Genomic DNA, 60,537 nt, shown 5'->3' with positions numbered 1-60,537 from the left:
GGACATAATATGGACGAAGCTGAGTCGGCTGAAGCGGACTTCTCGCTTTAGCTCGCTCAGCGGTGCCTCTCGTGGCTCATGTACGCTTCAGAGTCAGACGGCTCCTCCCGCTCATCCTAACGGTGCGTTTTAACAGCGGGCAACTCTGGGCGATGCCGGGCGACATCGCCCAAAAAGATAAAGAAAATCCATCTTTCATCGCCCCCCCCGCCCACTTCGCCCGATCGCCGGCTCTCATAGACTTTCATTATATTTTTGGACGATGTCGCCCAGTATTGCCCGCTGTTAAAACGCAGGGTTAGAATACAAATCTAGCACCCGCACTTGTGTTCTTAAAACGTTTATAAAAATATTCCACATTTGTCACTTTTTTTCAAGATTTTTTGAAAATATCAGATCTACAAGATCACAACGTGTCGCAATATTTTCATATAGCCAATGTATATTAGGTGTAAAGTGCTCATATCATGATGTGGCCTCCCCAGTTACTTCTTTTGGGCTTGTTTTCATAGACCTGGTTGCTTATTTCTCTCGCAAAATCTGGCAACACTGGCAGTAAATGAGGAAGTGCGATTAGCTTCGCGGTTGGCATATCCGGGTGTAGAGCGGATACGGAAACGGCCTCTGTGCTTGCGTATGTGTGTGCGTGGAAATGGCGGGGATACAGTAGGCGGGCTCTAGGCCGGATATTAGCACGGGAACAGTAAATAGAAACCTTTATCCTCAGCGGAAAGCGTGATGACGCTAGCGAGGTTAGTGGCGCTAGAAGACTTCGATAGCTAAAACGTTCTCATTCTTTTTTCCCCGTTAGATCTTCGAAGATGTGAGGAATTATTTTTATTATTTTTTCACACCACCAACTATAACTATAGTTTAATATAAACTATTCTTTTGTGAATAATAGTGAATAAAAGCAGGGGTTTCCTGACAATCAACTAGCCAATCAAAGCGCGACTGTCCCTCCGGGCAATGGGAAACAGCGTGTGGCGACGGTGAAGCAGCTCGAGGCCTTTAGTATGTAAATCATTGTGATGCAGCTATGACGTCACGATGTCGAACATGTCTTGCAAATTAGCAGTGCCAGTGAACATTGACGTGTGTCACTGTCTGAGAGTGGTGGAAAAAGTACTCAAATGTGTTACTTATAAGTAAAAGTATTAATACTGCAATGGAGAAATACTTACAAGTAAAAGTCCTGTATTCAAAATTGACTTGAGTAAAAGTACAAAAGAAGTGGCATCAAAATATACTTAAAGTACTAAAGTCCCCAGTTCAAATGTGAATCTTTTGAGGGGTCCCCAGTTCAAATATTATTATTTTGGGGACCCCATTTCAAACATGATTCTTTTGGGGGTTCCCACAGTTCAAATATGATTATTTTGGGGGGTTCAAATATGATTCTTTTGGGGGGTCACGGGCCACGGCCTGAAAAGTTTGAAGTCTGCCCTAAGCCACTGGGTAACAATACATTTACAACATACATTAAAATAAATACCTCCTGAGCCTCTGCTGTCCCATTAAAGGAGAGTTGTAAAATCCAAATGTCTCAAAACAAAACTGCACTAATGGGAAATGTGTATGGGTAGGAGAGAGGGGGCTTTTTATATATTTTATATAGTTTTAGCAACAAAACAAAACAAAACTAGGAAACATATTTAGGGAGGACAGCCGACCATGTCTGAAACACAGATGTTATTAAGTTATCATATCTTTGGACATGCCAAAGTGATACAAACACAGTAGCCATAGAGCCATAGCGTTTCAGTGCTACCTCCTATGTGTTTTTCAGGGTTGTTGATGCATGGCGTAGGGCCTACTGCCTGAATCCATGTTATCTGTCCTGTTAGTGCCAGTAGTCAAGAATAACACTGGTAAGTTAACTAGCATAGACAATTATAGACCAATTGCACTGGCGAGGATATTGTCCAAGGTACTAGAAGGTATCCTCATGGAAAGGCTCAAAGAATACACAGCAACTACTGACAATCAATTTGGTTTTAAGAAAAAAAAAGGAACTGATTTCTGTATTTATGCATTTAGGAAATTGTCAGTCAGTACAGAAGATGTAATAGCACTGCACTATAGTTTCCTTGATGCATCACAGGCTTTTGATCGTATCAACCATAGTAAACAGTTTTTAAAGCTACAAGAGCGAGGTGTCCCCTTGGTATTTAATAAGGATCCTACAATATTTGCCTCTGAGATGTAGTGGAGTAGAAGTAAAAGTATTGACAATTGGAAATACTCAAGTAAAAAAGTACTTGAGTAAATGTGTTTAGTTACTTTCCACCTCTGTGCACATCTATGCATGTGTATGAATTTGAATGCTACACCAGTCTAAGTTGCGCTGCTGGCAAAACATTCACTCTACTCTAGACAAGAGGCAGAAGTATGAAAACCTCTCTCTAGTCTAGCCAGACTCCATCCCACACTCACCCTGCTGCCAGATGCCGAAGAACTTGTCCGCACCTTTGTCTCCTCAAGGCTTGAATTCTGCAACACACTTCTCATCTGGATTCCCTAGCAAGAGCATCCAGAAGCTCCAGACTCCAGTAGGACATTCAGAACAGTGCTGATAGGATCCTGATGAGAGTGCAGAAATATGAACATATCACACCCATAGGCTACTCCAATTCAATACACTGACTTCCCGTCTCCTTTAGGATAGAGTTGATTCAGTTGAGGGTCTCTTTCCTTACCCAACAGTGAGTTCATCCACAGCAATGCTCCCTCCTATCAGTGTCTAAAGGAACACCTCAAACCACCTCCACCCGCTCTGGACACCCTGAAACCCCCCATGAGAAGCTCCGCACCATGGGGGGGACCAGGCCTTCTGCTCAGCTGCTCCTCGGCTGTGAAATGCCCTCCCTGACCATCTGAGAGTGCCACAGTCCGTTGAAACCTTTAAAAAGGGGACTAAAAACCTCTCTTTTTAACAAGGCATTTTCCTAGATGGACTTAGTTTAAACTTTTTCTTAACTGTGTATAGTTGGGTAGGGGGTCAAATATGAAGTGCGTTACAAATTATTATTATCTGTCAAGTGTTTTCCTTAAGCTGCATGTGAATGTTCTAATTTTAAAATTCTTATTAGTAATTGTTTTCAGATTTTGCTCTGTTGTTTGTTGTTTTTAACTTGGCTCTGCATAGCCCATTGTAACTTTGTTTTGAAAAGTGCTATACAAATAAATTAATTATAATTATTATGTCGATGAATGTGTGGAATTATTTATTTAGTATAATTCAACCGTCCCCAAGTCATTAATATTACTATTTCCAGATAGCAATTGTTCCAAACCTTTTCAGGCCGCGACCCCCCAAAATAATCATACTGTATTTGAACTGGGACCCCCCAGCCTGACAAGCACTTGGAATTGCCTTACATTTTGTTCAATCTGGGAACCTTTCATGATTTATGACCTTCATCTGTTTGACCCAGAAATCACAATAGAACCCATCTGCAAAAAAAGATGTCCCTTTGAATTTACTGCGGAGCTCTGAATCTGTCTTGAGAGATTACATTTGGTTTGACACGGTTCCACAGATAAATAAACAAACAAATCAACTGCCTGAGAGCTGTTAAACTGGGAAATAAAATTGCAAAGTCTGTTATCTCTCCAATGTGCTGTTGTCGGTACAGAAATGGACAGCATGTTATTTTCTTTTGTCATCTTACAGGTAGAATTTATTTGGTACCTTTTGTACTGATATCAAATATAAACACTTGTAATGACGTGGGACCTTCAGAACACATTTGGAGGACAGCACAGCTCTGCAGGAGAGAGGAGAGAGAGACAGTCAGAGAGAGAGAGAGAGAGAGTGAGAGATAGAGAGAGATACGCAGTAGTGCAATCAGGCCAACCACAAACAATCAGTACATTATTATGATTGTTATTGTAATACAGTGCTGTATTCATATTCCTCTATACAGGTTCATTTTTTTACACACATTCTCAAAACCCTCCAAACAACACATTGGCAAAGATTCCTTTCATTTGTGTTTGCATGGGATTCTAAAAACAATGTGTAAAACATAAGAAGGGTTCTAGACATGATCAGTCTTTTTTTATGGCACCATCTTGTAGGATGCTGTGTGTGTGGTTCAGTCTGAGGAACATTGGCAACACACCTCAACGCCTAGCAACACCAATGCCTAGCAACGCCTAGCAACACCTCAACGCCTATAGCAACACTTGAACACCTAGCAACACCTCAATGCCCGGCTGGCAACACCTGAACACCTAGCAACACCTCAACGCCTAGCAACACCTCAATGTATAGCAATACCTCAACAACACGTAGCAACACCTCAAAACATTGTGTGTGTGTGTGTGTGTGTATAATCATGATGTAATGAGAGCTCTGAATTAGCAAACAGTGCAGTTTAGTGGCAAAAATACCCTCTTACAGCAGAGTACCATTTAATTATTATTTTTAACAAACACACCCAGTCAGCCCGATCCTACAGAGACAAACAGTGAAACTTTATCTCCTGCCAGAATTGAATGGAATATTGGATATCATTGCTGTCAAATCTTGCGTGTCCAAAACGGTTACTTTTCAGGAATTGGGGGGGGAGGGGGGGGGAGAACCTGTGTTCCAATAGTCACAAGCTTTTGTTAATACTTTTAATTGGCTAAATATTTTATTAAACCCCACAGACTTCCAACCTGGCATCCGTGTTTCGGGCATGTCATCAGAGACGAAAATCTTCAAAAAGCGTACATTTTTAAAATACCGAAAATAGCTGATCTACAAGCTTGTGAGTGTGTAGATTGGCTATTGTCGCCATTTCCAAAATTTCACAAATTTTGCTTGACTCTTTCTGAAGTATAAAATGGGCCATTCCTTTGCGAAAAAAAAACATTAAAATATGAAATATGGAGATACAAGGTTTCTGCCTGACAGCGACAACATACAAGCCACCATAAAGTACTGTACATACTAGTATAATAATTACACTCTGTATAGTCATGGCCAGTGAAGTAGTTTCTGCTGGTTGACTTTGTAGGACACACTGGTCATACTGGTCTGTGTATTGTATGTATGGGGTTGTAATGTGGGACAAACTGGTACTAGGATGTTCCTTCCTGATGTTGTGGCGTAGGACATTGGTTCTCAAAGTGGGGTCTCGGGACCCAAGGCATCCTTGGGGGGGGGGGGGTCCCCATGGGTGTCCCCATCAAAATGTGTTAATTTAGCATCACAATAATTTTAACCACTTTAACCTTTTACACTTTGGCTATTCAAAAATAGCAAATCTACAAGCTCATGAGCTTGCGCTATGAGCTTGTAGATCTGCTATTTTTGAAAAATCGTGAACATTTGTGCAAATCTTATTTTAAAGCGAACATTTGTAGCTCAAATCTTTGCTTCTGGGGGGTCTCTGGAACAACATATTTTGACATGGGGGTCCGTGGCCAAATACACATCATTTTGGGGGTGCTTGACCACTGGTGCAGGACAGTTACACTTTCATGTTGTAGCCCTTTTAGTTGGTGAAATACACTCAGGATTATTGCAGCAGGTGTACATTTAGATTTCAGATTATTATCATTATTACTTCTGATTATATTATACACACATCCGATTTTTAACATCATAATAGAGGCTATACATAAAGTTTGGCAACATCAGTTGCCACTGGCAGCCATGTTGGCTCCACAGTACTGAAAAACAGTCATTAACAGCTTAAAGGAATAATTTACCACGAAAAATTACTTATTTTCGATCAATTACACACCCTATGTAGCCTTGAAATCATGGAGTTTTTTGTCGCATTCCTAAGCTAATAATTTGATGACCGGGTCATCGGTCAATAGGAGACTCCTACTGTAGACTCCGCCGGTCGTCAAATTATTGGCTCAGGAATGTGACAAAAACAAAAACATCTCCATGAATTCAAGGCTTCGGGGGTGTGTTATTGATAGAAAATAAGTATTTTTTTGGGGTGAACTACTCCGTTAACTATGTCAGCTGGTCTCCAAAATGTTGTCCAGGTACTATGTAACCATGACCATAACCGTAACTCTCATCCTTTTATGAGGATGAGTCTCCTTTTATTTGACCATTCCTCCTTGACGACTCCTTGATGGAGACAGTATGGAGGGCATATCTTGTGTAATAACATTAGTGCAGCCAACACATTCTGTAGAGAGGAGGCAGCAACATGGCACACAAACTAAAGATCTCACAGGCTATGAGAGCAGACGTGTGAAATAAACCTTTTCAAATGGGTTGACCTTTTGTTTTTGTTTTTTTACCACAGGTGCCCAGCAGTACACTCACTGCCAAATAAAACATTAAAAACAAAACATAAAAACATTTTAAAAACAAACAAGACTCTGACAGTGCAACCAATCGGATTGTCTTCGTCTATCAGAGGGTGGGGCCTGTTTGAATTATCTCGGTCCGAGATAATAGAGTATATCAAAACACCCTTTTTGGGGCTAAAGCTGCAATCCATACGATTTATTTTATTTATTTGAACTCACGTGTGCCAAAATGTCTACTGCTGAGCGGAAACCCCCTCTGGACAGGGGAGCTATCACAAATCTAAATGTCTCATTAGAAGAGTAGGAAGCTCACCTTCACACAGCTGCATTTGTTATATTGCATTAACATATTCTAATCTGATCTACCATATAGGTTGTTGAAAATAACATTTTAGTTGTGGTTTGCAGCTTTAAATGAAGAGAAAAATGCAATTTTGACTTTATGGACTGAAGTGACTGTTAATTGAGACCTGTATACTGCATGTCCTGAGTCCGGCTAGCAGCTAGTAGCCAGGGTTGGGTCAGTTACTATTGCACAGCTCAACCACCACTGTCACATACTGCACTCATACCACAACTAGGCCTATAGTAATTACATATGCAAATATCTTTAATTATTTGTTTTATCCGTAGGTAGGTAGCAAGGTGGGTGGGGGTTTGGCACTATTTACAGTATCAAGATAGCAGAATAATGTTTAGACACTTGGCAAAGTATTCAAAAACTACTTTTACTGCTCTTTTCAGTGCGTTCATTTTAAATGTCAGTGACGATGGGATTAAGCTTAAGCCCCACCCACCAGACGCTCCCGGAAAATAAAACAAACACCAGAAATGATCTGGAACAACAATTTCAGCAAAACAAAAAATCTTGCACAGCATAATAAAAACAAACTAAACACTACACACATCCCCTCCACACACTCATTACAACACACACACACACACACATATACATATATGTGCGTGTGTATATATATATATATATACACACACACACACACACACTCACACACACACGAGAGACTATAAAATGTATGGTGCACTTGATTTAGATTGCATTGCATATTTTACGTTTTTTCCTTTTACACAATTGTGGAGAGTTATCACCAGAAAAGCTAGGCGGTAAAAATCAAGCGTACCCAAAGCTGTTAATTCCTATAGGACCCCATTCAGGCTGATCGATGTCAGGGGTCAGGGGTTACATTCCTATGACAGTGCTGAGCAGAAGGGAAGTGCAATCAATCTGTAACAGTGGTCCTAAAATACAAACAACATAATATCACAGGAGAGGAGGGGAAGAGAAGAGAAGAGAAGAGAAGAGAAGAGAAGAGAAGAGAAGAGAAGAGAAGAGAAGAGAAGAGAAGAGAAGAGAGGGGATGGGTTGTTAGTTCAGTAACACAGTTCAGGATTCCCAGAGATCCCAGTACTAAAACAGTACCAGTAAAAAATAAATGTTGCAGTCCTTTCCCAGTAGTTGCCTACAGGGTGCAGCGTTGAGCAGTCTGTCCTAAAGGACGACAGGACGCGGTACGTCCAACCGTGGTCCGTTAGTGTGGTGTCCACTGTCCAGTCATCACATCCCACACCAACTGATTTCAGTGCGTTGAAGCCACGATGGACAGCTCTTATTAAATCCACTTAATCGCCATTAAGAATCATGAGACGACATGTGATGTCATATACCATACACACAGAATGTGATGTCACCATACACACAGGATGTGATGTCACCATCGCTTGTGTGTTGTGTAGAATGTGTGTTAGCTAAGTGAAATCAGCTGGTGTAGCGTCGTTGGCAAAGCTATCTGGTCACAGCAGATGTTTACTCCACCATGTTGGTTGACGCCACTTTTCTTTTGCTCCGCGGCCCAATGCTAGGCCACGACGCCCTTGGTGGTGGTCAGATGGGAGAGGCGGGGTTTGGTGTGAGGTTAGGCTCGTGGGGAGGGGGGGGGGTGGGGGAGGGAGGTTTCGGGCGGGGACAGAATGACACACCCACCCGTGGGATCCTTAATCCTCCCATTGGCTAGACTGGTGGCGGAGGGGCGGGTCTTAGAGGCACTAGTGATGCAGGAGGCTGTTTACTGAGGAAGAGAAACACACAGAGTCAGAGAGAGAGAGAGACAGACAGACAGACAGACAGACAGACAGACAGACAGACAGACAGACAGACAGACAGACAGACAGACAGACAGACAGACAGAGAGGCAGAGAGAAAGACAGGGAGCAAGAACGGCAGGGAGACACAGGCAGAGAGAGAGAGAGAGAGAGAGAGGGAGAGAGACAGCGAGGCAAAAGTGTGTTTCCATAATACATCACAGTAGATGTTATCATTATAGTTTGCATGAACAATATTGCAGACAGACAGACAGACAGACAGACAGACAGACAGTCGTAGCCAGTGCCACACAGAATGTATATATTAGTGTTTGTTGCCTTACAGAGGTGGAGGTGGAGGTCTCATAGCGTGGGAGGGCCCTGTCCTGTTGGTCTGTACCTAATGCACGCACACACACACACACACACACACACACACACACACACACACACACCAATCAGCAACGTCTCAACAGAATGCAGGCTATGAGAGGTCAGCCTATACCAAATGTTACAAGTGACATGTGAATATGAACTTTAATCTGCTGCTGTTGTGGACAAAGCAACTGCAGATTGTGGCACACAGTAACACAGCTCTCTAGCACACAGTGCTATATCTGTAATACATGACAGGTTAATAAACTGCTCAAAAAAAGTTCGGAAACTTAACTTCGGTCAATTATACCTCCCCTTTAATAATACCAATTGGTATTGTGTTTTATATCATTTTTATTGTTGATTAGTCACCTTTACAACGAGGTACAGCTTGTAAGGATCGTGCATTCTTGGAATGAGCAACACAGCTAAACGTGTGGGTAGCGCCTCCAAAAAATTTGCCAAAATCACCCAATATGCTTCTGTTGGTAATCACTCTTGTTTTGAGCGACCTGCCAGCACACACCTGCTGAGAGGTGTGTGCCAGTAGTCACAGGTGTGTGACTGCCTCACAGGTGAGTGACTGGCACCTGAACATGGGTTCTGCAACTTTGTTGAGTTTATGTATGCTCCAAGCAGCAACATTGCCCCCATGGACTGCCACGTTTGTCCCTTCAGGATAAGGCCCGTGCAATAGGGCAAGTGAAGCTGGTGTTCCGTTACGCAGATTACGCATTATTTGATGTCAGCCCTGGTACCATTTGCAGGCAGGTGTGTGCCAGTCACAGGTGTGTGACTGGCACCTGAGCATGGACCCTGCAACTTTGACATCTGTCTTTGGTACCGTTGTGCAAATCTTGCCTGTAAATCTATGGTTCCTCAGTGAAGCAAGGGGTCTGGGTTGTTGTCTTCCTTGTTGACTTCACCTGTCTCGCAGAACTTGGTCCTAAGTTTGGAAATGGTACCAGGGCTAACACCAAATAATGCTGTCACTCTGCATAACGGAACACCAGCTTCACTTGCCCTATTGCACGGGCCTTATCCTGAAGGGACAAACGTGGCATCTTTCCATGGGGGCAGTGTTGCTGCTTGGAGTACAAACTCAACAAAGTTGCAGAACCCATGTTCAGGTGCCAGTCACTCACCTGTGAGGCAGTCACACAACTGTGACTACTGGCACACACCTCTCAGCAGGTGTGTGCTGACAGGTTGCTCAAAACAAGAGTGATTACCAACAGAAGCATATTGGGTGATTTTGGCACATTTTTTGGAGGCGCTACCCACACGTTTAGCTGTGTTGCTCATTCCACGAATGCACAATCCTTACAAGCTGTACCTCGTTGTAAAGGTGACTAATCAACGATGAAAATGATATAAAACACAATACCAATTGGTATTATTAAAGGGGAGATATAATTGACCGAAGTTAAGTTTCCGAACTTTTTTTGAGCAGTTTATTATAAACCCTAGACCAGGGGTCTTCATCGTTTTTCAGGCCCCCTTAGCTGAGAGGCAGATGAAGCAGGGATCAAATTATTGGCTTAGGAATGGGACAAAAAAAAAAAATGTTTTGGGGGTGAACTATCCCTTTAAGTGCTGTATACTTTACCTCCTCTGGTAGTAACTGAACACGTTGCTTCACATGGAAAAGAGAGAACATGAACAATGTCAGTAACAACAAGTCGTATTATTATTGTTATTATCCTCCCAAGTCGGCCCTACCACCACCCATTTTAAAACACGCCAGAGGATTCATTTCTATTGAACAGCAAGCTGTGGTGTGTGTGTGTGTGTGTGTGTGTGTGTGTGTGTGTGTGTGTGTGTGTGTGTGTGTGTGTGTGTGTGTGTGTGTGTGTGACGGATGGTTAAAGCTACAATCCGTAGGTTTTATGTCCGTTGTATTTGCCTCCCGATGGAGAGAGGTAATTGCAACGATGTCCCAACTATAGAATAAAGATGGCGGTACATCTAGTGTCCAAGCTGGTAGACCTTCTGATTCAAATAACTTTATTGACATTGTTAACCAACCAGTATAGGTGTCCTACCCCAGTGGTTCTCAACCTTTTCAGGTTGTGACCCCCTAAAATAATCATACTTGAACTGGGGACCCCCTCACCCTGATAAGCACTTGGAATTGTAGGAGTTGAGGTATTACATTTAGTTTGACTCGTTTCCACAGATGATGCGAAGCCTGCGTAGCTATTAATAATATGACGTAGTCATACTATTATATGACTACGTCATAGTCATATATGTAGACTATATACTATATAGTATATAGATGTACATATGGTACACATATGTACCATATATACATGTACATATGTATGGTACACATACATACACATATGTAGACTATATACTATATAGTAGTCAATATCAGTAGTGAGGTAGCATTCAAATAAGTCCTGGATTGTAGCTTTAAGCAACCATCAAACAGCAGTCAGTGAGTGACTGATGGTGCTACATCTTCATCATAATCTCAGTGTGGTGCATGTTGGTGTTCGTTCAAGGCTCACTCACCATGTTGCTGGCGTTGCCCCGGGCAACAGAGGGGGGCTGGGCTCTGGGCGGCGGCCCTCTGCTGGGATTGGCTGGAGCGCTGCTCTCAGCTCTGAAAACAGGAAGTAAAAAAATGTGGAGGAGAGGAATTGAAGTCAAAACAAGGGAGAGAACTGCTTTCATTGAGAGATTGACTGATTTAAAATGTATGTTTTATCACAGGGCAGGCCCTATCTATAGGCATCACAATTATTTTATCCCCCAAAATAAAAAAAATCCGATAACCCAAATAATGTTTATGATGTATCTATCTAACCCTATCTGAATAGGACCTGTGGTTATGTGAAGGGAATATTCAGAGTTACTTAAAGGCATTCGGAAAATGAGCGAGATACATCTCGATCAATAAAACCACCATTTAACTAAAACATGCGAGTACTTCTTCCATCACTGCGTGGGAGTGAACAGGGTCATTATATTACATTATATAAAGGTGTCTTTATGGTCACTTCCTGCTGTACTGTATTTCAGGATGACAGGTGACAGTTGAGCATAGGTGACGTGTGCTCAGCTGTTTACTGACTCCGCAGGGGGTTGTGACAGTACTGTGTGAACCAAAACAGTCTAAAATAAGACCGAAAGAACAGGTGACGAACTTCACAATATAGGGGAACAGATACGTGCGTGCATGCGTGAGTGAGTGAGTGAGAGAGAGAGACAGAGAGAAAGAGAGAGAAAGAGAGAGAGAAAAAGAGTATGTGTGTGATGTCTGACTCACTCGTATGCCTGTGAGCGTTTCCTGCGGCTCAGCCCCAGTCGCTTCAGCAGCTCGTTCCTGCGCAGGAAAACGAACGCACCCAAAGCCAGGAGAGGGAGGATGAGGAAGAAGAAGACCAACAGGAAGTCTCTTAAAGACGTGTCCTTATCTAGAGAGACAGAGAAAGGACAGAGAAAGACATGGTGATGGCATTGCATTTTTCTTGTCTTATGAACCACTCAAAGGGCTGTACAGTGTTTGCTTCACATGAACACACACACGCGCGCACACACGCACGTACCATTCCACGTGGGTCCACTGTCCACACTGCCTCCATATCCAGTGACTTCACAAAGGGGCGGAGCCCAGCCGTACTCGCAGTGACAGTTCTTATTGTTGTTACATATCTGAAAGACACAGGAAAAATATAATAACAAATAATAACAATAATAATAATAATGGCACTTTTATACATAGAATGCTTGATCAGAAAAGTAGAATTACATAAGGAAAGGTTGAGAAAGACAGACAGACAGACAGACAGACAGACAGACAGACAGACAGACAGACAGGTAGGTTACCCCGTGTCCGGTGCATTTGCTCTGCAGGTCACAGTCGTACTTGAGGACTTCCGCTTCACTTCGACACTCAAAGTTTATGCACACCTGAGGAAGAGAATGGTATTACTATGTTTGTGAGGACAAAATGTTAGGTTGTCATGTTGAAATGTTGAAAATTGCAGAAAAAACCCGAAAAATTGCAGATCTCTCTCTGTGACGCGTTATGAACTTGTAGAGTGGCTATTTTCAGTGCACGACACTGGCGTGCAACTAAATAAAAATCAGGTATAACTCTTAATTATCTAATTATCTACTAATTGTATGTCTTAACTCTACAAATCTTTTTTTTAACAATAAATCAGCCGTTTCTGCTATGAGGACCAGGAAAATGGTCCTCACAATGTCTATCCTACTATAATTCTAGTAACCTCTGTGCGTGCGTTTGTAGTGGTGGTGGTGGTGAAGCTACCCGGTTCTCCCCACTGGCTGGACCAATTGCTCTGATTTTGCACACAGCCATTGACCATTACCATCTGAACACAACTGTGAAGCCCGTTTTTCAATTTAATCAAATCCCAGCTTCTTATTAGCGTTTTTGTGTCAAAGAATGTCGTCCCATAGCTGCAGCTGCCCAGCTATGGGACAAACTGCCTCCCGGGTTGCCAGATCATGTGCGCATATCCCCCCACGGATGCGCTGCGCCGACCGGGTATGGTCTAGTTTATCAAATTCTACTATTGTGGGGACATTTGGCCCCACACACACACAGACACACACACACACACACACACACACACACACACACACACACACACACACACACACACACACACACACACACACACACACACACACACACACACACACACACACACACACACACACACACACACACACACACACACACACACACACACACACACACAGCGTACCTTTCCCTCTCCACACCTGGTGCCGTCGGCAACCATCCCGGGGTCTGGGACGTCTGTGCCCAGTTTGAAGTCCACTCCGTAACACTTGGTCCCTGAGATCGGTGTCGTTATGATCGACGGTTCGATTCCAAACACGTTGGGACCACTGTCTACGTTAGAACACTGCAGCTTACCACACAGAGCGTTTCTATGGAGACACAAACACACACACACAAAGTAACACACACGCACGTACGCACACACACTTTTTACTTCATGCTCAGTAAAAGGTACTCATTACAGAGTGTGTTTATATGTGATTTGTGTGTGTGTGTGTGTGTGTGTGTGTGTGTGTGTGTGTGTGTGTGTGTGTGTGTGTGTGTGTGTGTGTGTGTGTGTGTGTGTGTGTGTGTGTGTGTGTGTGTGTGTGTGTGTGTGTTGTACTTACTTGCTCTCACACTTCTTGTAACCATAGTTCTGATAACCGCAGTTTCCAAAACGATCTCCTTTACTGTTTACATCTTTAAAACAAACATCTGGAGCTGTTCTGGCCTCTGATTGGGGGAGGGGAGGGGAGGGGACGGGAGCATAAGAGAAGAGAAGAGAAGAGAAGAGAAGAGAAGAGAAGAGAAGAGAAGAGAAGAGAAGAGAAGAGAAGAGAAGAGAAGAGAAGAGAAGAGAAGAGAAGAGAAGACATGTTGTTAACAGATCTAACCACCAGAGGGGGCTGAGGGTCAATTAATTGAATGTCAAACAGTGGAAAAAAAAAAGATATTTACTCTGTCCAAATATGTCTTTGCACTGCTGCTCGTAGTTCTGACATCTTCCATTATAACAGACAGCCCGCTGGGTGTGACATGGATGACCGTTCTGCACCACAAAACAAAAAACACAACTTAATATGTTTGGTGTGTCTGTGTGTGTGAGCGTGTTCGTGCATGTGTACATGTGTGCGTCTGTAAGAGTGTGTATGTGTGTGTTTACCTGCACAAAAACGTCAGACTGACAGAGGGCTGAAGAACCATTACAATACTCTGGTAAATCACACTCTTTGTCTGTAGAGGACCTACAAACTGTACCTCCTGGTATGAACTAGATAGAGAGAGACATACAGAGAGACATACAGAGAGAGAGAGAGAGAGAGAGAGAGAGAGAGAGAGAGAGAGAGAGAGAGAATTAATGTCTTTATTGCAGACTCAAGGTCCATAGATACATACAAAATACAGACTCCAACAATAAACATGAATAGAGAGAGAGAATATCCTTCAATTACTTTCTCTACCTGACAATGAAGGCAGCATATGACATACTGTTTTATCTGAATATTAAATACACTATATTGTCTCTGTCGGGTGGAAACCTTGTCCAAAACTGTTACTTTTTTGCATTGTGAGCTTGTAGATCTGCTATTTTCTAAAGATTTTTTTATACATTTTATACTTGTGAAATCGGACATTCTGCATAATGATAGCTTTCTACTTTTGCTACTTCAAGTACATTTTAATACCAATACTTTTGAACTTTTACTCAAGTAAATGTTGAATTCTGGACATTTACTTATAACAGAGTATTTCTACATTGCAGTATTGATACGTTTAATTAAGTAAAACATTTTAGTACTTTTTCCACCACTATATATATATATATATATATATATATATATATATATATATAATATTAATAATAGTTGTCTACCTGACACTTGTGACAGCAGACTCCGTACGCACACTGAGCTCCTCTCTTCAGCTTACAAGTCTTATATTCACAGCAGGGGTCCTTCTCACACTCCTACACAAACGCACACGCACACACGCAACACACACACACACACACACACACACACACACACACACACACACACACACACACACACACACACACACACACACACACACACACACACACACACACACACACACACACACACACACACACACACACACACAGACAGTTGTTTTTGGCAATTTATTTGGCATCTATTGTTAGTTATGGCCATATTGTGACCACAGATATGCTCTAAAAGTTTGAAAAACATATTTTTATTTAATCTTTAATAATCCATCCATCCATCCTACCTTCTCTGAGCCGCAGTCACACTCCTCTCCCATGTCCACCAGTCTGTTTCCACAGAAGGGGGCGCTGTAGGCCTCGTCAGGCTGTGGAGCGTTGAGCAGACAGGAAGCTGCTCCCGACAGAGTCAACTTCTCAAAGTCATCTGCACTACAGCTACTGAAGTTTCTAGAACCACTGGAGAGGGAGAGAGAGGGAGAGGAGAGAGAGGGAGGGAGGGAGAAAGAGGGAGGGAGAAAGAGGGAGAGGAGAGGTTTAGTGTACAGGAGTGTTGGATTGGTGCTGAAACCATGTCCCACATCTTAACCCTTTAAGACCTGAGGCCGCGTCTAAAAAAAATCTAAATCCTAACAATTTTTTCGGGAAAAAATATGAAAAAAGAATTTTCACGATTTTTCAAAAATAGCAGATCTACAAGCTCATAGTGCCGCGCTATGAGCTTGTATATCTGCTATTTTTGAATAGCCAAAGAAATCTAAAGTGACACAGATGCGTTCCAGGTCTTAATGGGTTAAATGGGTGCCATGTGGGGACTCTACATAAGTAGGCATGACAGAATAGTGGATTTGATATCAAAAGACATCTCTTCTATTGTCATGCTGTATAAGCATTCTACTGTGAAGCCGAGCATGTTTAGCCTGTGTAATGATGATTCTGTGTTCTCTAACAATTCAGCTAACACCCCTGATGTCATTGTTGTTAATGAAAACCATAGGGAGGTGTTCATTCTCGAGGTCGGCTGTACTTTTGATAACAGCTTAGAGGAAGCCTTCCTAACCAAAGTGCTAAAATATCTTCAGCTAGAGCAGACCATCTCACAGCTAGGCTACAGATGTAAACTTTTGTTTTTTTATCTTTGGTAGCCTAGGGCACGTGCACAAGTTGGTTGTGGGGGCCTTCAAATGGCCGGCCTCTCCAAAAGGAGGGCTAAACAATTAGCAAGGTACTGCTCAATATCAGCTATTATAGGAAGCCGCTCAATTTGGAGGAGGCGTTGTTTCCTTTACCCATGATTGTTGTCTGCTATGTTTGACAAGTATGCCAACATTATTGTATGTAACAATGTTCTGCCTTATATGCACTTTGTAATTGGCTGTTTTCCCATTATCTGACTGCACTGGCAGTGTTTATGTCATTTGTACAAGGCATTCTTGTACTTCTGTTTATGTGGACATAAATACATATTTCAAATGTGTGTGTGTGTGTGTGTGTGTGTGTGTGTGTGTGTGTGTGTGTGTGTGTGTGTGTGTGTGTGTGTGTGTGTGTGTGTGTGTGTGTGTGTGTGTGTGTGTGTGTGTGTGTGTGTGTGTGTGGTGTACATACGTAGCTCCAGAGTTCATGATGCAGGCCTCCACAGCACAGGTGCAGTCTCTGCCGTCATCGTGATTCATCCCCAGGTTATGACCCAACTCATGAGACACGATGGACGCAAAGGAGGGCACGTTGTTATTAGTGAACTACAGGGGGAGAGAGAGAGAGAGAGAGAGAGTTACATACATAATAATAATAATAAACTTTATTTGTATAGCACCTTTCATGACATGAGATGCAGCTCAAAGTGCTTTACAGAGCAAGAATACATTTACAGAAAAAGTACAACTAATTTAACATTAAAGCAAAAAGAAAAGCAAAAGCATAAAACATTAAAATAAAAGCAAAAATGTCAGTGAATCACACAAAACTGTGAGGACATGAATAAAAATACAGATTTAAAATCAACTAAAAGCAAGAGTGAAGAAATAGGTAGGGGTGGTTTGGAACATATCTAGGCAGGCAAGCAGGGACGCGCTGGCCACTGCGAAATTCGGGAAAATTCCAGAACGGCCGCGCTGAAAATTGTTGAAAATAATAGATTTAATTGACCTACGAACATTATTAGTTGTGTACAGAGCGAAAAATAGAGGGTTGCCAAAACAGTTACAGAGGCTATTTGTGTTGAGTTCAGAGGAGGAGGATCACAGAAGAAGATATGATTTTAAACATCTGTTTGCTCGTACGACATTAAAACAAATGTGTATCTCTGTTACAGGCATAAAGTTATGGAATGCACAAAGTAAGGAGTTGAAGAGTTGTACAACAATGTTTCAGTTCAAGAAATGGTTCAAAAGGGGAAAAATTATAAAGTATGAATTGGAAGGTTAATTTTGATTTTCATTTTTTGTAGTTTCTGTTTTATTCATGGTTGTCTTAGTTTGGTTTTGCTTATTTCTGTTAAAATTTCAAGTACTTTCGTTATTTGTTCTCTTATTTTCGTTATTTCTGTTTAGTTTCTTCTTTTTTTTCTGATGATTCATTGTGATGTATTTGTTGGTAGGATATTATTTGATGATTTTAATGGTACAAAGGGGCAGGTATAAATAAGATTTATCTTCTTCCTGTTCCTTTTCAATTATGGAATATGTAAAAAAAGTTTAAAAAATGAATTAATGTGATCATGTAAAACATAATTGAAATAAATAAAATGAAATGAAATGAAATGAAATCTTAGTAACAGGAAGTGACATACGGCATTGATCCCGCCCCCATGGCTCCTGGAACACACGGTGGAGACGAAGGCCATGCCAGCTGTTCCTCCGAAGGCCTTCCTCCTGCAGCAACAACAACATCATCATCATCATCATTTTCATCTCCACACATCTACCATCTATACATGTGTGTGTGTGTGTGTGTGTGTGTGTGTGTGTGTGTGTGTGTGTGTGTGTGTGTGTGTGTGTGTGTGTGTGTGTGTGTGTGTGTGTGTGTGTGTGTGCTTTTGATAGATACTAGTTATACAACGCAGATACAGTATATCGTTGCTGTTGGGTAGAAACCTTGTATCTCCATATTTCAACATTTTTATGTTTTAAATGTTTAAAATTAATACCCTACTACTTCATTATACAAGAGTGTCGCACAAAAGTGAAAAAAGCTCACAAGGCATGATGCCTTGTGAGCTTGTAGATTGCACTATTTTCACTACTTTAAAATGTTTTTAAAACAATAATAAAAAATGAACGTTTTTTTGGACATACAAGGTTTTCACCCGACAGCAAAGATATGTTGGCTACTTGTTCACAAGCTATTGAGTTGCACAAGGATGCGTGCCTCATTGTGATAATAAAACCTGATAATATATGTGTGGCCTTGTGGTTTAAAGATACGAGTACCGCCAGCAGCACCGAGCAGACCTATTATGCTATCAAGTCCTGAGTGATATCTCTATTCCAACTCGGCCTCTGATTTAACCCATTAAGACCGTGAACGCATCTGTGTCATTTTTTAGATTTCTTTGGGCTATTCAAAAATAGCAGATCTACAAGCTCATAGCGCGGCACCGAGTGCCGCGCTATGAGCTTGCAGATCTGCTATTCTTGAAAAATTGTGAATATTTGTGCAAATCTTTGAAGATATATTTTTGAAAGCGAACATTTGTAACTCAAATCTTTGCTTGTCGGAATTCTACAAATGTCTTCTAAAATCCTAACAGTTAAAAAAAAAAAGTATGTTGCCATATATCAGTGGTGATATATGGCTCTGCTGATTCAAGCAAAGATTTGAGTTAAAGATGTTCGCTTGAAAAAATATATATATTCAAAGATTTGCACTAATTTTCACGAATTTTCAAAAGAATTGCAGTCAATCTTGTATATCTGCAATTCTTTAATAGCCCAAATAAATCTCGTTCCCGGTCTCAATGGGTTAATGATGCCATTTGTGCAACACATAAGACGAATGTACTCTAAACGCTGTGCTCTGTAAATTACACAGAAAATACAGCAGCCACTGCCAGCAGCTACAGTTTAATTAATGTTCTTCCCGTTTTTTGCAGAAGCGAGAAGGTTCTGGGAACTCAGATTACAGCTTAATGTGTTTATTTTCCTTTGTCTGTTTCTGTCTCCCGACCTGAACTTTCCCCATTAACTCATTCCTATCACACCGGTTGCGCGAGCGACCGGAAAATAGCCGATGTAAAAGCTGTGGTGCGTTGTGAGCTTTTAGATTAGGCCGTCACAATTATGACATAATCGCCTAATCGCAATTATTTGAGATAATCCCAATTATTTTTTGTATAATCATCATAATCATTACCACGTTGAAAGATCTTCATATATTTTCAAACATTTTCAAAAATAGTGGAAATAGCCGATCTACAGGCTCGTTTTGAGTTTGTAGATCGGCTATTTCCACTATTCATGTGTTTTTTTTTGTATACATTTATTAAATGATGTAAGTTATTTGTCATAATATTCCCTGTGCACCTTTTGTTTACAAAGCCCAAAAGCCAAACAGAAATGTTATTTGCATTCATAATGTTCCGATGTTCAACGAGAGAAACGCTACAAAAAAAATCGCTAATGGCAATTATTTGAGCGACAATTGATCGTCAAGTAAAATTTCATAATCGTGACAGCCCTATTTTAGATCTGCTATTTTCTGCAATTTTCAATGTTGTCCTCATAACTATAGTAATACAAATGTGTGTGTGTGTGTGTGTGTGTGTGTGTGTGTGTGTGTGTGTGTGTGTGTGTGTGTGTGTGTGTGTGTGTGTGTGTGTGTGTGTGTGTGTGTGTGTGTGTGTGTGTGTGTGTGTGTGTGTGCCTACAGTATGAGCTGTGCTGAGTCATGTCTGCGTCTCGGGACCAGATCTTTCTCTCTCCACTGGGTGAAGCGACTCAGAACTTCTCCTGCTGAGCCTTCGGTGCTGATGTGGTTCTGCTGAGACCAGATCTCCAAGCCCACCAGGACCACGCGCACATTCAACTGGATGTATATCTGATTGGCAGACAGAGAGAGAGAGAGAGAGAGAGAGAGAGAGAAATTTTTATTTATGTTACAAAAACACTTAAATGAATTGTGTTGCAGAGTTATAGTAGTATTGGCAGAAAAAGACTCGCTCGCTGCATAAAATAGTACGGAAAACTCCACAAAGAGAGGTTAAGAAAATAGTATTTATTTTATTTTGATATGCTCATAAAGTGCTCTGTGCTCATAGTGAGGGGTGCATAAAATTAGCAAACGTTTCCGTCCTGGGACCTTCCCAGAGCCAAAACGTTTGCTAATCTTATTTATTATAAATGTTATTTATTTTATGCAGCGAGCGAGTCTTTTTCTGCCAGTTCTCCTTTATGCTTTTCAGACCACCCTGAACAAAGGACAAAGAAGGGCACAACAGTTTACCCTGTTCTTTGGAGTTATAGTGCGTGTCAACGTGTCGTCACCACAGGGGGCGTGGCATAGTAGCTGCAGACATACTTGTGGGGGTCAATGTTAAGTCAACCTGTTTATACCCCACAAAGATGTCCGCGCTACCAAATAATAATAATAATAATAATACATTTTATTTGTAATGCGCTTTTCATTCACAAGGAATCTCAAAGTGCCACAAGGTAAAACATCATCAATCATATAAAGTTAAAAAGCACGGTTTAAAAACAGATATGACTAAACAACAATTCAACATGAAAATGCCCTCTGAAACAAAAACGTTTTCAGGCCTATTTTAAAAGAGTCCAGGGTCTGTGGTGCTCTCAGGTCAATAGGAAGGCTGTTCCATAGGCGCGGCGCTGCCGAGCAGAAGGCCCGGTCACCCATAGTACGTAGATTTGTACCAGGGACATCGAGGAGGAATCTGCTGGTAGATCTGAGGGTGCGGGTGGAATTTTGTGGGGGCCTAATTAATTTCTGTAGGTAGGGAGGGGCATGTCCATTTATGCAGTTGTGGGTGATCAGCAGGACCTTGTAGTCAATCCTAGCTGACACGGGGAGCCAGTGCAGTGAAAATAGGACCGGTGTTATGTGGTCATGCTTACGCACTCTCATTAGGACCCTGGCAGCGCTGTTTTGGATGTATTGCAGCTTTTGAATACTTTTGCCAGGAATCCCAATGAAGAGTGCGTTGCAGTAGTCCAGTCTAGAGGAGATAAAGGCATGGACAAGTTTCTCTGCATCTGACAGGGTTAGAAGGGGGCGGAGTTTGGAGATGTTTTTGAGATGATAGAATGCAGTTCTGCACAGATGTTTTATATGGTCATTGAAAGTCAGGTGAGGGTCGAATTTAACACCTAAATTTGTGACTGAGGAGGAGAGGGGGATGACCTGACTGTCGAAGGTGAGATGAGATATGGGGCATGACTGGACCTGGTGTGGTGTGCCAACAAGGAGAGCTTCAGTTTTGTTGCTGTTTAACTGAAGGAAATTGTTTCTTGTCCATGCCTTTATCTCCTCCAGACAGGTAGTGAGACATGACATAGCTGCAGAGGGGGTGGGGGCAGTTTTAATGTACAGCTGTGTGTCATCAGCATAACAATGGAAAGACATTCCATGTCTGCTGATGACACTACCGAGGGGTAACATGTAAATTATGAAAAGGAGGGGACCGAGAACTGACCCCTGCGGGACACCACAGGTGACGGGGAGCAGTTTGGACTTGCACCCTCCTAGTGAAACATATTCAGTCCTATCAGAAAGGTAGGACCGAAACCACTTGAGTGCTGAGTCTGACAGTCCAATGGTGGTATGTAGACGCTCCAGGAGGACAGAGTGATCCACCGTATCGAAGGCAGCGGTTAGGTCAAGGAGGATGAGGAGTGATGGTGATCCGTCATCGGCTGTCATCAGTAGGTCATTTGTCACCCTCAGCAGAGCCGTTTCAGTACTGTGGGCTGTACGAAAGCCTGACTGAAATGTCTCAAAAAGGTTGTTGTGGTTGAGATGGTCTTGGAGCTGAGAGGCAACCACCTTCTCTAACACCTTGGACAGGAAGGCGAGGTTGGAAATAGGCCTGTAGTTGGCTAGAACCTCCGGGTCCAGGGTGGGCTTCTTGAGAAGGGGACGGATGACAGCAACCTTGAGAGCAGTTGGGACATGACCTGTTTGAAGGGAGAGGTTGACAGCTTGTGTAATGAGAGGGCTGAGGGTGGGAATGTGTGATTTGAGCAGAGCAGTGGGAATGGGGTCCAGGGCACACGTGCAAGGTTTCATTTTGCTGAGGATTTTCTCCATGTGGCTCTGCTGAACCTCAGTGAAATATGAGAGGGATGGCACACTCCCAGGCAGGGGGTTGGTGACAGGAGGAGACAGAGGGGAAGAGCTGGGCATCTGAGAGCGAATGCTGTTGACCTTAGATCTAAAAAAGTCAATAAAATGATTACATTGCTCCTCAGTTGCCTCAGTTGAGGAGGATGATTGTGGCTTCAGAAGATGGTCTATGGTAGAGAAAAACTGCTTAGAGTTGCCAGGACTTTTATTTATTAGGTTGGAGTAGAACTGAGACTGAGCATCTTTAAGGGACTTGGAATAGGCCTTTTGGTGTTCACGGAAGACCTGTTCATGCACAGTGAGCCCCGAGTGTCTGAAGCGCCGCTCCAGTACACGCCCAGCTCTTTTCATTTTCCGCAGTTCTTCTGTGAACCAGGGGGCGGATCGTGAAAATCTGACCTCACGTGTCTTGACAGGAGCATGGAGGTCAAAAACACTGCTCAATGTTTTATTATAGTGCTCCACTACTTCATCCATTGATGCAGAGGCTGGGAAGGAGATGTGCTGAAGATCCATGGTCATGTTGGCTGGGTCAATGCTTTTCCAGTTTCGGAAAGTCATTTGACGCTTAGGTCTAGTAGGGGGCAGCAGAAATGTCAAGGCCATTGAGACCACCTTGTGGTCAGACACACCCAGACTGTAGACCTGCAGGTTGTTAATAGGGACAGAGTCAGTGATAACTAGGTCAAGAGTGTGTCCCTTGTTGTGAGTAGGAACCTCAACATGCTGCTGCAGGCCAAGACCCTCAAGCATACTCAGGAACTCTGTTGCAAAACGACAGGAGGGATTGTCCACATGAATATTCACATCACCAATTATCACTATGTTGGATGACATGGTGCAGAGTGAGGTGAGTAAATCATGTATCTCGGGGAGGAAGGATGAGTTAGGTTTGGGAGGTCGGTATATTAGAAGAACTGTCATGGAGTTTGGAGGTTTACACTTGAAGGCAAGGCATTCCATGGAAGAAAAACCAGGCATCGGCAGTGGAGACAGTTTTTGTTCAGCCCGGTGTATGATGGCCAAGCCACCACCACGGGTGCTGCGGGCTTTTTCCATGTAGTTGTAGCCAGGGGGGCAGGCCTTATTAAGTTCTGAATAATCCCCTGGACTATGCCAGGTTTCAACTAGGCACATGAAATCAAGCTCTTTCTCCATGATGTGGCGGTGTATGAGGGAGGATTTACCGTTAATGGATTGTGCATTAAACAGCTCCATGGTGACACTGGCAGTAGCAGGAGACTGCAAACTCCGCAGTACCCTGCGATCCACTCCACGTTTTCCATCCCGCCTGGTATTGGCCAGTCTCGCGGTGTTACCAACGATGACGCCCAGGCTCCGTAGCTGAGTCCTCCTCGGGTTTGTTTTGCTTCCTGGTTCCACATTGAAGCCGCGACGTGAGCCTCTGTGGATGTAGCGACTGCGAGGTCTGTGTTTTAAAATCCTGAGCTGTTGACAGTGGATTAAAATCCCCGCATCAGGTTGCACTGTACAGCTACGCAAACGCCGTAGCTGTGGGGCGGTGTAGGAGATCATCGCCAGCGCGGTAGTTAAAAACAACAGACAAAAACAGCCAAATGACACTTGTTGACGCCCCTTTAGGATTTTTTGGTACGCAGTATAGTAGTTACATATGAACATGATTCCTGTTGGTCATTGTATCAATATCTATTAGTTGGAAAGTTTATCACAGTCATTTGATTTATGAAAAACCTTTCACCTAAATCGAAATATCAAATGTTTTGGAATGTTATACTTAGAGTAATAAATGTGTTATTCACATAAAATACTTAGCAAATAGTCTAGTTAGAACATAGCAAAACATCTTGCACATTAGATCTAGTCTTGTAGATATGAACTAGTCTAGGGCCAATAGTTATAATCATCAGAAAGGACATTTCTCCATGCATGCTTCATCATTCATCCATACTCTTATACTTTATGTCTATGAATTGAATACCAAGGCCCTCATTGGAAACAAGTCCGCAAGGACTTTTATGAACGGACCTGTTAGACAAAGTATTTTAAATGTAAATGTGTTGTTTTAAATTTGTTTGCCTAATAAAATATTCAATCAATCAAAAACTCACACTGTCGATATAGTTGGCGAGGTGAACCATCTCCTCTCTGATAGCCGTCTCATTCCTATTCATATAGGTAAACTAGAGAGAGAGAGAGAGAGAGAGAGTTATAATAGTTGTACTGGAAGACTGGTTGAGATGTGTGTTGTGTTGTACTGGGTGTTGTGTGTTGTACTCACCCTCTCGTTGTCAACAACAAGCAGCAGTTCCACATAGTGAGTTTGAGGTAGAATTCCACGCTTTGACTGTTGAGACAAGCACACAAGCACACACACACACACACACACACACACACACACACGCTGGTTATATGATATGCATAATTAAAGGGATGTCCCCTCACAGGCGGTTTGGTCCTGACCACTTAAACCCTAGTAAGTAAGTAAGTAAGTAAGTCACTAGCCTTATGGGAACCAATGGTTCCAGAGCCATGTGGCCCATAGGGCAGGAGCCTACGGTATCTCCTGTTTCTGTAGTGTGAGGAGGCTTGATATACAAGTCCATTCACCAGCCATGATGTACAGAACAAGCCGCCTGGACATGATGCTAGTATGTCACAGGGATTTACTCCCAATCCAACCCCTTGATGCTGAGTGTCAAACAGGGGGGGCATTGGGTCCCATTTTCATTGTCTTTGGTATGACCCAGCCCTCCCAATCTCAGGGCGGAGACTCTAACCAGTCTATTCTAGCAAATCTACAAGCTTACAGTACACCATGTTGTAACGCGATGCGTTCTGAGCTTGTACATCTGCCATTTTTGCAGAGCGTTGGCCCTAGGTTAGGGATGCTAGGGTTCAAAGTGGTTAAGCTTGCCACATTCTACAAATGATCTTTTTTCAACTTCGGTCTTAGGTCTTTCCTGAAAAGAACAAAGTTCTCTGTTTTATAAACTGTCTTATACTCGCTGCAGCTCTGCTGAGTTCTGAACATTAGACCCTGCCCAGTGTATACGCTGCTGAAACGGTGATTTTACCATGGATCGAAGCTCCCTATATCAGTGGTTCTCAACCTTTTCAGGCAGTGACCCCCCAAAATAATCATATTTGAACTGGGGGCCCCTCACCCTAAAAAATACTTGGAATGTAGGAGTTTGGGGCATTACATTTTGTTTGACTCGGTTCCACAGATAACTATTGTGAAAATAGCAGATCTACAAGCTCACAACGCCTCGCAACGCGAGGCGTTGTGAGCTTGTTGATCATCTATTTTCAAAATGTTTGCTTCTTTCTTATATTATTTGACAATTTGGCCAATGTTTGGCCAGTTATTTTTTTTTTATCTTTTGACGCAGTAATAGTCTTTTTTCTTTTCTTGAGGTATTAAAAAGGTCTTAAAGACGCACTGAAGTGACATTTTCGGTCATTTTATTTTGAAGGTTCAGCCTGAAACGTCGGCTCAACGACTCTAAACCAATCAGAAGGTCCCATCCCTTCAGGCTATGGGACGTTGGATCTCAATCACTTCAGCCGTGCGCAACACAGCTAGTGTTTGTTTACAAGTGAGAGAGAGACGGCCAGTGAAGCACGTTTGCTACTACCTGGCTTATTTCTAACCTATAATGTTTTCAGATACATATTTTAGTGTGCAGATGAAGTTTAAAATGAGTAATACACTCATCTTCAATGAGATTCAAAACGGAGTATCTCTGTAACTAAAATCAGCTGTGTTTGAAGAACGTGCAGCTATGGGAATCAAACAGGTGCATGTAATCAAGATTCATTTATTTTCATGAAGGCTGCGTTATGTCATCACGCAGCACGTTTTCGTTTACAGGAAGTAATTAAGATTGGCTTTTTAGGGACTTTAGATGTAAAAATACAAAAAAAAAATGTTGTTTTTTTTGCATCTATTGGTAGGTATGCCCATATGATGACCACGGATATGCTCTAAAAGTGTGAAAAACATATTTTTCATTTCACTACACCTTTAAAGGTCCTTAAAAGTCCCCAAAATCATGTGAGGACTCACAGGTTGAGTAGGCTGCCCTAGCGCGTCTGATATCTGGTCTAGAGGGGCGGGTTCAAAATCTCCAGAGAAATATTCCACGAGATCCCATTGGTTCACCGATCTGTCCGTCAGCCCCCGCCCCATCCCCCTCCTCCTCCCCCAATGTGCAGCATTGAGAGCCCTGACGCCACAACATTTGGAGCGACGCCCACTGCACTCTGGTTGGTTGGGGAAATTAAACACTTCCTATGCCAGGAACGTCAACAGGCTGGTCCAGGCTCTTATTTCATAGCAAAACGCGAAGGAAAATAAAAGCCTGGAGATCGAGGCTACAGGTTGAGAGCCTCTGGTATACCCTGCTGAATCTGTGATTTTACCATGGATCCGAGCTCCCTATCTCACTATCCGGCATGCTTATATGCGTTATCTTGTATTTTCCTTTGTCTTGCACTATGCAAGCACTGCTGGGGGTGTGTATAGTAGTGTTGTATATTGTATGTTTTGTCAATTATTGATAGTGTTGCGTTGAATGTGATGTCTGCTACCTTGCTGTATCTACAGCAGTGGTTTTCAACCTTTTTGGCGTCAAGGACCCCCAAATTGACACATATTAGCCCAGGGACCCCCATTTGAAAAGATATGCCAGGGACTCAACCATTTTGATTCCTTGGTGGTCCCAATCTACACAGTAGTATCATCATCAGTGTTCATTTAACTCTGAGAGTGTACAAATGGAACCAAATTTGGTTCCATTTGTACACTCTCAGAGTTACAGACATATAAGGGTCAATTTGGTTCCTAATTATTAATTTGGCTGGGGACCCCCTGGAACCCCCTCAAGGACCACTGGTGGTCCCCGGACCACTGGTTGAAAACCACTGATCTACAGTACTTTTTCTTGCCCTGTATCTTAACTGCTGTGCTTCCGAATCCCCCGCAGGATCAATAGAAGGTCTTATCTTATGTTCTCCGACTTGCTTTGACATACAGTACTTTGCCTCTGAGATTTCATCATTTCTGGCACCAGAACACAGTGGTCACATCATGTGTGCTATCTCTCTCTCCATGAATTAATTGCCATCTGGTTGTATTTGTACTCCCTCAGATAAGAGATTATAGAGCTTTGTTTTCCCATAACTTCCTCAATCACAACCTGTCCATGGTACATCGTGGGCATATTATGGAAATGACACAAGATAAATCACGAGCGCATTGAGAGTCTGACTCATGATGTTAGCATTGGTGTCTCTGTCTGCAGTGATGTTCAGCTAGTTAGAAAATCTTGGATGTGCGCCCACAGTGAGTTTGAAAACATGACCAACGACAAAAAACTCCCATACCCCCTGGGAGAAATACAACAATGTGTGAACACAGCAGCAAGATTTGTGAACTGTTGTGATAAAAGAAGGTTAGCCAAAGGAATACAACCACCACCCTAAGGACCACTAACAATTGAGTTTCCTGCACTATCTGTACCGATATATAACATGTATATAACGCTGCAATATAGCTCTGTTTAACACGATGCTGTACCCCTTCCAACTGTACATACTTTCCCCAGTTTTTCTTTAAAAAAAAATGTTTTTATTATATTTTTTACACTTGCTTTGGCAATGTAAATGTACGTTTTCTCATGCAATTCAATTGAATTGCAAGAAAGGCAATGCGTTTGTTTGTTCTTATTAATGCGTTTATAAGTTTGCTCTGCATTTATCGGCCAAAACAGACACATGCAAATCTCTTGAAAACTCTAGATTTAACCCTTTACTTCCATCAGTGTATTCGTTTTTAGAATCGGCCTCAGGTCTAAATGGGATAGACTGGTCTGTACGTAATTGTCTGAAAATGTGTTGATTAAATCAACTAATGAATTGGTTAATACATTCCTATCACTATCCAACTAATAGTAAATTAGGATTATAATTTCTTTAGTCAAGGGTAGCCATAGAGCCCATGCATAACATGTTAAAGTGTGTGTGTGTGTGTGTGCGTGCGTGCGTGCGTGCGTGCGTGCGTGCGTGCGTGCGTGCGTGTGTGCGTGTGCCTGTGCATGTGCGTGCGTGTGCGTGTGCGTGTGCATGTGTGTGTGTGTGTGTACCCGGATATGCTGGCTGACAGTGTGATGTCTGTGGGGGATGTCTTCCGACTCGTACTGAGCATGCTCCGTAGCGTTGGCGGGGTCGTGGCCGTGGCCAGCGTGTGCCGTGCCACACCCCCTGGGCTGTGATGTCACATCCTGGAGGCGGTACAGCAGGTGCTGGTCGGGGGCGGAGTCTGAAGGCTCAATACCGTAACTGTCATTGGTGAAGTGCAACACTCCTCTGATAGAGACGGATAGCGAAAGAGAGAGAGAGAGAGAGAGAGACAAATTAGGCCTGACAGTATCAATACTGTCATTACCACGAGATGCAGTGCAAACAGCACATAGTGTAATGTTTTTCTAGTACAGCAACATCAGAGCCAATGAGATGGCTCTGATCTCAATCCATCGGGCCAAATGGAACGGTGTATGATGTAAACGAAGACTATTAATATAAAAATAATGTATTGCCAAATAATAATGTATTGCCAAAACCAACAGTAGTGTTTCTGAACCCTCATTGACAGCTGAGCTGTCTCAATGGCTCTGAGCAGTGATTATATTACGGCTCCCTCGAGACCCCGACAATGTTGTTTGTTCTGTTTAGTTTTTTTTTGCATTACCTGGTAATACCAACCTTACAGCCCAGTATTGTTTGGGGACTGTTTAACAATATGAAAAACAATATTACTGCCCAAAACCCAGTGAAACACGCTCGGGGACACATGTCATGTTGTTGGTTCAAACATATTTATATATATATATAAGGGGCAAGATGTTACAAGCCAGAGCTTTCAGCATTGGTGCACCTGGTTCTTTAAAAAACTATATATATATCCCACGATTTTGTAACCCATTTTTCCACCCAGTGCCAATTGCCTATGTAATCCTGGGCGCTACTCTCCCTCTGCCAGCCTAGGGAGAGCCCAGAACTGAGCTCATGCCTCCTTCAATGCACGACGAGCTAGCAAGCCGCTTCTTATCACCCGACAGGGGGGGGGGGGTTTCCCCGGCAGGACGTAGTGCGTGGAAGGAACACGTTATTCCAAACAGTTCCTTTCCCCTCCATCAGGCACCCCGGCTGACCAGGGGGAGGCAGTATAGAGATGCGTGTGTGGATGACTGATTTACAGATTATTTACTCCCAGTCCTAGAGTCCAATTAGTCTGGACTCAGACGAGGTGTGACTGCTTAAGATCAGCCATCACCCACAACACAACTGTATTTCACAAAATGATCTGTTTGTGTCGTGAGCATCGAGGTGTGTGTGTGTGTGTGTGTGTGTGTGTCTTCTGTTCTAGCCTACAGCCAACTGCACACAAGCACACACACACACACACACACACACACACACACACACACACACACACACACACACACACACACACACACACACACACACACACACACACACACACACACACACACACACACACACACACACACACACAGAGTGCGTGGGATGCATTTGTGTGTAAATGACTCAATAGTGTGAAGATACATAGTGATGTGCGTGCGTGCGTGCGTGCGTGCGTGCGTGCGTGCGTGCGTGCGTGCGTGCGTGCGTGTCTGTGTGTGCCATCTGCCAGAAGAATAATGAGTTATAAATAGAAAGAGAGACTGTCATCACCTGGGGTGATTGTGATTTTGCAGCCCGGCCACCTAGGCTTTGGAACTAAACACCCTGCCTGAGAATGGAAGCCTAGCAAAGTCAGTGCCATCTTTTAATATCACTTCTGAAAACCTGCTTTTATATCAAGGCCTTCCTTGTACAGCTTATAGTAAATGATATTTGTTTTTATTGATGTTTACAGACGTTTATCCTATCCTGATTTTTACACTTTGTAACTCTTTGAAAAGCTCTTTGTAATCAAAGTTAATTAATTATTATCCTTCTTATAAAGAGTGGTGTAAAGTAACTTAGTACATGTACTCAAGTACTGTACTTAAGTACAGTTTTGAGGTATTTTTACTTTTCTACTCCACTACATCTCAGAGGCAAATATTGTACTTTTACTCCACTACAATTATTTGAAAAATTGAGTTACTAGTTACTTAGATTTTGATTATTAATACAAAACATACACTAACCACTTCAGCCCTATATATATTTTGGCCATTTGAAAATAGCCGATCTACAAGCTTACGATGCTACGCATTGTAAGTTTTCTTTTTAAAACCTTGTAAAATGGGACATTCTGCATAATGAGTTATTTCACTTTTGGTACTTTAAGTACATGTTTATGCCAATACTTTTGTACTTTTACTCGAGTACATTTTTAATTCCGTACGTATACTTGTAATGGAGTATTTCTACATTGCAGTATTAATTCCAGAATGTACTTTTCCACCACTGCTTATACAGTACTTACAGGACTTGGAGAAAAAGAAGCTCAAGTAAAGTTCACTTCCTGATCAGGTTTTATCAGTCACAACGTGTCCTCTATACTAGTCTAGGCCCCCCTCCTGTGTTCGCTCAAAAACGTATGAGTGTGGATGTTGCGAAAAATAAAGAGAGGACAGGACAGGGAGAGAGCGCATCGCATGTTATTGTCCTGCCAATAAAGCTAATTTGAATTTGAGTGGAGAGACACAGCGTGAACGAGAGAAAGGACAGGCAGAGGACAGAGAGAGAGAGAGAGAGAGAGAGAGAGAGAGAGAGAGAGAGAGAGAGAGAGAGAGAGAGAGAGAGAGAGAGAGAGAGAGAGAGAGAGAGAGAGAGAGAGAGAGAGGATAGTGCAAGAACAGAGAGAGTGGAGAGAGAGAAAGAGAGGATAGTTTAAGGACAGAGATTGGAGAGAGACAGAGAGAGGACACAGAGAGAGACAGAGAGAGGTTAGCTGGAGGACAGAGAGAGATAAGTGGACAATTAAATGAGAAAGATTGAAAGACAAAAGCCCCGTTCAGATATACAATATTTGCAGGCAATGTGGAGGCATATTTGATTTGGTGTATACTGTATCTTTTACATGAATGTAAAATCCATCAGGGTCAAATTTGTTTCAGCTTCACGATGGCTGCTCAGGTGGTTATGATGAGCGCTTGAGGGGGAGCAGTTAGGTGACCCGGTGACCTTCTGATTACCACACGGCGTCTCTACTCACCCAGCGACGGCCGCTCCATGTGTGTGTGTGTGTGTGTGTGTGTGTGTGTGTGTGTGTGTGTGTGTGTGTGTGTGTGTGTGTGTGTGTGTGTGTGTGTCTTGAGTATACCTGAGTCCGTTACAGATGCTCATTGCAACAGACGAGTCCTGCATGTCTTCAACATAACCCTGGTAATGACAGTGCTTCTGAAAAACAAAAACAAAAATACTGTACACTGTTTGCTTGTCCACAAATGCTAAGAATGTTCTTTAGATAGCATGCTTTGTAACGCTTGATTGTTTTCCTTGCACTCTATTTACGTGATCACTGTCGTAGAATGAAATCCTGCTGACAAATCACCCTGTTGTTTGTTGACAAGAGTGACTTTTACTCTAATCTTGCACTTTTTAAGTCAATCTGGATAAAAGTGAGCTAAATGCCTAAATTGTAAATTATATGGATGGCCAAAAACATACCAAACTATACTGCCCTGCCAAGGTAAAGTGCAGTAACTACGTTTTTGGACACACCGACTTATTTGTCTAGCCCAAAGGTCAAATTAGCCTTTGTGATTTTGGGGGATAAACAATTACCTCAAGAACAGATGTAAAATTAGTGTAATATCACTTATGTGCCGATATCTCATTTGGCTGACCAGTTGAATCACTTTTAAACCCATTTTTCAGTGATTTTTCTTTTCGTAGTTACTGCACTTTACCTTGGCAGGGCAGTATAGGCGAAAAGGAAATATTTTAGGTCTAAAAGTAGCTCCTAACTGGCCAATTTAGCGCTACATCTTAAGAAGTAATGGTCGTGTCAGTTCTAATTCATACATTGTAGGCGCAAGAGTGATTCACTCACAAAGCACTTTTAGTGCTAAAACCAGCTCCTAATGTCAGGGAGAAATTATGGGTAGTCAAGATAATTTAATGAATGCACACACACACTCGCAGCATTATTGCGAGGGTGAAATAGGCTCTCTCTCCCCCTTCCTCCCTCACCTTCCCCTCTCTCCCTCGATCACTGATAAAACTCTGCTTTGATGTCACAACCTCCCTCTCTCTCTCTCCCTCAGCCTCTTTCCCTCCCCCTCTTACCTCTCTCTTACTCTCTCTTACCGTCTCTCCCTCCCTCTCTTTCTCTCCCTCACTGATCAAGAGAGATGTCACACACAGCAGAAACTGTTGCCAAACAACAACGACTTACGCTGACGTCAACCGATGTCTGACAAGGCCGATTTGGGTGAACTTTGCCCATTTCAGTTTATATACTGACGTCAGAGACTGGCCACATGAAATCTGACTTGTGATTGTGATGATAGTTGAGGATTGTTGTCTAAATTAACCCCCGAAGACAATTACTTAATCTGTATTCTAAAATACTTGGAGATCGCAGCTGAAATGCATGTGATGAGCATCAACAACTAGCGCATCTTAACTTAATGTGATTGTCCATACAGATATTGTGATGTTTAAACATAATGGAAGACATTATTCTAGTTATTGTCATTTTCCCCCAATATCACCCAGCCCTAGTGCAACCTACTTTTTTTATTTTTAAAAGGCCTAAGGCCCATCCCTATTAGACACACACACACACACAAAATACAGCATCCGCACACACTTCCCGTATGACTCCCATAGGAGCTTATAAAGCACTTCCTATTTGCATGAGTGTGTGACTGTGTGTGTGTGACTGTGTGTGTGTGTGTGTGTGTGTGTGTGTGTGTGTGTGTGTGTGTGTGTGTGTGTGTGTGTGTGTGTGTGTGTGTGTGTGTGTGTGTGTGTGTGTGTGTGTGTGAGAGTGCGTGCTGGCTCCCAACAATGCCAAATAACTTCCATGTCTTCCCAGAAATGACCTCATCCCTCTTTCTCTCTCACTGAGCTGTAAGGAGGAGTCATCACAGAAGAGAAAGGAAATAATAATGTTCTCACACACACACGCACACACACACACCCACACACACAGTGCGTTGTGTGGGAAAGTTCTTTTGAACAGACACACGCTTACTTCCTGCTTTCCCCTCATACACTTGGGCCCTTAACCCCCTTAACCCCCAACACACACACTCTGCTATTTCCTGGTTGCTCAGATCTGCTTTCGGATGGGCTCCGAGCCCAGAAGAACGTGCGTGCGTGCGTGCGTGCGTGCGTGCGTGCGTGCGTGCGTGCGTGCGTGCGTGTGTGTTACCTGCACAGGTGGTCTAGTTGTGACCAGTTTTCCGTCTTTATTGTAGGAATAGACAACGAAGTCATCCGGGAGCAACATTCTGAAAATACATGAAAAACATGATAATGATGAGAGGAGAGGAGGATAAAAGTCTCAACAACATTTCCCTGCTTATATACTGACAAATAAAACCGTCTTCATTCTAGAGTAGATGTAGAGTAGATGACAGAAGAGGATTTTAGATTAGAGGAGATGGGAGGAGAGAGGAGAGAGAGAGAACAGCAGGTGTAGTGTAAAACTCACTCATTCCTATGTAGGTGCACCACATGTTCCTTCCCGTCAACAGGTATACTGTAGGACACCTGGAGAGACAGAGAGCAATACATAAATTAACACATCTGTTCCTCAGTGTGAAAGACAGAAAGAAAGAAACCAAGAGCAACTGTGCACCTACAAAATGGTTCTCCTCTGCCAGAGGTGTCATTATTTGCTTACTTTGGTCTAATCGTTTGGTTTCATTTGGTACTATAATGGTTGGTAACATGGTATATCCATGTTTTATTCCAACTCGTAAAACATGGGTGACTGGAGAGACTAGGCTATTCGCTTTTCACGTGGGGGAACAAAAACAAAGCGCCAACCGGAAACCACTTAATAGTAGGCGTGGCCTAGACCGGATCACACTGGGCAGTTTGGAATGAAAACCAGGCATTTGTGGAAAGCCTGGTGACGCAAGGTTACACACACACACACACACACACAGCTGGATAAAGTGGCTAATGAGTACAGGAAGTCAGCAGGAGACTACAAAACCCAACAGGCCAGAGCAGCCACCCTCGCCCCCATCTGACAGAGCAGGCTGTCTCTACATGGGAATGTTTATTTAATGATTCTCATTCTTTCTTTTTTTTTTTCCTTTCTTCTAGAACAGAGTTTGTATGTATTTATGTCTGTCTGTCTCTGTGTGCGTGTGTGTTTGTGTTTGTCCCCTCAAAAGTAGATTAATCACAGCTCATGTTGCTATATACAGTACATGACAAAACAGAAAACAAAACATACAAAACAGGAGCCCCTCTGAGCCACAAAAGCCTTTAGAGCCTGGTGAAGTAAAGGTGACAGTTATGAAGAGCAAGAAAGTTGGGATGTAGTTGAAAATCTCTGAATGTAAAAAAAATGTATAATAATTACAGTATATTACAGCAACAATGTTCTTGTGAAACACTTTTATTGTTGTAGGTGAAATATATATACAGATCACTATTTCCTATTTTCAGAGTTTAACCACACTATGACATGAACACAAGCAGACAATCTGTATTGTACAGTGAAACTTCACCACAGAACACCACATTATGATTTGACTTCATTCACACACTGCACACATAGTAACTTACATCAATAGTTAAAGATTGGACATGGATCGGTCTTATAATTATTAACATTCCTCCTCAACTCTCTTGCCCTCTCTCAGACTAAACAATGCTAGTACGGAGGAGTCACACGCGTGCATGTGTGTGTGTTTTCTCTTCTCCATTTCTGTTTTTCTTCCTGGAATAGGATAAATAGCTCAGAAACTAGCTGGTACAGGCATACATGGTACACTGGAAAGAACAATATGTATGTGGTTAGCTAAGGTGGTTTTCACAGTATGTTGCAATATCCAGCACGTACTATCCAATACTCAGTCTGTAAGTAGTGTATCTAATAGGCTTCTTTTTGGAGAAGTTTACTCCCCCTATCTACAGTGGTCCAACAGCCATAATTTTTCCTTTGTTTTTGTTTTCATATTGAACAAGTGCAGATTGTAAACTTTCAAATGATGTATCATACATGACAATCAAAAAATAGTTCAAGAAGATATACTTATTTGAATGTTGGTACATGCCGCAGTACACCTAAAGTCAACTAGCAGAGGAAAGTCCCTATACATTCTTGAGGTGTTGCACACTTTTCACAGGCAGGTAGTGGGTGGGAACAATAGGCAGTTAAATCCATCCCCAACCCCACTCCCCCACTCCCCCACTCCCCCACTCCCCAGCCATATGTAATCTACCCCTCAGGAAACAAACTTGCTGTTTGGACATTTTTATATGGCTAAATGTACATTAAAAGGAACTGTAATTGCAAACATAAGCACCAAAAATGTCATAATGTATATCGTACATCATGTATTAAGCCAAAGTGTGTATTAAGTTTTTAAGCCAATGGACATCATCAGCGAAAACGAATGAAGTGGCCAGTGTGTACACACTAGCCTAATGTGCATGTCATTATCAAGTATTATGTGCAATTTCAAAACGGATGATAACCTATTCCGTCCACCGTGGCTTGCCAACTCGGCTTTTCAAAATGTGCATCGGAAAGACAGTTTCTCTTTAGTCAGACATTTATTTTCCTAATAAACTAAAGAGTCGTTCACATTCCCCACATATTCCCCTGCGGTAGACAAGTCGCAGGCATCAGCCTGTCACGTCATCCATAATTAAGTGCTTCTGTCGGCTACACATAAAGGTCTGTGTGATATGGTGGTGGCATCATTTACTGATCCTAGCAGTTTTCTTTCAGACAGACCACAGTAGAAGGCTTTGCTTGCAGATCGTGTGGAATAAACAAATATTCGAAATAACCAAACAGCACCGGCTGTTCCTCCTCTGACTGCACTGTGCAAAGTAAAAACGGTTACGGCAGATGATAGTGCCGTGAATCACGTTTGCTGTTCTTGTTCTGTGAAGCGTAACTTTGCGTCATTGCGTGGATTGCATCATTTCTGAATCAGTCAAAGATGTCAGTATACTGTAGTTCCCAAAACAAGCATGTCTCTTGTTGTCCGCTGACAATGACGCTGTGTTCACTCTGGTATTGCAGATCAATTCTGGTTGACAGAATTGGCTGCAAGAGACAGCAATAGTAAACAGAGTAAACAATGCCATGCTGGTTTTAGGGGGCCGAAACTCTGGGGAAATAGCCAAAGAAACCAAAGATGCTAATTGAGCGTCCCTGCCTCCAAACCCTCCCTCTCCAGACCACAGTGACAGCTTAGTTTGCTGACAAATTATAAGTAGTGACTGAGATTTATTTATTTCTATATTTAGAGTAGCCAATTATTTTTTAGCCCCTTCTTCTCCCCAATTTAGTCATTATGCAAATTCATTCCTCCCCACACACATTTCTGTGTTGTCACTGCTGTTGTATCCTGCTGACTCACCTGCCAGTGAGGAGCCCCCACCGGGAGGACGTAGAGCCTTCGTCCTACTGCAGACGCTGTGCTGTGCTACTCCAGACGCTGTGCTACTCCATGAAATGTTCTAGCTTTTAAACATTTCTAGACAGCGGTTTTATTTCACATTTTAGATTTCAGTAGTTTTATACATTTATTATACCTGAACCACTCGTTTTTAACGATCGGATGTCTCGATCACAAGTTTGGATGACGACAACCTGGACTGTGTCAGTGGCGCTCAGCGCTAGCACGCTGCTAGCCTGGCAGCCGGCCGGTGAAGCAGCATTTTGCTTCTATGGGCCGACTGCTTGGAATAAACTCCCAATATACCTAAGACAGGCCCCCTCCGTGGATAGCTTTAAAGCACAGCTCAAGACTTACTTCTTCACTCTTGCTTTTAGTTGATCTTTTTCCTATGTCACTGTGTTGCTGTTTGTCTTCGCTGTTTGCTTGATTCACTGCCTTCTGATTTCACCATTATTTTAATACCATTGCTATTATTTCCTGCCTTTTTTTATATGCCATTGTTAAACTGCTTTGATGTTTTTTTCTATGCTTTGTTGTTGATTTGTGCTCCTTTTTCTGTAAAGCACTTTCGCTTTATTTTATTTTTTGTATTTCACCCTGTAAAGCACTTTGAGCTGCATTTATGTATGAAAGGTGCTATATAAATAAAGTTTATTATTATTATTATTATTACTCCTCCCGCCCAACACTCCCTGCTGACAGGTGCCGCCCCCAGCCTGTAGTATTACATGCAATGACCACCAGTGATATTGGTGTTACATTGGTGACAATTGTGTTCGCATGGACGCCTGACAAAGCCGGTTGCACCACGGTGGATTCGAACCAAAACCTCCGTGGTGGTTGGTGTGCAGGGACTTTACCACAGCGCCACCCGAGCGCCAGTACTGTCAGTCTTAATGATCCTAAAACTGTTGTTTGTTATATTGAGTGGATTCTTCAACATTTACAAATCCACAACTCTGCTGCTCTCTCTCTCTCTCTCTCTCTAATAATGCCAGTCTGGGTTCAGGAAGAGTTGTTGAGTGTGTGTCTCTGTGTGTGTTCTGCCTCGACAGCGACCCCGCCCCCAACACACACACACACACACACACACACACACACACACACTTATCTTCTCTTCTCTTCTCTTATCTCTTATCTTTGGTGTTTTTGTTTAGGTATTGCTTTATGTTTCTTTTACTATGCTGTATCTTTATTAGGTTATGTTATTGTGATTGTAAAGCACTTTGGGTCAACTTCTGTTGTTTTTAAATGTGCTATATAAATAAAGGTGACTTGACTTGACTTGACTTGACACACACACACACACACACACACACACACACACACACACACACACACACACACACACACACACACACACACACACACACACACACACACACACACACACACACACACACACACACACACACACACACACACACACACACACACACACACACACAGCCTGGTATATAAACAGCACTGCAGGGCAGAAGTGTGTATACTGCTGCCAAAGGTCGTGTCAGGTCCAGCAGAGAGGAAGAAAATTGGATTGGTCAGCCGTTATTGTGCTTAGCTTTCTCTTCCTGTGGTCAAGGGTTCAAAGGGGGCGCACACCGGAAGTGGCAGTGAGCCAGATATAGTCATGTGACCTGACGTGACACACATGTGTTGTATAGTGGAGGGAGAGGAGAGGAGAGGAGAGGAGAGGAGAGGAGAGGTACCTGATTGGGTGGTGAGCTGCCGACATCCCTCCTCAGCTTGTTTCCTATTGGCCGTGGTACGACCAGCTGATAGGAAGAGATGTGTGCCGTCTGCTTGGAGGCGGAGCCTACAGAAGAAGACACACAAGGTAGCTTTGTCAATGTGTGCAAAAACCAAGACAAAAAAGAAGACCTGCCATCTTCAGTTAACTTCCAGTATCTGCGTGACGTAGGCGGCCGCCTTTTTAGGAGATCGGAGTTATGTGCATGGAGTCTATTAATTCCAATGAGAGAGTGAACGTGAACACAGCTTTTAAACAATTATTTTGCTCCATGGTCACTGAACTGTATTGGACCCGTTCGCCCACAAGCCACACAATGTTCCAAACATTTTGACACTTAAATAGCTTTTTACAGAGACACCACTGAGCTGACCTACTGTCTGTCTCTACTACACTGTAGTCTCTCTCTCTCAGCTCTCCTAACGTCTCTGTCTCTCCCACACGGTCTCCCTCACAGCTTTCCTACTGTCTGTCTCTCCTACACTGTCTCCCTCTCAGCTTCCGTACTGTCTGTCTCTCCTACACTGTCTCCCTCTCAGCTTTTCTACCGTCTGTCTCTTCAACACTGCCTCCCTCTCAGCTTTTCTACCGTCTGTCTCTCCTACACCGTTTCCAACTGAGATTTTCTGCTGTCTGCCTTTCCAAGGACACAGACAAACATGGATGACAAATTGAGTTTCACAGACAATGTTGATAAAGAAAGCTGGTTAAAGACTTTTCATTAGGAAATTGACAGGGTTTGGGTTCAGTCATAACATTTTGTCAGGCTGATAGAATATTTGTATAATTGTTTGCCTTTTTCTGCCTTTATTTGATAGTATACAAAGTGTGACACGAAGCAAAGGTCAGCGGGATGGTCGTAGATTTTGTTTTGAAAACAAATCATGAAAATGTGTGCAAATCTTTTCATACAGTATATATATACATGTTAAGTCTTTGCTTCTGGTGGGGGTCCCTGGAACAAAATATTTTGAGATGAAAAGGTTTGAGAACCACTGATATTATAGCAACAGAAGTGCTTTAAAAAACATATATATTCAAAGATTTGCACAAATTGTTACGATTTTTCAAAAAAAGCAGATCTACAAGCTTGTATAGCAGCACTCGGTGCCGCGCTATGAGCTTGTAGATCTGCTATTTTTGAATAGCCAAAAGTATAAAATAATGGTTAGAGCTAAACATCTAAAATGACACAGTATGCGTTCCCGGATTGAATGGGCTATGGCGCATACCACATCATAAAGGCTCATACCACATCATTTGATCTAATGCAGCATGACAGCGATGCAGCATGAGTCGCGGTTACGGTTCCCGAGCCCCGACGACCTTTGCTGCGTGTCACTCCCCGTCTCTCTCCCCGTTTCCTGTCTCTCTCCACTGTACTATCCAAATAAAGGCAGAAAAGCCCCCAAAGATATATTAAAATTAAAAAAAGGAATCGACCTTCACAGTACTGCTGTGTGGAGGAAAGCTTTGTCCATATTGGTGCCACCAAAGACTTTTGAGAGTTTGAGCTGCTCCCCTCAGGGTGATGCTACAGAGAGTACCCCTGACAAACACAAAGATCTATAAATAGTTATACTTGGTTGCTCATCGTGTCACGCACCGAATATAGAAGATCCACACGTCACAGACAGTACGACACATTGTGAGCCTCTAGATCTGTTATTTTCGGTATGAGACACAGGCAACTAACTATAAATCAGGCGTAAGGTATTTTTTGTTCCTACTTCCTGGTGCAAGAAATCTCATGTATGTCGTATTAATTGTTGTACAATTGTTGTGATGTGATTTTTTTTTATTGTATCTGATGAGATCAATGGTGATTTTCCAGGCTTGTTCGTCAATACATTTATTCTAAACTGTCTTCCTCTCAGCTGTTCTACTGTTTGTCTCTCCTACACTATCTCCCTCTCAGCTGTCCTACTGTCTGTCTCTCCTACACTGTCTGTCTCTCATCTGCCCTACTATCTGTCTCTCCTTCAATATCTCCCTCTCAGCTGTCCAACTGTCTGTCTCTCCTACACTGTCTGTCTCTCAGCTGCCCTACTATCTGTCTCTCCTTCAATATCTCCCTCTCAGCTGCCCTACTATCTGTCTCTCCTTCAATGTCTCCCTCTCAGCTGAACTACTATCTGTCTCTCCTTCAATGTCTCCCTCTCAGCTGCCCTACTGTCTGTCTCTCATGCACTGTCTCCCTCTCAGCTGTCCTACTGTCTGTCTCTCCTACACGGTCTCCCTCTCAGCTGCCCTACTATCTGTCTCTCCTACGCTGTCTCCCTCTCAGCTGTCCTACTGTCTGTCTCTCCTACGCTGTCTGTCTCTCAGCTGCCCTACTATCTGTCTCTCCTGCGCTGTCTCCCTCTCAGCTGTCCTACTGTCTGTCTCTCATGCACTGTCTCCCTCTCAGCTGTCCTACTGTATGTCTCTCCTACACTGTCTGCCTCTCAGCTGCCCTACTGTCTGTCTCTCATGCACCGTCTCCCTCTCAGCTGTCCAACTGTCTGTCTCTCCTACACTGTCTCCCTCTCAGCTGCCCTCAAACTGGTGGATCTAAACTGACACCTGACATTTATCACAACCACAGACCTCACCTGATCTCATTATCATGTTCTTTCTCTTTATTCATGATGTGTTTGTTGCCAAACACAGAATTGCCTGACAAACCACTCCTGACCCAGTTAAAACCCACTACCGATCCAGTAAAAAAACACTACCGTTCCAGTAAAAATCACTACTGTCCCAGTAACAACCACTATTGGTGCAGTAAAAACCACTGCTGCCCCAGTAAGAACCACACACCAACCCAGTAAAGACCACTATTGGTGCAGTAAAAACACTTCTGTCCCAGTAAGAACCACACGACCCAATAAAAACCCTACAGTTCCAGTAAATAAACATTAAAGATGTGAGAACAAAGTTCTGTTGTGAACAAGGAGAAATCATAGTTTAGTTTTCATAGAATTTGTCTTGAGAAAGATATTACAAAAGTGCTTAACTAGTAAGGAAGAAATGATATGGCTGCTTATATCTAATCTTCAGATGTTACCATCACTTATAATACTTCTACAATACATTAAGAATATGATATTGGCCTAATAGCTATTGTTTTGGTGCAGCCTATCTTGTTATGGTTCAGTTTGTCCTTGAAGCAGCTACAGTATAACTATGATCTCTGCCCTGTGCTCGAGGCAGAACAATACCACTGACAGTGTTAATGTACTTCTGACCATAATATCATGTAACGTAAAGCATAATCATCACCAACTAGAATATTGTCTCAACTCCTATGTGCCTTATCGATTGCTGATTGATCCAGAATTCCGTGACTGCCGACACTAGGAAACTAGGAAACTAGGAACCATGCTGACGATGTAAGAATTATTTTGGTGAACCCACTGAAAGATGTCAAAGTGGTTCTGTATCGTATTGGGGTACTCAGAAAACATCAGGACACAAACGAGGCAGAGACAACAACTTGGATTTCAAAGTGTGAGAGATTTAGTACTCGAGTACAATGAGGCAGACTTACATGTACAACACAATGTAATGCAATGGAACGTCCTGTCTGACCCAGCGCACATCACGTCTGACCTCAGTTTATATACTGAGCCATACGCTATTTTAGCTCTCATCTGTATTGACAACAACACATGGTAGTAACTCTTGGTCCCTAGGTTACAGGTCAAAAGGTACAGATCATTTGAGAATACATTTACTAACATAACTACACACTAGCTGTGGTGCTGTGGTTACAAGGACATCAGCATACATCATTTAGAGTTCTCTTAAGTCTTTTTTTCCCACGGAAGCACAGTAAAACACCCTGTGATTACCAACTATCAGGGGATTGATCATACTGGAGATAAATATTCTGTGACTACTTCAAAAGGTAAGAAAATAGAAAAATGTCTGGCAGTGGGTGCACGCTAGCCTGGTAAACCCTCCCTCCAGAAATCTCATTTCCATTTGATTTCTGGAGTGAGTCTGATCGCCCATTCTGCAATATTGGCTGTGGGCTGGAGTTGGGCGGGAGTAATACCGTTGACTGACAACCCCTTCAGCCAATGATCGTTTTCCCCTTCAGCCAATCAGCAGTTCATCTTTACCACCTCCAGACTATGTGACGCAACGGGACTTTTGAGACGGCCATGGCCAAAATAGGTTGCCTTATTGGGATACATGCGTGTCACTCCCCGCCCCTGCCGGTTCTCTAAATTTATATTTTTAAATAGGCTCTGTCATGATTAATTGACCACATATATGAAGTTAAACAACTAAATTCTATCCAAACGATATCTTAATAGTAAATTCCGTGCCTCAAAAAATAAGTTTGAGACCGTTTTAAAAACGAAAGTAAGAAGTGAAGGCATTCGGACAACAACAATGGCTGCCGTTCGTCTTTTGTCGGCTGCACTCAGGCTGCACTCGGCTTCATTCGGGCTCACTCGAACTCGCCACCTGATTGGCCAACTGTCGCTGTCAATCACAGAACGATGTGCGACGACGCTGATAGGCTCGTCAGTTTGGCGTACACAGCCAATATTGCAGAATGGGCGTTCATGCCAGACTCACTCCTGAAATCAAATGGAAATGAGATTTCCGGAGGGAGGGTTTACCAGGCTAGGTGCACGCAGCCAGAAATAAGTCTGGCAGTGAAAGAGTTAAATGAATAAAATAACACATTATTTCCTTGACAAAGTAACTGTGGATGAGGGTGACATGCATATCTATGATAATGGCAATTGTGTGCTTCCAATTTTGTGTCAGGAGTTTGCGGAAGGCGGTTCCCTCCCTGTTTGTTTCAGCTTGACAATCCCCTACTACAGTACCTCCTCTCATACAGAAAAGGTTTGATGAGACGGGTAAGGAAGAACTTGACAGGCCTTTAGCACATGAGCCCTGACCGCAACCCTACCTATTTTGAAGATGTAATAGGCAAATACTTTCACTTTAATTTCAGATATAATCTAGGAACCCGGTTCTAGGAAACCGGGTTCAAATCCGGGGTAGAAGAGGAAAGTTGGGGGTGCCGCTGGCCTAGTAGTTAAGGTGCATAGCATAACACTTATAGGCTCTAATGCTCTAAGGCTCTAACTGACAGCGAGTCGCAGGTTCGATTCCCAAACCCGACGACCTTTGCTGGGTGTCACTCCCCGTCTCTCTCTCCCTGTTTCCTGTCTCGCGCTACTGTATACTATCAATAAAGGCGCAAAAACAAATATCGTAAAAAAAGAAAAGAAAATAAAGTAAAAAAGAAGAGTAAAGTTACATAGTGCAGCTTTAAGTAATTAATGGTTGTGTGGCTGAATGGAAAGAAGTAAGGCGTTGAAGTGGAGTTGGTTCCCCCTTTTGCTACTATGACAGTCTCCACTATTCTGGGATGTCTTTTCACTGGTAGGACCATTGCTGCTTTAAATTTGCTTCCATTTACCGGTAGTCTTCCACAGCATTAGTGAGGTCAGACACTTCATGTTGGGGCACGGGGGGATTGTCATTATGAAACAGGAAATGGACTTCTGCAGGCTGCTGCCATAAAATTGAATGTATCTAATGTCACAGTAGCTGCAGCATTAAGAGTGACATTAAATGGGAAAAGGGCACTAATTAGAAACACTGATAAGAAAGGCTGTCCACTGACTTTTGGTTATACGGTCTACTCTAGTGTATGCTAAAATTCTAGAAATCTACAGTATAGTAGTGGAGACTAGTTGTGTAGTCCACGTTTCCAAATACACAGGAAATGTGTCATAATAAATATATATTTTCACAAAATGGCATTATGAACAAATGATGCAATAATATATTTCCAGTTTCCAAAATATATTAAAAATATATGAACAATGATTAATCATATTTAACCACCAGGCTATAACTACAAGATGATGCCATGGTCAACCCAAGTGTACACTTACAGCTTTAATAGATAACCCTCATTGACCATGCTGAATGAACGAGACTGATAAGGTACATGGATTCACACTCAATTAGTCATACAGATAGATATTGTACAGGTAGTCTTCTGTACCAGTAACTCTTGGGTTATTATTGTGGCTTCTGTACACAGTCCTTACTTACTTACACCTATTACTCTCCCTGGGGCTTAGGCCGTCAACAAGGGTTTCCCCTTGTTGACGTAGCCTATCTGCAGTTAGCAGGTTTTTTACAGGAAAGTGTAGCTAACGTTAACCTCTCGCCCAACCCTCCTCGTTTCTCATCCAGGCCAGGGAGGGACCAGCGATGGCAGAGATGACGGCTGTCTGGACAAAGTCCTAGCAGCCAGTGTTGCTAAGCTTCTTAACCTCATTGTGACCTGGAGGCTAGCCACAGCAATCTGAAAATACCCACAATCCTCAGCTACCACCGCCTGGAACACTATTCTACAACATCAAGCAGCATGTACAGTCTCTGAGTAGGGACTATAGGAGACTGTTGAGTCATTTTGAACTCTAAGGTTCTTACAGTGTTCTTGGTTATGTAGCCTGGCTTAATTGGGCTTAACACATTGGTCTTATAAACAGAAAGATCTCAAGCACTGCATGGAAATGTCAGCATGCAGGTGCGTTTCGTCTGTATGCTGCATTCGCCTGTATGCTGCTCATGCCCAGGGACGTGCTGGCCACTGGGAAATTCGGGAAAATTCCAGAACGGCCACGCCATTTACGGGCCGCCAGACGGCCGGTGGGCCACCCAAGACAACTGCAGCATGTTTTTTTTTTTTATTGAAACATTTCGGAAAATCCCAGAGCTGAATTTTGGTCCCAGTAAATAAAATGTCCCTAAACAATAGATGTTTTTTTCCTGTTCATATAAGCTCTTCTGAGCACTGTGAGCAGCAGTGCACCCGGTGCAGAGACTCTACTTGTTGAGACTTGAGTTGTGGTACTCTCATCACATTCCCTTCACTTTAACACATTGTCTGACTCTGCCAGGGGGGGTTGGTGAACAGAACAGTGTTGCCAAGTCTATGAAAACAAGCCCAAAAGAAGCGACACATGACTGATCAGCGACATTGCTATCAACCAATATTGATACCAAGCCAGGATCAGCTCATAGATCAGTGGACACAATATCCCTTTGATCCTAGAAAATTCATGCACGGAGGAAGTGACATAATCAGAATAGAAAGAATATCAGATAAGGACGGTAGTTATTTAACTTACTACTTAGGAGTGTTTACTTTGTCTCTGTCATGATCATTTCACCCAGTGTCAAGCATGAGATTGACCTCTCTATGAACCTTTATCAACAACATAGCACAAGATTTCCCAATGCATCCTCTGACTGGTGTTCCCTCATATCACAATAACCAGAAAACTATCTTCCGATTATGTATAAATATCACAACATCTGTAAAAGTGTGATCAATCACGTCACATGTTAAATGATCTAGTTTAATTGGAATGACAAACTAGGACTGTCATTTTCAGCTGGCATTCTCAAATATGATAGAAATTGGACTTAGTAATTGCCTTATGGCGTTGTTGGTTCTTTGGGCATGTAGCAAAGTGTTCTATAAGAATGATGTGTTATTACTGTGTTATTACTATTAATTTAGACAACAAAATGATCACGATTCATAAATGTACAAAAAAATCCAGTTACACAATTACAATGATAGATGATTATACATTTCTATATATTAACCAGACATTTTTTTAAGGAAGTCTGGAGGTTTCTGGACTTAAAAAGTCATGTAGTCAACAACCAGTGGGTCTACTCTAAACTAACAGGCAACTCCTTGCAACAGGCAACTCCTTGAAACTATTTCCTATTCCTAACAACTCAACATTCGTGTGGACTGGCCTTTTCTGTGTTGCGCCGGGGTGTTCGTTCGGGCTCAGGGCATTGAGACAAATAACTATTCTAATAGATTAATATAATAGTTTAATACATTGTATTGGGTCAGTTCAGCTCCACTTCACCAACACTAAATTGGTCTCCCAAGTATGAACCCAGTTGAGAATTACTGGTCTGTTAAATCAAAGCCTGTGGAAACTGGTGACAGTGAAGTGAAGTAATAATGAATGTACAGTATGTATACAGATGGGGCATCCATGTTGGTGAAATGTGTATGTTGTATTTGTTGCTATATAAGCTCAGGTTCTAATAGGATTACTTTGTTTTTACATTTCAGCAGACTCCCAACAGTGAGAGCTCATGTTACAGTCGACTCTAGTAGTCTGCCACACACAGGCTCATACTGTACAGTATCCTATCCCATCATGTAAAACAGTCTGTAGACTTAGACCACCTAGCTAAAACTAGTCTGTAGACTACAGACAGACAGACAGACAGACAGACAGACAGACAGACAGGCTAAAACAGTCTTTAGACTACTAGACCAGTTTTCATGTCAAGGACTCCCTAATTGATGTATTTGGCCGTGGACCCCCATCTGAAAATGTTTTGTGTTAGGGACCCCACCCCCAAGGACCCCTGGGCTGGGGGTCCCCGGACCCCACTTTGAGAACCAATGCTCTCTAAACTAGACAACAAACAGACATACAGACCCTGGCAAAAAAAACACTGTGTCTACTGCAGAGCATCGCATAAACCCAAGGACTCCTTTTGCTCTAAAAAAACCCCCCAAAAAAGCCATTCATGGTATGAAGTACAGACAGTCACCTTAAAATGAGTCAGCAAGCTAGTGAGTGTCGTGTCGTTATTCCACACCATCTACCACAACCACTATACTACTACTACAACAATTATTAGCCTACTAACAACTGATTCCATAACAATACACACACTAAAAAAAAAAAAGGTGCGAAAGTTCAAAGTGTTATTATGTATCAGGTGAGTGAGTCCTCACCTGGTGTGACTCCAGTGTCCAGCAGCACCACACACACACAGCAGAGGAACTGGACCCAGCAGTACTGGGACAGCAGGAATGTCACCTCCATCTTCTAAATGGAAAAATGTATGTCAACAACCCTGTCTGTCGGGCCGATCGGTGCGGGACACACACACAGACAAAGTGAAATGATCAAAGCAACAGCATTAACGGTTTATCTCCTCCTTGTTCTTCTTATTATATCCAGGCGTTTCCTTCCTTCTTCTCCTTCTGATGATGATGATGTGAAACTGATGTTAAAACCACACAACTGCTTTTTTCTTTGGCCGTGCCATCATTCTGCTCACAACTATTATTCACTATTTATAGTAAGAGGCTACAATAACGTGTTTGTTTTTTTATCAACTGTCTAGTTTCAGAATCCACTCGGTCCTTGAAGAATCTACCGTTTAAAAACTTAAACAAACACGACCAGGGCTTCGGAGAATCAATTTGGAGCAGATCATCAAGATCTCCACTGGATAGAATGTATCAATCTGTTAAGAGGTCGCAACAATGTAACGGTAACCATACGTCCTTCTGGTGTTTAACAAAATAAAAGCCTTTTGGTCGAGACTATGTTTTGCACCCTGTCTGTCTGTCTGTCTGTCCGTCCGTCCGTCCGTCCGTCCGTCCGTCCGTGTGTCCGTCTGTGAACAGCTAATCTCCGGACCGGCACCGTTGGCTTGTTCACAGTGAAACTGTGCACACACACTCCATGGATGCCCGAGCAGAACCTCTGCGCAAAATTTTTCACATGGGCCTGTTATAGCGCCACCAGGAGGCCGATTTTTGCAAAACACTTTTTTTGACAGTACTCCTACAGATTTTGTCCAAACATCATGCAAATCGGTACACAATATCTCTTCAGTCATTAAACAAAACGGGTCTTTCAGATTTTCCATATTCCATCCATCCTGATTGGCTAAGATTGGCTTCCAAAGTTTGCAGGACTGCTCCGTTTTGGACAAAATGCCTCAAATCATGAACACAGTGTGCGATTTCCATGAAATTCTGCACGCACATTTCCACTAGGCCGAGAAATAAATTCCATTTGAGATTTTTCAAATCAGCCTCATGGTGGCGCTATAACAGGCCGATTTACCTATAACTGCACTGATCTGTGTAAAACACTCCCTAGAGGCCAAGGAACCTCTGCCCTGCATTTTTCACATCTGCCTTTTATAGCGCCACCAGGAGGCTGACTTATGTAAAAAACAATTTGATATTACTCATTCAGATTTTATTCAAATTTCACGCAAATCAGTACACATGATCTCTATAGTCCTGTGATCAAAACAGATCTGTTTGATTTTTCATATTCCATACTGATGGCTAAGATAAGTTTGCAGGAGTGGCCTGTTTAAAACAAATGCCGCAGAAGCGCAAATCATGAACTGCGTGATTTCAGTGAAACTTTGCACACCCTTTTAACATTGCCCTATTATAGCGCCACCAGGAGGCCAATTTTTGCAAAACTGCCCACAATAACCTACCTGACCTGGCGTAGACATGTGCTCACTGTTTCTAGTTTTTTTTCAAATATAATGTACAATCAATCAGTTATATGGAGCAATTAATATACAGTATAATAGAAGAGTGTGCTTAATTAAAGCTTGCATTCCTCAGGAATATTTTATGTATTGTAAGTTTTGCATTGTAACAATATCCATTTGGCATGTAAAATGTGTAAGCCAAATTTATAGGCTTCTATACTCTCTGTCACTCTGCGTGATAAAACGAGTGTCTTGCTGAAAATAACTTCTCTACAACAATGAATGTTTCATGTAACGGTAACGTGTAGCCTATGTGTTTTTTGTATGCTTTTTATATTGAAACAAACGTCATTGGACTGAACTGGAAGTTCCGTTTTGTCCCTAACATGGACCACTTTACTCTATTCAGAGGCGCTACAATCACGCATGCGTGTAAAATCGGACCGTGGCCAGTGTTGCCAGGTTTTGCGAGAGAAATAAGAAACTAGGTACAAGCTCAAGCTCGAGCTGCTATTTTCACTTTCATTTTCAATAACAAAAATCTAGTCATTTTGGAATATTTTTTTAAACATTTTAACAACACAAATCACAAGATATTTTCAGATGCGGGTCTGCGGACAAATATATTAATCTGGGCACTGGGGGACCCCCAGTGCCCAGATGAATATATGTGGGGGTCCTTGACATGATAATTTTTGAGAACCACTGGTTTAAACAACATTAGGAAACAAGTCCAAATAAGCAACTGCACTTTAGAAACAAGCGCAAAAAAACGCAACCTGTAACTACCAAGGAACTTTTCAGAAAAGCAAGCCCAAAGTCACTTAGAATAAGCAGACATGGCAACACTGACCGTGGCACCCCTTCACCTCCGTACAGCCACACTGAAACACTGAAATCAGTGACTTATCTTATCAGCAGAAAATAAATACATTCATTGGTAGGCTATTTCGAGAATCATGAGATTCAAATGAATAGATTTTTCCCCCCACGTGGAATGTTGTGGCTTCATGTGAATCTTGGACAGTCAGGCTGTGATGTCAGTCTTTTATGACGTATCTATGACGTAGGTATTACTCTAAATTTGGTAACTCTCAGAGAGGACAGGAGTCTCCCCAGCTCTCCAGAGAGAGAGAGAGAGAGAGAGAGAGAGAGAGAGAGAGAGAGGGTGAGGGTTAATTTTAGTGTTAAAGTTCCAATTTTGTCTTCTCATAAAAATTATATTTATTATTATTATTATTAGGCCATTGATTTTTAGGGGGTCCCCAGATGACAGTAAAGTGACAATCTAAGGACTTTTAATACCTAATACCTAATAAAAAAAAAGAAGAATGAAATGAAATGTAAAAATACCATTGCTGCATCAAAAGTAATAAACAAACTACACTATAAAAACTGGTCAAACATTGGCCAAATTGTCAAATAATATTGAAAATATTAAGCTCACAATGCAAGGCGTACCATTTGTTGGGAACAGCAGATCGGTCCTGGGCGACCTGACAAGGGTCTGCTCAAGGGTTCACAATGTAAAAGCAAGTCAGATATATTTTGTTCCTAAACCACTGAGTGATTTAAAGACAATGAGCAATATATTTTACAATCAAGTGAAATCAACAAACAAGTAATTGTAGACCTGGCCTCCTATAGTGTATGTAGTTTCAATGTACAGATTTAGACTGATAGGTTCTTGGTTTACCTATGATCCTAGATGACTATTTCTATACATTTGAGGTATTACCTGGACCTGGTCCTTCACTGAACAAGACAATCTGTCTTATATGATATCTCTATTACTGACACTGTCAACTCTCCTCTACATAATCTCTTCATGGATGTGACTTCTCTGTGGTGTCACAGTTTCTTCAAAGGCATTCTGAGACAAAGCTTAATCAACACATCCTGATTGGGAAGTTGGTCCGGAACTATCTATAAAGCTGCAAATCTGTCCATCTGTGTCCAATCCATTTTATGCCTCTCTGTATCTCTGTATCTGTCTGTCTGTCTGTGTCCCTTTTATTTTATTTTTTTCTTTTTTTTTTCCTTTGGCATATTCTTTATTAATTAAGCAACAGTCAAGACATTTTTACACAAACTGTGCGATAACCATACAGAAACCTGGGCATTTTAACAAACATCTCCTGTTGCTAATTAGGCAATTCCATGAAAAACAATGTATCATACAACGTATACATATGAACTAATGTACAAGGTCCATGCATTAGCACACAGCCAAATAATGTTTGGAAAGTATGAGTCAGTATTATGCTAGAACAATGAGCATTCTGAACGAGTGAGTGAGTGTATTGTCTGTGTCGTGTTGGAGTGTATGTGGGTGTGTGCATGTGCATGAGAATGGCCCCTAGCCCATTGGTTCCCAAAGTGGGGTCCGGGGACCCCAGGGGTCCTTGAGGGAGTTCCAGGGGGTCCCATGATAGGTTAGGAACCAAATGGACCCTTATGGGTCTGTAACTCTGAGAGTGTACAAATGGAACCAAATGGACACTAATAACAGGCCCTTTTGGTTCCATTTGTACACTCTCAGAGTTCAATTAACAGATTTTACAATATAAATTGGTGTCCAAGAGATAGAAATGCCATTAAATGGGGGTCCGTAGTCCTAATGCATGTGATTGAGAATCACTGCTAGAGCCGTAAAAAATCCTCTCTCATGGGGGTCCCTGGCATATCTCTTCAAATGGGGGTCCGCGGGCTAAGAAAGTGTCAATTTGGGGGTCCTTGACATGAAAAAGTTTGAGAACCACTGCCCTAGCCATCTGTATCACAGTACAAACTAGGAGCAACGCTCCTTCCACCATCGTTGTTAGTGTGGTGGGTAGAAAAATAAAAGGGGGAGATTGTAAAACAAAAGGTAAGGCAAAGGGAATCTGGTGGGTATGGGGCAGGGGTAGGCAACCTGCTGCTCTAGAGCCGCATGTGGCTCTAAAAGGCCTTCTCCCGTGGCTCCCAGTTGCTTGGGCAAATGTAAAGGAATAAGAGGTTTTCTTTTTGAGTGGTGCCAGCCACTCCTACACTTGACCGTGTGTGTGTGTCTGTCTGTCTGTCTGTCCGTCCGTCCGTCCGTCCGTCTGTTTGAGCATGGCCTCAACAGCTGCAGCTGATTGCAACACAAAGATGAAACCAGTTACACTAATTAACTCATCACAGGCACCACTCTCTTCACACTGGGTGTGATTTTTTTTTAAAGCAGACGATCTGAAAAGTGAAAGAAAAAGGCTTGGGCAAACATAGCATTGGGTCAGGGCATGTTAGGGTTGGAAATAAAAGTAGGGTTAAGAAGGCGTGTGGCTGGTTTCAGCCAGACTTGAAGAGGAGAATGGCCACTTGGCCCAGGTAGAAGTAGATGAAGTGCTTTGTCTCGTGTGTCACGTAGCTGCCAAAGTCCCTTCCCACGATGCAGTGCCATGTGGCGTTGTGCTTCTTGTCAAACTCCTTTTTGATATAGGCGGCAATGTCCTTCTCGATGTTATGCTTCTCCATGGCCTGTGAAGCACAGTCCACTGCACCCTTCTGCATGTCCTCAGACATGTCTGCATTCTTTATCACTGCCTTCCTGTCAGTCATGGTCGCATCTGTCAATGAAGCTCAGTGTGTGTGTGTGTGTTGAGTAGGTGTGTTCCCTTTTATGTCCATATGGAAATCCCTGATGTTATCAATATGACGTCATAGTCAGTGGTGTAATGTAATGAAAATAGCTGATCTACAAGCTTACAACGCTAGTAGATCTGCTATGAGTGCTATTACTTTTTGTTGCCAGACCCAAGGGGTCGGGCTTACATGAGGCTTTGTATCCGTGTTCTCCATACATGGTATGTCACTTTGTCTCCCGGCCCCAGCCAAAAAAGTTTGTCCCCCTTTCGTAATAGAAGGGACATAGAAGGGACACACGTCATGCGAAGCCCGGCCATTCAGATTTCAACCACTAGGGGTCTGGCAGTACCAGGTCTTCTGGTTCTAGTTCTTTGATACTTTTACTTGAGTAAATATTTGTGAGTACTTCTTCCACCACTGGTCATAGTACTGACATTGTAGACTGGTCTCCAAGTACTGATACACTGATACACTGATAATGAGTATTACACTATGTACTCGGGCAACAGGTTGGGTACAATGGGTACTCTGACAATGGATACAACACTTCATTTAATGTATCATAACCAGACACACAGACATCGTTTCTCAAAGAGCATCCTTGCCTGCTAAAGGCAGACAATATGCTTTCCAGTGAAATAAAAAGTGTGTGTCGTGAGTCACTCCTAGCACGCTGTGACCGTGAGTCAGAACATCACCATAGCAACCTTTGTAACACTTCCCCTGTGTTTTAAACTGCCTGTCTAATACCAGACAGTATAATACTCAGTGCCATTTTTACTTTCACTGTTTTTTTGTTTGTTTTTGGTCGGGCGTAGCCTAGCCCTGTTTAACGACGTTGTAACCACGTTGCAAGTTGAAATCAAGTTACAGCACTGGTCAACTGGTGGCCTAGGACAGTGGTTTTCAACCTTTTTCATGCCAAGGACCCCTAAATAGATGTACATTTGTCCGCCGACCCCCATCTTGTGCTAGGGACCCCCAGAAGCAAAGATTTGAGTTAAAATGTTCGCTTTGAAAAACATATATTCAAAGATTAGCACACATTTTCAAGATTTTTCAAAAAATAGCAGATCTACAAGCTCTTGTATATCTGCTATTTTTTAATAGCCAAAGCTAAGTAGTTAAAATGATTGTGATGCTACGTTAACTAATTTTGCTGGGTACGCCCTGGTACCCCACCAAGGACCACTGGTGGTCCCCGGGCCACTGGTTGAGAACCACTGGCCTAGGAGACCAGCCAGTTGTCCCTCCCGGCTATGGGATTATGGTGGAGAGAGCGAGAGAGACAGACAGACAGAGAGAGAGAGAGAGAGAAATGCAGTCAAGGCATTTTTAAATGTGTTCTTCAGGCATGACCCAAATAATTATTTCCTGTTGCAGTGTTTGTGAATATCAGTAGCAGACGGCCTGGAAATAGCAACAGGAAATAAACTTTGGACCCAGCTGTTCCCTAGCGATGCAATTCCACATGGTATGGATATGTGATTGTCCTTGAATTCATGAATAACCTAGAATTTGTGGGAGCATGTTCACTCTGTCCTATGTTTGTTTGTTTTTTACCACATGAACTCGAGCGACAACAACTACACATCTTGAAACAAGATAATGAAAACACTTTTTGAACCACATACATTTAATATAAGTTAAGTATGCTTATGTATGTTAACCACAGATGGTGTTTTCGTCATAAATCAAAAAAACATTGGGAAAAAAGGCATTAGAAATGTGGTCAGGCAACCCACCGCTACCTCACTTCCAGATTGGTACGGCGTAGTGAGACAGGAATGTCTTTGTAGCACATTTATCATACTGACAAATTAACAATAAAAGTTACATTCAAAGCAATTCATCAGCTTGGCAGCTTCTAGTCTAGTTTATAAGTGAGGCACAAAAACATATAGGTCCATTCAGAGAAGTAGTAACAAGAGCTTGTGACAAATAACTACATTGGAACATGGTTTAGTTTTTCCATTTCCAGAAAAGTGAACGGCTTTTGGACATTTTCCACCCGACAGCCACGATATGTTGTGTCTATATTGTGTTTGTGTGTGTGTGTGTGTGTGTGTGTGTGTGTGTGTGTGTGTGTGTGTGTGTGTGCACATGCTTGTGTGTGTTCAGAAGAATAGTGGTGCAGAGTCCAGGGCTTTGACACGGGCAGCAAACAGCAGAACATGTTTCTCCACCTCTGTGTTGATTTGGGTCTCTGAGGCGGTGGGGTTCTGCTGCACAAACAGAGCGATGTTCTGGATGCACTCGCTCTGACAAAAACAACAGCTTCAGTTTAGTCTCCCAGGCAGACACAATCTTCATGTCATTTTGAAAAACATTTCCCTTATAAGCAAAAATAAATCTATAAAAATAAATAAAAATAATGTTTTGATAAATAAAAATCAGACAGAAGTCATAAATTTAACAGAGCACGTTGTGACTTTGGCTAAGGCTCATAAAGACAGACAAAATACAAGTTCACAATAATATAAATTGTGAAAAAACACAATTAAAACCATGCCGTGGTCATTCTTATTGCAATAGGGAGGGACAATGGATTTTTTTGTACGTCTTTTCTTTTGCCAGTGGTATTTGAACCCATTAAGACCGGGCGGGAATGCATCTGTGTCATTTTAAGATTTATTTTGGCAGATTTAGCACATATACAAGCTCATAGCACGTCACTCGGTGCCGCGCTATGAGCTTGAAGATCTGCTATTTTTGAATAGCCAAAGAAATCTAAAATGACACAGATGCGTTCCCGGTCTTAATGGGTTAAAATGTTGTCCTCGTGACAGTGGATGAAAACATTATGGACAGGGAGTGTGACCGGGTGTAAAGTTCTGGTAATGGAGTCTGAATGAGGCCTGTTATTTTAGGAAAGTGAGAAAATAGCCAGCACACAATAAATGTCCTTTTTTCACACAGTTTATTTACCTAGTCTCCACGGACAGAACAACAGACACGTTTCAACCTAACAGGTCTAAGTTCCTCAGCGTTGTCATTTTACTTGCATAATTAATGACCCCTGATCGTTCATAAACGGCCATTGTTGCTATAGACTGGACAGGGCGGTAGTTATATTCAATATATAATTGAATATAACTACCGTCCGGTTAGCTGACTGACCTCTGCGGCATATAAGTTCTCTGCGCTGCGTCTGTACTCAGCCAATAATTAATTCCTAAGACTTGGAGTCAGATATTGTCCTCTAGTTTCATATCCATTTGTAAGTACTGGCAGAAAACGTGTGTTTAGTAATTTATCTCCACTTTTTCACACGCTTCACAACACAATTGACAGGTGCGTTGCGATTGGCGTCGGGTAATTAATCACACCACCTGCCAATTGTGTGCCCCATACATTTGTGCTTCCCAAAGGAAGTTTTGGAATATCAATCTGCTAACCGGGCGGGGATAGAACCGATCTATGGCTGTGTATTTGGAATACATTCTAGAGCATACATGGGCAACTGGCGGCCCGGGGGCCACATGCGTCCCCCACCTTCACTTAATGCAGCCCGCAGGTTAATATCGGAATACTGATATATTATTGATTTCAGCTGTTACAATTACAAACATGACCCGCTTTATTTACTACTACTATATTAGTAGTAGCTTAATGACTAGTATTAAAATTCTATTGTCTTTTTTATGTCCAATGTATTTGTATTTAAGTTCATAAAGTTAACATAAGTATAACTAAATGCATTTGAAATTAAATAAAAATGTTACTTTTCAGGATTCCAACTAAAAAATAGCAAAAATAGCAGATCTACAAGCTCAAAACACGTCGCAACGCGTTTTGAGCTTGTAGATCTGCTATTTTTGTGTGACATAGAATGGCCCGACAGCAGAGATGCTCGTAGGCCTGCGTCCTGCGTCGCTGACGCACCATATTGCGAAAGGACGCATTCATGACAACTCTAGTGCGTCCATGGGACGCAGCTCCGATTAGCTCCGATAATATATAATATTTGTCAGCTGTGATCTACATGGACTCTCTCGGTTAGGCACCGTTGGTGGAGAAGTATAACTCTCCGGTTAGACACCGTTGTACTGGAGAAGTATAACTCGGTTAAACGGCGTTGTGTGGCAGAAGCAGCAGCACAGCCCCTCGCTGTTAGTCTACGCTACTCACACACAGAGAGAGAGAGAGACGGCATGAGGACCTGCTCTTAAACGTGTTAAAACGTCTTGGATAGACCACTGTCTGGAATAATAACTGATCATCATACATACAGGTCTACTACTAATCTCTGTTGCTGTTGTCATCTTAAATTGACCAGCCAAAGTAAAATCCCCGATTTTAGAGTGTTCTCCCACTTGCTTGGAGATCAGAGTGATGTATGTGGTGGATTAATGCATGTTGCCAATCAGCTGTGTAACATTAGCAGGTTAACGATGGCTCGTTGATCCTATGCATTTGACCCTGATTTGACCACAAAGGCAAACAAAAGCACTAATTAATGGCAGCTGTAAGTAACCGGTTGTCTATTGTCTGTGTCTTGTGTATGTTTAATAGGCAACTGGATGTTTTCTGTAGCTTAGAGATATCATAACAATTAATTCCCTGAAGAGGGTAGACCCTCTCCCTCATGCTAAACTTAAAGTGACTTATAAGGTTCCACTTCTCCTCAAAAAGACACAACTTTATTTTCCTTTCTCAATGACAAGCCTAATAGTATTATTGCATGTTGACTATGTGCAATAACTGCAAGCCAATGTTCATAGGCATTGTCAGTATTTGTCTTCATTATTTCTTGAATTCCTATTTCTTTATTTGCCAATACTTCCACTGTAAGCCAGTGTTTTCAGTCTACACAATAAATAGTAAAAATAAATTCTACATTCATAAATAATACAAAATAAAATAATAATAATGATTAAAAGGTTCTATGATTAAATGTATTCTATTGGTCAAAGGTATGTTAAATCCACCTGTTGCCCACTACTAGTATTTCTTACCATAAGGTGTGCTAATACTACAGAATCATATACATTTGAAAAAATATATTTATGATTTTTTAATATATGTATATATATCGGTATCGGTCTTGAAAAGCAGGAACGGGTCGCACTGATCTAGATCTGCTATTTTCACAATATGTATCTGTGGAACTGAATCAAACTAAATTAAGTGCCTCAACTCCTAATTCCTCAGGGTGGGGGGTCCCCAGTTAAAATATGATTATTTTGGGGGGTCGCTGCCTGAAAAGGTTGAGATCCACTGCATCAGGATATAATGTACACAGTCACACACGCATAGAAGATATGGAGATTGGAGATCAAAGAAAACGATAGGGGGGGGGACGTGTAATTGGGGACCCATAAAATGTCCCTGGGACCCATCTAAAAGACCACCCTTGCATCCCAGGACCCATTACATTGAAAACCTAGCAACATCACTGCGACAGTATATGCGATGTGGCCCTCTGGAGTGAGTGTGGAAATATAGTGGCCCTCTCCATCATCAAAGTTGCCCACCTCTGTTCTAGGGCTTGGGTTGTTGTTAGTTACCTTGTACTGTTCCACTTGGTCCTGGCCGGTGACTCTGTTGAACAGCTCTCTGGCCACCTGAACTCCATTCAGAAAGATGAGAGACTGTCTATCTGAGTCTGACTGAGACGACAGCCAGCGCAACAGCGCCATCTGCAAACAGAAGGAAGGAAGGAAGAATGACTTTACTCACAGCTAGAGGTTATATGTGTGTAGCTCCCAGGATTCGAACCCAGGTCTTCCTCGACGTGGAAAGCCAACATCTTAACCCCCCTTTGGCCGGGGGAGATATTAGGGTTTTGGGTGAAAATTGTACTTAAGTACTTGAGTAAATGTACTTCATTACTTGCCACCACTGGTGGAGACTTTGCTACTTCTACATATGATAACATTAACTGTTGTACTATGTTTTGGTATGAAGACCTATGGCACTGCTAATCTACTGTAATGGTTCTAAGTGGGGTCCTTAAGGGGATTCCTGGGAGCAAACTGAGGAACAGTTTAACTTCTACATTAATTCACTGTCTACATTAGAAGTTACCCCAATGAGAGAATGTATAATAATGATTATTCAGATCATGGGGTTTCTCCCCACCGTAGGTTATAGATAGACAGTTGTAATATTATATAATACATCATACATCTGTCTAACAAGAACAATCTGTGTGTGTGTGTGTGTGTGTGTGTGTGTGTGTGTGTGTGTGTGTGTGTGTGTGTGTGTGTGTGTGAGAGAGAGAAAGAGACACATGTATGTGAGTGAGTCATGTCTGTGTGTGTGTGTGTGTGTGTGTGTGTGTGTGAGAGAGAGAGAGAGAGAGAGAGAGAGAGAGAGAGAGAGAGAGAGAGAGAGAGAGAGAGAGAGAGAGAGAGAGAGAGAGAGAGAGAGAGAGAGAGAGAGAGAGAGAGAGAGAGACACACACACACACACACACACACACACACACACACACACACACACACACACACACACACACACACACACACACACACATGTATGTGAGTGAGTGTGAGACAAACCTGTTGAAATAACTGAGCATTGGTCATCTGTCCTCCTGTGTTCGACATATCTGATATCTGGAGCTTTCTTTGGAGCTAGACAGCTAGTATTATTTGGCGTCACTCACCAACAACACACGGCACTTAAAGATGATATAGCAGGTGTAAACTTTAAGATCTTCTCTATAAAGATGATAACAGGTTTAAACCTTAAGATCTCCTCTATAAAGATGATACCAGGTTTAAACTTTAAGATTCTCCTCTATCAGTATCAGTAAATATCTCGAGGCGTCACCACTTCTACCCCTTCCTGCTATTCTGTTTACATTTCTTCTTCTTCTTTCTGGTAATTTGTTGTGCTTTTGCATGTGGCTGCCCCCTGGTGGCGAAGAATGACATTGATTGCCTGTTAATTTATTTATTTTTGCCCAGTAAATAAAGTAGCTCAACCATTGAGCTCAACAACTAATTCCAAAATCAATTATACAAATATAAATGTTGATGTAGGCTCCATGTTGTTGTTTATTTGGATCCCCATTAGCTACTACCTAATTGCAGCAGCTTCTCCTGGGGTCCACACAGAAATAAATTACATTACATAACATGGAAACATTTTACAAAAACAGTTAAAAACTTAAAAACGCAAACAAATGTAAAAGAAATTATATCAATCTTGATTATATGGTGTGGTAAATCATTGCATAAATATAACATCTTAATGAAATACAGATACAGTATACTCAGTCTATACCAAGAGATGTCAAGGCCAATGCTTGAACAATTAACTAAACACACTTAATCACATCTTCCACTAGATATCAAGTTGTTTAAAGAGTATAGCACTGAGTTCCGTTGATTTATGCTCAAGTAGCATTAAAGTGTACATTATAACATGTCATTGCCCCTGGAATGCAACCCCGCATTTAACCCATGTCTGCCCTCTGACATAGGCATCAGAGTGAGTCAGCATGTTGTTAAAGACAAGTAAATAAATGGTCCATTGGTGCCAACAGAACCAGCTGGGGGGGGGAAGAAATCAAACTGTTTCCATGTCTGTGCCAGGAAATACTGGACGCCTACTCTTATGAAATGAAGAATTAACACAAACTGAAAGGCTATCAGGTTTTACGTCACTGGGATGTTATATATTTAAAATTCAGGACAAAACTATGGTGGGCAAGTTAGAATAG

At 42.3% G+C, this 60,537-nt stretch overlaps 3 protein-coding genes across 3 annotated transcripts; all 3 read right to left on the bottom strand.

Annotated features, from left to right (window-relative positions):
• Window positions 1-3,676: 3,676 nt before the first annotated feature.
• adam9a (ADAM metallopeptidase domain 9a) lies at window positions 3,677-48,255 on the bottom strand. Its single transcript, XM_084054531.1, has 24 exons — window positions 47,737-48,255; window positions 38,881-38,987; window positions 34,228-34,286; window positions 33,946-34,024; window positions 31,885-31,961; window positions 28,691-28,913; window positions 24,823-24,888; window positions 24,653-24,724; window positions 20,128-20,297; window positions 18,052-18,133; window positions 16,869-17,002; window positions 15,551-15,722; window positions 15,171-15,263; window positions 14,460-14,567; window positions 14,255-14,345; window positions 13,924-14,029; window positions 13,497-13,683; window positions 12,586-12,669; window positions 12,306-12,411; window positions 12,026-12,173; window positions 11,269-11,359; window positions 10,355-10,381; window positions 8,715-8,770; window positions 3,677-8,357 (listed from the first exon to the last, which is right to left on the bottom strand). Exons 1-24 carry the CDS (start codon window positions 47,825-47,827, stop codon window positions 8,300-8,302), a joined length of 2,487 nt encoding a protein of 828 aa, XP_083910657.1. The 5' UTR covers window positions 47,828-48,255; the 3' UTR covers window positions 3,677-8,299.
• A 4,310-nt stretch (window positions 48,256-52,565) lies between these two features.
• Window positions 52,566-53,183, bottom strand: LOC311043428 (dynein light chain 2, cytoplasmic-like; the record flags this gene model as incomplete). The annotated part of the gene is made up of 1 exon (XM_084054666.1): window positions 52,566-53,183. The coding sequence occupies exon 1, from the start codon at window positions 52,833-52,835 to the stop codon at window positions 52,566-52,568; it is 270 nt and encodes an 89-aa protein (XP_083910792.1). The 5' UTR covers window positions 52,836-53,183.
• Window positions 53,184-54,480: 1,297 nt separating this feature from the next.
• Window positions 54,481-59,630, bottom strand: LOC311043427 (uncharacterized protein). Its single transcript, XM_084054665.1, has 4 exons — window positions 59,596-59,630; window positions 59,369-59,556; window positions 58,373-58,504; window positions 54,481-55,123 (listed from the first exon to the last, which is right to left on the bottom strand). The coding sequence occupies exons 2-4, from the start codon at window positions 59,414-59,416 to the stop codon at window positions 54,980-54,982; spliced, it is 324 nt and encodes a 107-aa protein (XP_083910791.1). The 5' UTR covers window positions 59,417-59,556; window positions 59,596-59,630; the 3' UTR covers window positions 54,481-54,979.
• Between the last annotated feature and the right edge of the window lie 907 nt (window positions 59,631-60,537).

Source organism: Gymnoscopelus microlampas, assembly GCF_963454915.1.
Source record: "Gymnoscopelus microlampas genome assembly, chromosome: 4".
Classification (NCBI taxonomy): Eukaryota; Metazoa; Chordata; class Actinopteri; order Myctophiformes; family Myctophidae; genus Gymnoscopelus; species Gymnoscopelus microlampas.
The sequence above is the reverse complement of the archived record's forward strand: the minus strand, read 5'-3'. Positions and strand labels throughout refer to the sequence as shown.

Bases quoted from the DNA above. Each gene is read 5' to 3' on its own strand.
- LOC311043427 (XM_084054665.1), bottom strand. From the start codon at position 59,416: ATGTCGAACACAGGAGGACAGATGACCAATGCTCAGTTATTTCAACAG. The intron at 58,505-59,368 runs GTTTGTCTCACA...TTCTGTTTGCAG, and splicing joins ATGCTCAGTTATTTCAACAG to ATGGCGCTGTTGCGCTGGCT. The intron at 55,124-58,372 runs GTAACTAACAAC...TGTTTTTGTCAG, and splicing joins ACCAAGTGGAACAGTACAAG to AGCGAGTGCATCCAGAACAT.
- adam9a (XM_084054531.1), bottom strand. From the start codon at position 47,827: ATGGAGGTGACATTCCTGCTGTCCCAGTACTGCTGGGTCCAGTTCCTC. The intron at 10,382-11,268 runs GTGAGTGAGCCT...TTCCATGTGAAG, and splicing joins GGGGCAACGCCAGCAACATG to CAACGTGTTCAGTTACTACC. The intron at 8,358-8,714 runs GTAAGGCAACAA...TCTCTTCCTCAG, and splicing joins AGACCTCCACCTCCACCTCT to TAAACAGCCTCCTGCATCAC.